The 53067-nt window shown below is 43.3% G+C and overlaps 2 protein-coding genes across 4 annotated transcripts; one reads left to right on the forward strand and one right to left on the reverse strand.

Annotated features, from left to right (window-relative positions):
- Positions 1-16828: 16828 nt before the first annotated feature.
- On the reverse strand, positions 16829-37546 carry DCTN6 (dynactin subunit 6). Its single transcript, XM_012784149.3, has 7 exons — positions 37425-37546; positions 33527-33591; positions 23122-23227; positions 21276-21364; positions 20101-20148; positions 19480-19622; positions 16829-17293 (listed from the first exon to the last, which is right to left on the reverse strand). Exons 1-7 carry the CDS (start codon positions 37445-37447, stop codon positions 17195-17197), a joined length of 573 nt encoding a protein of 190 aa, XP_012639603.1. The 5' UTR covers positions 37448-37546; the 3' UTR covers positions 16829-17194.
- Positions 36822-48019, forward strand: MBOAT4 (membrane bound ghrelin O-acyltransferase MBOAT4). 3 transcript variants are annotated; one of them, XM_012784145.2, is made up of 3 exons: positions 36822-36896; positions 42629-42853; positions 46692-48015. In XM_012784145.2, the coding sequence occupies exons 1-3, from the start codon at positions 36859-36861 to the stop codon at positions 47653-47655; spliced, it is 1227 nt and encodes a 408-aa protein (XP_012639599.1). In that variant the 5' UTR covers positions 36822-36858; the 3' UTR covers positions 47656-48015. The 3 variants fall into 3 exon arrangements, with proteins under 3 accessions (XP_012639599.1, XP_075853452.1, XP_012639602.1); XM_012784148.3 differs by lacking the exon at positions 36822-36896 and adding an exon at positions 39100-39233 and having other exon boundaries at positions 46692-48018; XM_075997337.1 differs by lacking the exon at positions 42629-42853 and having other exon boundaries at positions 36857-36896; positions 46692-48019.
- The last annotated feature ends 5048 nt before the right edge of the window (positions 48020-53067 follow it).

Below are 53067 nucleotides of genomic sequence, written 5' to 3' on the forward strand. Positions count from 1 at the left end.
AGATAAACGGGGGAGGAAGCAAGCGCCGAATGAAGCTCTAAGCAGGCTGCTGTCGCTGCCCGGAATCCGTGTCGTCGCTGTCTATTACTCCGAGTGTCTCCAGCTGGGGGGAGGCCTTGGAGCCAGCAGCTGAGTGTTAGGAGCACAAGACGTTTCGTTCCCAAGGAGCAAGATGAGGCTGGAGGGGCCGGGTGGCGCTGTCACTGTCAAGAGCCGTCCTCTTTCGCCATTGTGGCGATGTGCCCTGCTCAGAGATTTGGAGAGGAGGGCACATTTTATTTATTTATTTATTTATTTATTTTTGAGTCAGAGTCTCGCTTTGTTGCCCAGGCTAGAGTGAGTGCCATGGCGTCAGCCTAGCTCACAGCAACCTCAAACTCCTGGGCTCAAGCGATCCTGCTGCCTCAGCCTCCAGAGTAGCTGGGACTACAGGCATGCGTCACCATGCCCGGCTAATTTTTTCTATATATATATTAGTTGGCCAATTAATTTCTTTCTATTTATAGTAGAGACAGGGTCTCGCTCTTGCTCAGGTTGGTTTCGAACTCCTGACCTCGAGCAATCCGCCCGCCTCGGCCTCCCAGAGAGCTAGGATTACAGGCGTGAGCCACCGTGCCTGGCCGAGGAGGGTACATTTTAGATTTGGTGGAAGTCGTCCCATGTTCCAGTCCTTTCCGGGCTGCCTTGGAACAATTGCTCGGCTCAGCCTTGCGAACCTGGACGGGTTGCAGTACACAGGGCGTGAGGTGGGCAGGCTGAGCAGCGTTGCGGAGGGCGCGGCGTCTGGGCTGGAGGGATTTCGCATTGAGGCAGGAGGACAAGCGTGTCAGGAAAAGCTGGTCAGTGCAGCGACAGAGGTCTGGACACGACGGTATCAGAGCCCAAAGAAGGGGCTTTAGCCCATCCTGGAGTGCGGGGTGGTGAGGCGTGTGCGTCTGTGTGCATCTTTGTGTGTCTGAGCGTGCCCGTGTGTGTGTGTGTGTGTCTTCCTTGAGGACAAGAGACTTAAACCGTGGGAGGACATTCCAAGCAAAGAGAAGAGCAGGAACAAGTGCACTGCGGTGGCAGCCAGTGACCCGCAGAGACCACACGCTGGGGCGAGGGGGGGCGGCCAGGAGACAGGCGGAAGGGGCAGGCAGGCCCACGGGCTGCAGAACTTGTACCTATCCCAGAATAGAATGGGCCCCTGGGAAGCACGGGAAAGATGTCACTAGATGAGCCCATGGGTGGACACTGCTCCGGCTGCAGCCTAGAGGCCGCAGTGCTGGCGGGAAGAGGTGGCAGAGGGACACTGTAGTTAGCCGACAGCAGGAGCAATCCAGGAGGGAATTAGGCAGGGCCCGAGTTCTAGCAGGAGAGACAGTGACAGAGGGAAGGCTCCATGCCACCCCGCTAGCCCAGCGCCCAGAGATGGCATTTCCATCTCCGACTCACTCCTCTTGCGAGCCTTTCCCCCCGGGCAGCTGCCGAGCCTTCCAGATAGCTGGGCCTTCGGAAAAGCGGTCCCTACGTGGGGAAGGGGGCCACCCAGAAGAGGTGGGGGGAACCCTCAGAGGGTTTGGCAGAAGGGGAGCGTGACACTGGCCTGCCCTTCCCCAGAGTCTGACCCGATGTAGGATCATCCACCTGGGGGGTCTTGCGCCGGGAAATGGGTGCCCACCACGCACATGCTGGGGGTCTGAGGAGCGGTGGAGTCATCAGCGGTTCTTAACTACGAACGAAGCAAGACAGGGTAGTTATCAGCTTGAGATAAATCCAGGAAAGTGACATTCATTGGGGCCAAATGCAGATTTTTCAAGAAAAAGTAAAGAGGGCATTTAACCCACAAATTTGCTTTTAAAAAAAAATCAGTATTTTCCATTGGATTCATACAATATTAGAAAGTGACCATTACACACTGCCTCCTGGTATCATCTTAGGAGAATCAAAGAATGGAATCGCCTAGGAGTTTGGAGGCAAAAAAGAAAAGCTCCAAGACAGCGTGTGAAAAGGGACTTGGCCCGGGGACCCAGACGGAATCCACTGGCGTTTGTCTAAGGTCCACAATTGATGCCAACCACTGTCCACTCGCCAGGCTGGGGAGCCTGTGGCCTTCTGGATTCAAGATTGTTCTTTTTTTTTTTTTTTGAGACAGAGTCTCACTCTGTTGTCTGGGCTAGAGTGAGTGCCGTGGTGTCAGCCCAGCCCACAGCAACCTCAAACTCCTGGGCTCGAGCAATCCTCCTGCCTCGGCCTCCCAAATAGCTGGGCCTACAGGCATGCGCCACCCACACCTGGCTGATTTTTTCTCTATATTTTTAGTTGACCAATTAATTTCTTTCTATTTTTTTTAGTAGAGATGGGGTCTCACTCTTGCTCAAGCTGGTTTCGAACTCCTGACCTTGAGCAATCCACGCCCCCTCGGACTCCTAGAGTGCCAGGATTACAGGCATGAGCCACCGCACCCTGTCAAGATTGTTCTTTTTTAAGCACCAAAGGAGGCAAGAAAATCTTCATCTCTCTCTGCTGCACCCCTTTGAATAAAATGATTTTTCTGCAAAATTTGGATTCGGTCGAAATGATGCACTTAAGCATCCAGAAGGCCACATGCAGCCCCGAGACCACAGGCTCCCCACCCCTGGCTCTCTCCCTGCAATCCCCACATGTGCGCATTTCTGGGAGACTCTCTGAACAAAAGCCCATGTTGAATGGCGCACTGGGAGGACGTCAGGGTGGACAGTCCCTAAGACAGCCGCACAGGCGGGCTTGGATGTTAAGAGACAGCCGAGCTGGAAATCCAGGCTGTGCATGATCAGAACCTGCCTGGGGGATTTGGGGGCCAGGGGCGTGGGGAAATCGTGCAAGAAGGGCCCAGGACAGAAACTCGGGGACACCAGCACTTAGTGGGCAGGGGAGAAAGGTGGTAGGGGAAACTGAGGCATGCAAACAACCAAGAGAGATCGGAGGCTGGGAAACTGCCTGCCTCTGGTTACAGGGTGGTTTAAGGGGACAAGGAAGGCCAAGTGACACTTCCAGAGGGGACACTAGGCGTGGCGGGCCACAGGGAATCCGTGGGGCAGGGAGGAGGGCAGGAGGGGGGGAGTTGGCACAAGCCATGCTGGGGCCAGTGAGTCACACCTGACACCGTCTGCCTCCAATCGGGGCCGGCCTAGTTTGCTGTTGTCACAAAATTCATGGCCCTAAGGGAGGCCACAGTCTGGCCTCTGGGCCCTGCAGGCAAAGCGGGAAGGGTATAATAACCTCCCTTCACTCACCTCTGGGATAAGAGCTTCTGACCACGGGGCCAACGCTGCTGCTCTTTCTTGTTTTGTGCTGAGAAAAAAAATTCCAGCGAAGATACCACGCAGAGATTTTTTTCTGAGCGTGGCTTTGATCTTGTGGTAGGAACATTCCAAGAGAAAAACAAGGAAAAAAACCGCTTCTTAAGGATCTGCTGTTCCTTTGGCTGAAGGATGGGGTGTTGGGCTGATTGATGAAGGTCAGGGCCGCAGCAGTTGGGGAGAAAAAGCTCTCTTCTGCCGATCAGAAGAGCCGCAGGGCATGCTGTGAGCCAGTCGCTGTCCTGCCGCCTCTCAAGGTTAAGCACTTCTAGAAACTACCATGTGTCAGCTGGAAATCTTACTCAACCAAAGAAATAAGCCGTGATGCGTAATAGGACCATAAGGAGTTTCTGTACCTATGTTCACACCCTTTCCAGAATCACGTCTGTTACAATTCTATTCTAGGTGCAAACATAGGCTTTTTTTGTTTTTTGTTTTTTTCTTTTGAAACAGGGTCTTGCTCTCTGTTGCCTGGGCTAGAATGCCGTGGCGTCATCACAGCTCACTGCAGCCTCCAACTCCTGGGCTCAAGTGATCCTCCTGCCTCAGCCTCCCAAGTAGCTGGGACACAGGCAAGCGTGTCTACTACCATGCCTGGCTAATTTTTCTATTTTTTGTGTGGATGGGGTCTTACTATGTTGCCCAGCCTGGTTTCAAACTCCTGTCCTCTAGTGATCCTCCCACCTCAGCCTCCTAAAGTGCTAGGATTACAGGTAAGAGCCACTGCACCCAGCTGAAACAGACTTTTTAAGGCATATATCAAGTATTATTGTCACCTCTGAAAATTTTTTTTTGAGAGAGTCTCACTCTATCTTAAGATGAATCACTTGTGAATGAAGAAAAAAAAAGATAAAAAATAAATTTAAAGTTTTAAAAGATTAAAAAAAAAAAAAAGAAAAAATGAGAGTCTCACTCTGTTGCCTAGGCTAGAGTGCCGTGATGTCAGCCTAGTTCACAGCAACCTCAAATTCCCGGGCTCAAGCAATCCTCCTGCCTCAGCCTCCCAAGTAGCTGGGACTACAGGCATGCGCCACCATGCCCGGCTAATTTCTTTCTATATATTTTTAGTTGCCCAATTAATTTCTTTCTAGTCTTTTAGTAGAGACGGGGTCTAGCTCTTGCTCAGGCTGGTTTCGAACTCCTGACTTTGAGCAATCTGCCTACCTCGGCCTCCCAGAGTGCTAGCTACAGGCGTGAGCCACCGCGCCCGGCCTGCGCGCAATAACTTAATTGAAATATAAACTGTTCAAAGAGAATTTAGATGACCAGAGAGGACAGATGCCCACTGACAAGACCTCCTGCCGTTGGCAAGCTGTCTCTGAGGGGGCGTCTGAAATCTGTCTGAGAGGGACAACTGACACCTTCACTTGAAGGGCAGGAAGAGCCACTGCCAGCCGGCCCCTGTCACTCGGGTGGGCTGCTCCCTCTGGGGTTGGGGTCCCAGCTCCCATCCCGGTCACACACCCTTGTCAGGGGCTTTGGGAAGGCAGGGGAGGGACACCAGGTGAGGCTGTTCTCAGGAATCAGGGTTGTTGAGTCAAAGACCCTCTCAGGGATTTCTAGGTGCATCCAAGCGGGGTTTAAAAGAAACCACACGACAAAGTAAGTGGGTCGTTAGAATCTGAAGAGGACGCTCAGCTCAGAGTCACGAAATGGAAGCTGTGTCATTAAAAGAGCCCTTATATGGTAAGGCTCTGGGGTAAAACTAAGACGCCTGGACTTGCTGCTTTTGTGTTTTATTTTTTTTATTTTTTTTTTTTTTTTTCCGAAGGCTACAATACTCCAGTATGCTTTTGTGTTTTAATGTTGTGCTTTGGTCACTACTAGCGGGAGGAAGAGTGGTGGGGGATGGGCTCTGAGAGACAGTGAAAGGATTTTTACTTATTATTATTATTTTTTTTTGAGACAGAGTCTCACTCTGTTGCCTGGGCTAGAGTGCTGTGGCATCCACCTAGCTCACAGTAACCTCAAACTCCTGGGCTCAAGCGATCCTCTTGCCTCAGCCTCCCGAGTAGCTGGGACTACAGGCATGCGCCACCATGCCCGGCTAATTTTTTTTTTCTATATATTTTTAGTTGGCCAATTAATTTATTTCTATTTTTAGTAGAGACAAGGTCTCACTTTTGCTCAGGCTGGTCTGGAACTCCTGACCTTGAGTGATCCTCCTGCCTCGGCCTCCCAGAGTGCTAGGATTACAGGCGTGAGCCACTGCGCCTGGCCAATTTTTACTTATTATTGATTGGTATTCATACTGTCTGTCTCGCCTGGAAAATACCTCTGTTGTAGTGTCAAGTAGTGCAAAGCAAAACCATCTTATGTATGTAAAACTAGGGAGGGGAAAACCAATAGTAGAAAATCGGATAAAATGGTACAATCGGTTGTCTCTATGTTGGGGCTGTGGATGTGTTTCCTCTTTTTTTGTTTTTCCAGATTTTATGTACTGAATGCTATTTATTTATTTATTTTAAAAGGAAAACATTTATATGTGACTTATATTTATGATGAAACTAAAATTTGAAAATTTCTAGCCTTGTGCCACATAACTATATGTGAATAAATGTAGATTGTTGTACTTTACTTAAAAAAAAATAACACATCCCCTGAAAATAAAGCCATAGGGTGTCTTCTTGAGGAAAAATAAATATAAGACCCTGTCTTATTTTCAGGGAAACACGGTATCATGGGTTAGTGATCAGCTATATACTGTTGAACTACGCCGAGTATGGCGTTTCAGGGCTAGTTGGCCTCAGTCTAAAGCCCGAATAGCAAGTGGCTGCAGGAGGTAATTATTTAACTCAAAGGGGAGTGGCATGCCCGCTCCTTCATCTCAATGCCTCTCTGGGCCTGATAATGTAAAAGGGCTCACATTTTTCAGAGAAACAGTTTCTTTTTATCTTTTTCTCCCCCCACAAAAGTTATCACCATTGATCTACTGATTAATATCAACAGCTATCAGTCATCTGAAGAAGTGAATCCCAACCCGTAGTATCCCATATATATTTTATTTCACAACCCCTCTCCCATGTCCAAGAGTGCTGTGAGATGGGCGCTTTTTTTTTTTTTTTTGAGATAGTCTCACTCTGTTGCCCAGGCTAGAGTGCCATGGCATCAGCCTAGCTCACAGCAACCTCAATCTCCTGGGCTCAAGCGATCCTCCTGCTTCAGCCTCCTAAATAGCTGGGACTATAGGTGTGAGCCACCACATTTGGCTAATTTTTCTATTTTTAGTAGAGATGAGGTCTCACTCTTGCTCAGGCTGGTCTCAAACTCTTGGTCTCAAATAATCCTCCCGCCTCGGCCTCCCAGAGTGCTAGGATTACGGGCATGAGCCACCGTACTCCGCCCGAGATGTGCACTTTTTTTTTTTTTTTTTTTTTGAGACAGAGTCTCGCTTTGTTGCCCAGGCTAGAGTGAGTGCCGTGGCGTCAGCCTAGCTCACAGCAACCTCAAACTCCTGGGCTCGAGTGATCCTTCTGCCTCAGCCTCCCGGGTAGCTGGGACTACAGGCATGTGCCACCATGCCCGGCTAATTTTTTATATATATATCAGTTGGCCAATTAATTTCTTTCTATTTATAGTAGAGACGGGGTCTCGCTCTTGCTCAGGCTGGTTTCGAACTCCTGACCTTGAGCAATCCGCCCGCCTCGGCCTCCCAAGAGCTAGGATTACAGGTGTGAGCCACCGCGCCCGGCCGAGATGTGCACTTTTTAAAAGAGAGGAATTTAAATGAATATTGCTTTGAGAATGAAATGGGGCTATTTTCCAGGACCCAGGAAGCCAATAAGTGACATGGAAATCTTGATGGGGAATGGACGCATCCAGGAGACCGGCAATCCATCATCCACTGTTAGCAGTAGTGAGCTGCTGTGGTCACTCCATTCAGCTCCAGCGATTCTAGTCTAGAGTCCTGTTTGCCATAGGGGACCCCACAGAAGGGTCACACTCAGATAATGAGGAAGTCTGTGGAAGCTATCAGCTCATCACAGCTCAACCTTGCCTGTGCACTGGCACCCCATGCCAGACTTCTTTAAAAAATTTAAAAGCTGGGCGACTTCTGGGGCCCCCCTTATTGGGGCCCCAGAACCTCGTCCACAAGTGTATAATAAAGCCACGTGGTTTGGCCCCCACTCTTTTTTTTTTTTTTTTTTGAGACAGAGTCTCGCTTTGTTGCCCAGGCTAGAGTGAGTGCCGTGGGGCATCAGCCTAGCTCACAGCAACCTCAAACTCCTGGGCTCAAGCGATCCTCCTGCCTCAGCCTCCCAAGTAGCTGGGACTACAGGCATGTGCCACCATGCCCGGCTAATTTTTTCTATATATGCATTAGTTGGCCAATTAATTTCTTTCTATTTATAGTAGAGACGGGGTCTCAGTCTTGCTCAGGCTAGTTTCGAACTCCTGACCTGGATCAATCCGCCCGCCTCGGCCTCCCAGAGTGCTAGGATTTGGAGATTTTGATCTAAAAGTAAGATCGTTGTTTAAGTAAAATCTTCTCTCTTAATTACCATCTCCATAGGAAAGGAGAGTATTTTCAGATTTTAGAGACTCTCGTATATGTGACAATTTCTTGAAAGTCAGGGATACTGAGTTAGACAACCAAATTCCTTTTCAGATGAGTGGAGTAGGAGACACCAATGGTGTGTCTCTTAGCTCCTTGTCCCTCTCTCCTGAGAGTCGTCCCCATGCAGCCCGAGGAGCAGCTGTCGTGCTTGCAATCCCAGACCTCACCTCCTCCACTGAGATGGGACTGGATTGGAGATGCTACTTAGTCGTTCCTGCAGGCAAGCCGATGAGCACATGAGCAGAGCACGTGTAAACAAACAGAGCTGGGGCAGCCTCCCTGGTCTTGTGCGTTTGCATAAGTAGTGATCTCTGCTTCCCGGAGAGACCAATGGAGCTGACAGATTGGAGAGAGAAGGAAAGCAGTGACAGCTGGCTGCTGGTGTCCGGGTCCAGCCCTCTGTGGGGCCAGCTACACTCTGTGCTTTGGAGTCCATTAGCTATCTCAAGAGCCTCCCAGGAAAGGCTTTTTTTGCTTAAGTTACTTTGAAGTAGTGTTTATACCTCTTGACCTAAAAACCCTTAAACTAGGAAACATGGTAACCAAGGCAAATGAATAACTTTTAACAAGGAATTAACACTGGGAAAGAAACGTACATGGAAACAAACATTATGAATGTATTAGTCATTTTTTCCCGTTGAACATTTTACAGCTGTCATTCTTAGCTTTTTGAGGGAGGTGGTGGTTAGAATTCTTAAGAAATTGCCTGGCGCGGTGGCTCATGCCTGTAATCCTAGCACTTTTGGGAGGATCGCCTGAGGTCAGGAGTTCGAGATCAAGGCTCAGCAAGAGTAAGATCCTGTCTGTCCAAAAAAAAAAAATAGAAAAATTAGCCAGGCGTGGCGGCACACATGTGTAGTCCTGGCTACTTGGGAGGCTGAGGCAGGAGTTTGAGGTTGCAATGAGCTAAGTGACAACATTGTATTCTAGCCTGGGCAACAGAGCAAGACTGTCTCAAAAAAAAAAAAAAAAAATAGCTGATGGAAGTCACGGACTCTCTTATCACGAAAAAAAAAACAAACCCACATTTGTGTATAATCCATGGAATACAGGATAAGTATTTACGTAATTGGTGTTTTTTTTTTTTTTTTTTTTTTTGAGACAGAGTCTCACTTTGTTGCCTAGGCTAGAGTGAGTGCCGTGGCATCAGCCTAGCTCACAGCAACCTCAGACTCCTGGGCTCAAGCGATCCTTCTGTCTCAGCCTCCCAAGTAGCTGGGACTACAGGCATGTGCCACCATGCCCGGCTAATTTTTTCTATATATATTAGTTGGCCAATTAGTTTCTTTCTATTTATAGTAGAGACGGGGTCTCGCTCTTGCTCAGGCTGGTTTTGAACTCCCGACCTCGAGCAATCCACCCGCCTCGGCCTCCCAGAGAGCTAGGATTACAGGCGTGAGCCACCGCGCCCGGCCGTAATTGGTGTTTTGATTTGAGCCTCAGTACTTGCATGTGTGTACCTGTCATTTGTATTTTGTCTCCCATTCAGATTATAAGCTTCTTTCTAAGGGATAAGATCACTGTTACTCTGTAAATTTACTTTAGTTCCTTTACCCGATGGCTCAATGAGAACAATTAATGAAGTTATTACCATTTGTTAAATTATAGGGTATACTTTTTTTTATAGTTCTGCCATTAAAATATAGCATTGTGTAGAATTACTGATAAGAAGGAGCTTACATCTGCCATTTAGCTATTTGTTTTCTGCATGTCTTATATGTTTTTTTGTTTCTCCATTACGTCTTTTTTTAATGTAGTTGATTTTTTGGTATGGTGCCATTTTGATTAACTTTTTTTTTCTGTCTCTCTTCTTACTAGTTATCTTGGACACTACAATTAACATCTTAAACTTATAAGAACCTAGAGTGATTAATACTAACTTACTTTCAATAGTATACAAACACTCTGCTCCTATTCCTTTTTATACCTTTCCTTATATTATTGTTGTCACAGATTACAGCTTTATACATTGTGTGCCCATTAATATAGAGTTGTAATTATTGTTTTATTCATGTGCTTTTTAAATCATATAGGAAAAAAAGGAATTACAACCAAAACACAATAATATTGGCTTTTATATTTACTTATGTAGTTACTCTTACCAATGTTTTCTTTCCTTTTTTTTTTTTAAGAGACAGGGTCTCACTTTGTCACCCAGGCTGAAGTGTAGTGATGTGATCATAGCTCATTGTTGGCTTGAATTGCTGTACTCAAGCAATCCTCCTACCTCAGCCTCTGAAGCAACTAGGAGCACAGGTGTGCACCACCACATCTATCTGTTTGTAGAGCTGGGGTCTCTCTATGTTGCCCAGGCTGGTTTTGAACTCCTGGTCTCAAGCCATCCTCTTGCCTTGGATACTAGAATTACAGTCATGACTGTGACCAGCCCTTCATGAATGTTCTTTATTTCTTCTTATGGATTTGAGTTACTGACTAATGTCCTTTTCTTTTAGCTAGAGGGATTTCCTTTAGCATCTTTTATAGGGTAGGTCTACTAGCAACAAACTCTTTCAACTTTTTTCTTTTTCACATCTAGAAATGGCTTAATTTCTCCTTAGTTCTTGAAGGATAGTTTTGACAGATTCTTGGTTGGCAAGTTTTTTGTTTTTCTTTTTGTTTTGTTTCGCTTTGTTTTTGTTTTGTCAAGACTAAATGTGTCATCTTATTGCCTTCTTGCCTCTGTGGTTTCCGATGAGAAATCAGTTGTTAATCTTATTGAGGCTTCGTCATACATGATGAATCTCTTCTTTCTTGCTGCTTTCAGCACTCCATATTTGTCTTTGGGTTTTGACAATTTGACTAATGTGTTTTGGGGTGGATCCCTTTGAGTTTATCCTGCTTGAGCTTCTTGGAGGTGTATATTCCTATCTTTCATGTCAAATTTTGGAGGCTGTTATTTCTTCAAACATTGTCTTCAAATATTTTTCTGCTTTTTCTCCCTCTCTATTCTTCTGGGACTCCTGTGATGTGTATGTTGATATTCTTGATGGTGTCCCACGGATCCCTCCGGCGTTTTTCTTTCTTCTTCTGTTTTCTGTTCCTCAGACTGGTTTCAATGGCTTTCTCTTTAAGTTTGCTGATTCTTTCTTTTGCCTCAAATCTGCCATTAAACTTTTCTAATGAATTTTTCATTTCAGCTATTGAATGTTCAGCTCCAAAATTTTTTGTTTCCTTTTTACTATTTCTTTGTTGGCATTCCCTATTTGTTCCTACATTGTTCTCCTGATTTCCTTCAGTGTTTTTCATGGTTTCCTTTAGCTCATTGAATATATTTAAGAGAGTTAATGTGATATCTTTGACTGTTAATTCCAGTAAGTAGGCTTCCTCAGGAATGGTTTCTGTCCAATTCTTTTTTCTTTTTACCCTGTGAATGGGCCATACTTTTCTGTTTCCTTGTATGGTTAATAACTTTTTGTTAAGAACTGGACATTTTGAGTATTGTAATGTGGTAACTCTGAACCTCAGTTTCTCTTCCTCCTCAGCGATTGCTGATTTTTGCTTTTTGAAGGCCACAGTTTTTTACTTGTTTAGTGACTTTTCCAAACTACTTTTTGCAAAGTATGTATTCCTGGTTGTGTGTAGTCACTGAAGTTTCTGTTCTATTTTCTGTGTGGTCAGCCAGTGACCTGACAAAGATTTCCTTAAATGTTTGGCTCCAAAATGGAGGGAGAAAAAGCATTTTGTCACTTTAAATCTTCTAATAGATGCTACCAGGGGAAGCCACTGTAAGCCACAAAGATGGATTCCAAGATAGAAAGCAGATTAGTGTTTGTCAAGGGTGAAGGAAGGGCCAGGCATGGTGGCTCATGCCTGTAACCCCAGCACTTTGGGAGGCGAAAGTGGGTGGATTGCTTGAGGCCAGAAGTTTGAGACCAGCCTGGGCAACAAAGAGAGACCCTGTCTCTACAAAAAATAAAAGTTAGCTGGGCCTGGCAATGCACACCTGTAGTCCCAGCTACTTGGGACACTGAGCCAGGATGATTGCTTGAGCCCAGCAGTTGGAGGTTGCAGTGAGCTATGATGAAGCCATTGCATTCCAGCCTGGGTGACAGATCAAGACCATGTCTCAAAAAAATAAAAAAAGGGCAAAGGAAGGCAGAACAGGATGACTGTTAAAGAGTATGGGATTTTTTTGGAGTGATGAAAATACTTTTAAAAATAAATTAGATGTGGTGGCTGCATAACTGTGAATGTATTAAAACCCACAGAGGCTGGGCACGGTGGTTTATACCTGCAATTTCAGCACTTTGGGAGGCTAAGGCAGGAGGATAATTTGAGGCCAGGAGTTTGAGACCAGCCATAATGAGATCACAAAATAAAAAAACCGCAGAGAATTGTATACTTTAAAAGGGTGAGTTATATATATCCATAGAGCTGCTATAAAGAAATCTAAGGCCGGGCGCGGTGGCTCACGCCTGTAATCCTAGCTCTCTGGGAGGCCGAGGTGGGCGGATCGTTTGAGCTCAGGAGTTCGAAACCAACCTGAGCAAGAGCAAGACCCCGTCTCTACTATAAATAGAAAGAAATTAATTGGTCAACTAATATATATAGAAAAAATTAGCTGGGCATGGTGGCTGTAGTCCACCATGCCTGTAGTCCCAGCTACTCGGGAGGCTGAGGCAGAAGGATTGCTTGAGCCCAGGAGTTTGAGGTTGCTGTGAACTAGGCTGACGCCACGGCACTCACTCTAGCCTGGGCAGCAAAGTGAGACTCTGTCTCAAAAAAAAAAAAAAAGAAATCTAAACTGGATATCTCAAAGGCATTTTAAACTCCATGTGTCCACATCAAATTTTCATTCTTCAATGTCAAACCTTGTCCTGTTCTGGCGGTCTCTGGGTGCTTAGTGAATGGATCACCAATCATCTACTTATGCAAAGTAGTAGATGAGGTAATGCTTGGCTCCTGCCTCTTCCTCCCCTTAGTATTTAGTCCACCTCTGAATCTTATCAATGTTATCTCTTACATATCTTTTTAATTTTTCCACTTGTCCACATCCCAAAGCTACCATCATGTCTTTTTTTGTTTGTTTGTTTGAGACAGAGTCTCACTCTGTTGCCTGGGCTAGAGTACCATGGTGTCAGCCTAGCTCACAGCAACCTCAAACTCCGGGGCTCAAGTGATCCTTCTGCCTCAGCCTCCTGGGTAGCTGGGACTACAGGCATGCACCACTGTGCCTGGCTAATTTCTTTCTATTTATAGTAGAGATGAGGTCTTGCTCTTCCTCAGGCCTGTCTCGAATTCCTGAGCTCAAGCAATCCTCCTGCCTCAGCCTCCCAGAGTGCTAGGATTACAGGCGTGAGCCACCGTGCCTGGCCTACCATCATGTCTTGTTATACAAAGCTATTTCTTTGGCTTCCTTATATATACAGTCATGCATCACTTAACAATGGAGATATGCTCTGAGAAATGCATTGTTAGGCAATTTCATCATTGGGCAAACACCATAGAGTACACTCACACAAACCTAGATAGTGTAGCCTACTACACACCTAGGCCATATCGTATAGCCTATTACTCCTATGCTAAAAACTGGTACAGCATGTCACTGTGAGGACTACTGTATGCACTTGTAACACAGTGGTAAGTACTGTACTTGTATACTACTGCCAGCACAGGTTTGTTTATGTAACAAACACAAATGCATCACCACAAATGTGATTCAATGCACTATGACATTACAGTGGCTCTGCTGTCACTAGGCAATAGGAATTTTTCAGTTCCATTATAATTTTATGGGAACACCATCATATACACAGTCCATTGTTGACTGAAATGTTATGGGCAAATGACTGCACATATACACGCAGGCCCTCTTCAATTTTCCCTTGAAGCAGCCACCATTATTGGGACCAGGCAAGTGCTTACTACATCAATGACATTTTAGGCACAGTTATAAGTTGAAAGATTTGAAACCATTCTTTCAACTAACAGGCTCAGGCACAGTAAAGGTGATTAAGTTCTAAAAATCTGTTCTATTAAAATAAAGCACAATGCCCAGAGACAAGGGCTCTGAAGTATAATCTTCATGAAAATGCGGTTAATCTTTTGAAAGCATAAATAAGTCTCTGAGGAAGTGCTGCGGCCCAGGCAATTTATTTTCCCTGTCACTTTGTTTGGCAGTTCCTGGAAATGGACTATAGGAAGCCTCGTTCCTCTATACCAGGGGTCCTCAAACTTTTTAAACAGGGGGCCAGTTCACTGTCCTTCAGACCGTTGGAGGGTCGTTGGAGAGTGCGGTGCACATTCCACACATGCGCACTGCGGGCCCGGGACGAGTCGGCTGCTAAGCAGGACAGGCAGCGGCGGCAAAAACACCCAGCGGGCCGGGTAAATGTCCTGCCCTTGGCGGGCCGCATGTGGCCCGAGGGCCATAGTTTGAGGATGCCTGCTCTGTGCAGTCACAATCTGTAGTCAGTCAGTTAAAGGGAAAAGTCAGCTAAAATGTGGATTCATAAAAGTATAACATATATCATTCAAGATTTTATTTTTAATTTTAAAACATAAGTCAATTCACCCATCATTCTTTGGATGGCAGGCTAAGTAAGACCTTTTCTTTGAGCATGGGCCTGCACATGAGAGAGCCACACAGCAAGTACCATTATCAATTTCAGTTTCAGTGGAACGAGGACTCAAGACTTCTGTGAAGCAAGATGAGGGCAAAATTCTTCTATATTTTGATACTTCCCTCCTCCACCCAAACGTTCACAGCTGTTCTGCCCGCACCTAATTCCACAGCATTTTTTTTTTCTTTCATTACATGTCTGCATCAGGTCTTTCCCAAGTATTTCGATTTATTTTCATAGAGATTACGATTCTCTTCACACTCATAATTGTTTGATTTTGGTAATACTAAGTTAAATTATGTAATGACTAAGTACCACATGCCTGCATAAACATATCTGGAAATAAATAAATAAAACTGACTTTTGGAAAGCATGCAACCCCATTAGGAAGAGAAGTGGTCAGCCCACCTGAGAGTAGGCTACTTACTGGCTGTGAAAATTTGGGCTTTGAGTATCAGGCATTGTTTTTTGCAGACAGCAGAGACTGGTTCAGAGGTCTGAACCACATGGGTAGGCAAGGAAAGCTGAGTTGATTTAAGAAATGGAAAAATCTAAATTCAAGAACTCAGCACCACTCATATGAAGGTAAGAAGTGCTGAAACCCTTTGGAAAGGAATGATATCAATGAAGATTTGACCAAACCATTCTTGGCTGGGTCTCTAGGGGCCCAACAATACTTCTCTATGGGGGGGCAGAATGCCTGAGCCTCCAGGTGGATATGTTTTGTGTCATGAACCTAGTCCCAGCTAAATGCTCTAAAATATTTAAATATAACACCTTTGAAGGAGACAGGAAAGGAACTGCTCCTAGTTTATGTTTAATAAAATATCAACATCTAAAGTACTGTTAAGGCTGGGCGAGGTGGCTCACACCCATAACCTAGCACTCTGGGTGGGCGGATTGCTGGAGGTCAGGAGTTTGAAACCAGCCTGAGCAAGAGTGAGACCTCGTCTCTACTATAAATAGAAAAAAATTAATTGGCCAACTAATATATATAGAAAAAATTAGCCGGGCATGGTGGCCCATGCCTGTAGTCCCAACTACTTGGGAGGCTGAGGCAGGAGGATTGCCTGAGCCCAGGAGTTTGAGGTTGCTGTGAGCTAGGCTGATGCCACGGCACTCACTCTAGCCTGGGCACCAAAGTGAGACTCTGTCTCAAAATAATAATAATAATAAAGTACTGTTAAAATGGGTCCAATTACTAAGGGTAATAAAACTATCCTGTCTACTGGTGCCCTCTTGTGATAAAACAGCAGGTCTACAGTGGGGATTATAAAGCTTTGAGATGAAAATATTGAAAGAGATCTTCATTCACCTTCACTAACAGTTGGATTGCACACTAAGAATTAGCCACCAAAATGATAAAACTGGTGGTGCCAGAGGGTGGGCTATGGAATCAGAAGTGTTTCCTCCCCATCTCTTAAATTGTTGGAAATGAAATTATAGTACTTTCACCAGCAAAAAACAAAACCAGAAGAGAACACCACCAGTTAATTAGTAAGTAATAACAAGCAGACCCAGTTTAAAGTTTTGTGCAGAGTTACCTGGCTCATGGATAGGGATCCCTCTTTGGGTAATTCTTACTGAATTCAGTGGGAAGATTAAAAAAAAAATCACCAGATTGGAACTTCTCAAACGTCTCAACTACTGTATGTTCATTAGCCATATCCTTCGCAAACTCATAATTGATATTTCGAGCTATCTGCACTGCATTGGTTCCACAAAGGAACTCATATTGGGAAATAACACGAATTTTTGACTTATCCATGGTTTCACAAAAATTGCTCTAAAAAAACATTTGAAAGATAATCACAAGCCAAACTGTGTTTGAAAGAATGAGGCTGTACCTTCACAATAAAAATAAAACAAAAAATGTCACAGTGAAATGTCAGATATATCAACTGTCAAACTTAGTACTTAAGGAAATCGGATATTTCCTACTTAATAACCTTAATAATGAACAGCAGTCCTTCCCAAAGTCATCTTCCTCAGTGTCAAGACCCCCTGAGAGACTCTGACAGTGTACTGGGACAAACCTGGCTGTAAATAGATGTATGAGTACCACATGCTGGTGGTAAAAAAATATGAACATTAAGCAATCCTCCTGCCTCAGCCTCCCAAGTAGCTAGGACTATAGGCGTGTGTCATCAAGCCCAGCTAATTTTTCTATTTTTGTAGATACAGGGTCTCATTCATGCTCAGGCTGGTCTCCTGAGCAGAAGTGATCCTCCTGCCTTGGCCCCACAAAGTGCTAGGATTATAGGTGTGAACTACTGTGCCCAGCCCACATTAGCTTTAATACAGCTAGTATATAATAAAAATTTAAAAAGCCATTTTGGGAAGATTAATGCAAGAGGAAAAACTGATTAAAGTATGCTCACTAAAAGTCCTGTCATCAACATTTTTATTTAGTTTAGAATATGCTAGAATATAAACACATGACAATATGCCCTTTCTTATCACAGGCAGTCTTTTACATAGCTAAAGTTTGTGGCTAACGGTATATATAACAAAAGAAAAACTAAATCTGTAAGTTATCAGAGAAGAAGCAAACATATAGGAAAATAATACATTTTATATAAATTATAGAGGACAGTTACAATGAAAATCCATTACTTTCCTCTTTAACTCAACTTTACAAAACAAAGCCAACAGGTACTGCTCTGTGAGCTGCAAAGAGTCCACAAACACTGTGGCCCTTTCAAAAGACAGTGGTCAAAGACCAAATGTTATCTTGATATTATACATTGTTCTCAGTTCTTAACTGGAGTTGAGCTTCCTTTCATAGTCTTCTTTAGGTGGTGGTAATTTGGTAAGATTTTCATCAAGAAATCCAGCTGTAGTGTCTGGGGCTAAAATGATAAGACAATTAAGACTGGTAGAGGGCAAAGTGAAGAGTAACAGGTAGAAATGGTTATTACTAGGTCATGGAATTATAGGTGATTTTCATTGACTTACCTGTTTTTTAAAATTTACAATGAACATTTATTAAGTTTGGTTATAAGAAAAAGCCAATATATATATGTATATATACACACACACACATAAAAATATACAGAAATCAGTTTTCAAACTTGTTTTTGTAGATTTCATCGTGGCTTCCAAAAAGTTAAAAAGTTCCAATTATAGGCTGGCCGTGGTGGCTCACACCCGTAATCCTAGCACTCTGGGAGGACGAGGCGGGCGGATTGCTCGAGGTCAGGAGTTCAAAACCAGCCTGAGCAAGATCGAGACCCCGTCTCTACTAAAAAATAGAAAGAAATTAATTGGCCAACTAAAAATATAGAAAAAATTAGCTGGGCATTGTGGCGCACGCCTGTAATCCCAGCTACTCGGGAGGCTGAAGCAGAAGGATTGCTTGAGCCCAGGAGTTTGATGTTGCTGTGAGCTGGGCTGATGCCACGGCACTCACTCTAGCCAGGGCAACAGAGTGAGACTCTGTCTCAGAAAAAAAAGTTCCAATTATAGAAGACCACGTAAATGAAACACCCAGAGTAGAGCACTTTGCACATGACCTACAGCATGACAAGGCTGAGACACACTGATCTGATTGTCAGTCTTCGTGGACCAGCATTGCCCCAACTTTCCTGATTGTAAAACTCTCTACGGGTACTTGTGAAAAATAGGGATTTTTAAGGCCTATCCTAGACACCGTGATTCAGTAAGTCTGGGGAATCTTTTTTTTTAATAAAGACCTCTACAGAATCCTTATGATCAGTGAAATTTGGAAGATAGTATTGCATAGCATTAAATATTAAACTTCAGATATTCTTGCTCACTTCATTCTACTCTCCCTTCCCCAACTCCAGCTTTGTCTCTTCCTCTTCAGTCATTTTTATTGTTATGCAGAAAGTCAGTAAAAAAAATTACTGATTTGTTTTTATTTCCTTTTTAGTATATAGAAGTAATACTTGCTTATAATAATAATAAAGACAAACATTACAGAAATAGAGTAACATAGAAAGAACTGGAGTTTTTTTTTTTTTTTTTGAGACAGAGTCTCGCTTTGTTGCCTAGGCTAGAGTGAGTGCCGTGGCGTCAGCCTAGCTCACAGCAACCTCAAACTCCTGGACTCAAGCAATCCTCCTGCCTCAGTCTCCCAAGTAGCTGGGACTACAGGCATGTGCCACCATGCCCGGCTAATTTTTTCTATATATATTAGTTGGCCAATTAATTTCTTTCTATTTATAGTAGAGACGGGGTCTCACTCTTGCTCAGGATGGTTTCAAACTCCTGACCTGGAGCAATCCGCCCGCCTCGGCCTCCCAGAGTGCTAGGATTACAGGCGTGAGCCACCGCGCCCGGCAGAAGTTTTAATATCTGATAAAATAAGGCTAAGAAACAGAGGCAAAGTGATAAATGTCTTGAAAATGTTTTCTTTTTGGGGAGGAACAGGGGGCTGGGTACTTAAGAAATATATATTGAATGTGCCAAGCAATGAGAATTAAAACTTCAATATGAAGGTCTCATGTGCAAAGGGAACCCCAAATACCCTAACTTTTCCATCTCTAGTTTACCACTAAACTCCAAGTATGTACTCTTCGTTATCTTTGATCTTGATTATCAGGAAGGGATAATTTTACATAAGCCAGGAAAATATCCAGGCACATTTGCTTATCTATAATCTGTGTTTACTATCAAGCTATGATAATAAGCTAATAGGCCAAGTTAGAGGCCCTGCATAAATTTGGTAGGGCATTTCTTACCCTTGCAGATCGATATTTTAGAAGTGAATAGATATGGTGAGGTCTGGTGACGCATCTTAAGAGAAAACGCGTGAGACCAGGAGTAACATCTCTGGATTTTCTTGTCTCATAACCAACTTGTCATTGTCATCCTTGTATATATTTTTTACATTAACCTCAAGACTGAATTGAACTGCAAATAAATCCTGGTTTTAGTAGTATTTCTCTGATGTTTTATTTTAATCATTTTCCTTTTAAATCGTGTACTTGCTGCCTCATTAAGACAATTACATAGTATTTTGGGAAAATCAGCAGCCCTAGATAAAACTCTTTTTAAAGAGAGGTCCTTGTACCTGTGGTCGTTCGGTCTGCACCCGACGAAGGCAGTCTGCACCATAGATCACCGTATTCTCGGGGATGACTTCAAAAGTATTTAAGCTGCAACAAGCCCCGATGATGCAGCCACTTGTCAATATCACATTTCTGCCTACATATGCTGCAGTAAAAACATAAAAAGAATTACAACTTAAGACACCAAGCGACTGCAATACTGTTTTTCTAAGATGATTTAGGTTTAAAAATGTAAACTGGGCCAGGTGTGGTGGCTCATGCTGGTAATCTCAGCACTTTGGGAGGCCAAGGTGGGAGGATCGCTTGAGGTCAGGAGTTTAAGACCCGCCTGGGCAACACAGCAAGACCCCATCTCACAAATAAATAAATAAAATGTAATGGTTTAATTTAATCCTGATTTAAATGTACACAGTTGACTTTTTTATTTACTATATTTAACCACATTACCAGATAACCACATAACCAGAGTAGGCGCCTTAGAGGCAAAGAATTAGTTTGATAGCTATATTAGTCCACTTCCAAGTATATTATCTTGCCATAATTTGTACTTAGGTTGTTTCCCAGGACACTACAAAGAGAAAAAGAGCTAATCAATTGACAGGAGAATTCTGAACATAGCTTACCTTTTGATTCAATGACATTATTATCTCCCATCTTCATGGCTTGGGAATCTGGAAGCCAGAGTTAAGTAAATAGTGTAAATATGTTCATCTTTTTTCTCTATTAATACAATATGTCCTAATATTGCACTGGGGCACAGAACAGAGGCGTGAGAAGGGCTGTACAGGCTCACCTTTGCCAGAACTCTTTGCTCAGGGCAATCTGTAGCAAAGTTTTAATCTTTAAACATAAATTATCTTTAGGTGTGAGTAAATGACTTCTATGTTTTTTAAAGAAATAAGTACCTTGTACACTGATTTTATGAGTAACATATTTTCATAATTATTCTAAGAAAGTTAAAACTATCCATCACCCAGTCACTTAAAATACTGTTAACAGTCTGATATATCCTTATATAAACATAATTCCTTTTATATAAATGGGAATAAATCTGTATAAACTTTTATAGCTTATTTAGTTCACTTAAGTTTGCAAGCATTATTCCATGCCATTAAAATCTTTAAAAAATTAAGTGCAGTGGCGTGACCATAGCTCACTACATCCTCAAACTCCTGGGTTCAAGTGATCCTCCTGCCTCAGCCTCCCAGATAGCTGGGACTATAGGCACATGTCAACACACCCAGCTAAGTTTTCTATTTTTTATAGCGACAGGGTCTTGCTCTTGCCCAGGCTGGTCTCGAACTCCTGACCTCAAGCAATCCTCCCGCCTCAGCCTCCCAGAGTGCTAGGATTACAGGCATGAGCCAGCGCACCCAGCCCAGGATCACTGTTTCTGTGTCTACTGTCACTTAGCCACTGCTACTTGTCAATAAGTTGTAGTACCAGCAAAAGGAACAAGAGATTACTTCCAAAATGCTGGGCTAAAGATGTATGTATGTGTGTGTGTGTGTGCGCATGTGTATGTCTGAAAATGGCATACTTACTTAACTCTATTGCATTATTTACTAGTACAAAGGGGATTTTTTTTTTTTAGTCTTGGTCACTCAACCAATCATTTTTTTATACATACTACAAATAAGTCTGTTGGAAGAGCTGGATGATCTAGTTCTAAAAATGTAATTATGACATATATCACAAATATATTTGATAAACTATGACAATTTGACAATTTCTATGGGGAGACTTAGGGGCTAAAGAACAGCTAGGGATGATTCTCGTTAGATGCTGTGAAGGATACAACAGCCAACTTCAAACACGTTATTGGTGCCAATGATCATAGGTTTGGGTTCTGGATCTTCGGTGTCAGGAGTGATGTTATCTGGGTGACTGCAAAAAGAAGATACATCATCAAAAAGTCAGTAACACAATAAGCAATTTTCCTTCCATTTTAGAATTTGGCTTAATTTTATTTTACCTACATCAAGCTTAAAATATGTAAGTTATTTATTAATCCAAGTGATTCATTTATCCTCTATGCTGGAGAAGGTTTGATTTTGAGTTAAAAAGAGCTACTGACATGGAAAGAATTCACAGGTGTGTGTAGAAGGACAGCCTTTCTTTGTTTATTACACATTCTAAATTAAAAGTCCAGAGGGCCTTCTCTAGGACAAAGTAAAAAATATGCTGGCTGTCCTTTTAGCCTGTTGAATTAGAATTAAAATCATGTCTAACTTGAGAATTTTCCATCCTTAATAATCATTCGAGATTGTGAAATATAAACAGATATTCACATAAAGTAATTATTTTATGTTATTAGTTAGCTGAAATATTTGGAAGAGAAAATGTTTGTGTTCTAGGAGGAGGAAGCCATTTTAAAACGGTGTTTTATCTCTGACAGTTGAGTTACTGCAGAATAGCTGTTGTTAACTGACTTACATGGAAGGTGCCAAACATATCTTAAATCTAAGCATGCATTATGACAAATCAGTCATTTTATGACAGTTAAATATTTTCCCAAGGTCTTTCTTACAAATTCCATACATTGTCGCTATAAATTAGGTATAAGCTTGAATTTCTTGCCAAAATTTTATCTTAGAAAGACTCATAAATGCTTATGAAAATTTTGTAGGTATTATAGTCTAGTTCACTAAGATCATGTTCATGTTCTAATATTTTATTTTTTTTATCTTTAAAGTTTAAAAACTGCCTCTAGGACCCCAAAATTTTCAACTATAATTCTGGGTGTTATCTGTGCAACACATGTGAAAACACATACTGTGTTTCCCTGAAAATAAGACAGGGTCTTATATTTATTTTTCCCCAAGAAGACACCCTAGGGCTTATTTTCAGGGGATGTGTTATTTTTTTTAAGTACGGTACAACCATCTACATGTATTCAAATATAGCTATGTCATCTTCTTCTGGAACATCATCATAACTCTCCAAACCCCAAATTCCATCCTGAATTTCTTACGACTCTATTTCCTTTAGAACCATTGGCCCCAATCTTTCATGTCGAGCAATACAGCTCTCATGGGGCAGATGAGAAGGGCTGCTCGTCTTCTTTGCCATTCCATCATGAAATGCATGGGTTGTGCAGATATGCTGCATAGCCACGCCCATCACTAGGTCTTATATTTTCAAGGTAGGGCTTATGTTGCGCAAATGCTTAGAAATCCTGCTAGGGCTTATTTTATGGGTAGGTCTTATTTTCGGGGAAACACGGTAGTAGAGTTAAGTGCACATGTTTGGTAATAGCAGTAACATTTCAGCCAGAACCAAGAAACCCAACCAAAAAACTCCTGTCAGGGTGGTGAGCACAGCACTTGGAGGTTGGAGGTGCTCAGGAAATGTTTGCTTAAGGGATGGATGAGAAGGTGATATGTGAGGGGGAGATATCAGCATCAGAGTCAGAGAATTCTAGTTGGCCGCCACTGAGCTCTCTCTCTTTGGACAACTTTTCTCTCCCATCTGGTTTTTGGTTTCCTCATTTACATTTCAACATTTATGGTGAAAAAGACCCTTCATTTTCTCTAGCTCTAAAATAGTGGACCTTCCAGATGTTACAAAAGGTTCTTATAGACCACTGAAATTAATGAAAAACGTTACTTGTGGTTCAGAGTATCTGTAAGAGTCTTACTCACGCATTTATGATAAGGGCCTGTTCCTCTATGAGGTTACCTTCGCCAATCACTATTGGCCCAGCTTCCGCAATGATTCGAGCTTTAGGGTGGATCACTGTCCTGGGTCCTGTTAAGAATATCGATTGAGAAGACATTATTGGTGGGGGCTGTGTTTCCAACGGGAGGGTGGGAGGAGACCGAGGGTGGGTGAGGCCGTTGGGAGGAACATTTTCTAAGTACGTGCCAGGCACCAAGCTAGGTACTCTGCAACTATTATCTCCTTGGCCATTATCATCGGTAGTTAGTGCCAACTCTCAAACCAAGGTGAGTGCAACAGCACAGGTGTCAGAGCCAGACAGCTCTGGCCCAGCCTCCACGTGGAAGCTTCTGTGATCTCGGTGGTGAAATGGAGGTGCCAGCACCTGTCCTGGAGGGTTGCTGTTAGCTGAGATGATGTTGGACATGCAGTATCTGCCACACAGTTGGCAATAAAAATGAATTCCCTTCTTCCTTCCCTTCATAAAGGTAGAGCTCTTTGCTTACAACGTGGTGCTTTCTAATGCTAATGTGATTAAGAAAAAACATAGGCAGACAGAGAGGGGATCTAACCTTAGCTTTGTTACTTTGTCACTGTCCCTGTCACAGGCACACCTACTGGAAGGAGGCAGAGCTTCTGCTGTCTGGTCTAGGAGATGATTTTAAGCAGCTAAAGGTGAACCGGTGAAAGGGAGGCAGTCCAAGGAGCCAAGGATGATCACTGGAGTCCTCAGACTGGAGCAGGCAGCCCTGAGGCAAGCGGGCAGCAAGCCCCCGGGCAGTGGAGGTACCCTAGCGCTCATCCAGCGCCCCCACCCTGGAATGCTAACACACTCCCTCCCTGGCTTATTCACCACAGGCCTAGCATTTGGTGATAACGAAACTACTAATGAGAAGACACATCCTCCCCTTTAGCCTCTGTCCAACACCTAGGCCACTCACCCCTCAATACCAGGGCTCCTTTTACTGGTCAATAAGTGGAGAGATAGTAATTGAAAATAAGGAAGGGTGGACAGAAGTATTGATAGGACGGGAGGGGAATTAGGAAGGTGACATTGTCCATGAAATTCAGTATTCGATTGTATAAATTATTAATTAATTCAATAATCATTATCTGCTGGAGACAGGCAGGATGCAGTGTTATATGTTATGCAGCAACAAAAATGAATGCATGCTATTTTTGTCCCTTTGAGCTTGTTTTCCTGAAAACTGGGAATGCTTAATATACTCGCTCACAAATGTACTAAAATAAATAAGAAGGTGTTCTGGTGCCCAGAGATTTGGAAAGAACCTAACTGACTGACTAACTAACCTAAGGAACAGCGCAGCTTATTCTTTTTCCTCACAAGGAAGAGCTGGGGATTGGTAAAGAGCGTGGGGCCTACAGCAGGCTGCACAATCCAACACCCTGACATTCCTCAACAGGACACAAGGTCTAGTAAGAAAGAGCATGACTTGGCGTGCTCAGTCTCCATAAAAAAAAAAAAAAAAAAAAGAAAGAGCATGACAGTGGCTTTGGTGTTTCTCAGGCACCTCTGCTCCCGAAATCTTCAGCTGCTAAAGTAAAATATCCCAAGCAAGTTCTCCTATTCAGCATAGAAGATTTCAGGATGTAAGATGGGATCTCTGAGATCCCTGGGAAGCTTCTCAAGCTGACCATGAGAGCAAATGTGTGTGTCCTTTTGCCTTTGTTTAAAACAATACGTATCTATATATTCGCATATATATACACATATACATATATATGTACGGATATACATATACTTACTATTAAAAAATATGATCATTACAAAAAACTCAAGCAAAGCAAAAAGTAAAAGATCCTTTCATGCTAATCTTATTCCCTAGAGGTAACTATTCTTAAAAGTTTAGGATATATTATTCTTCCAGACTTAAGTACTGTTGTATACTTAAGATCTGTAAATCTCACTATATATAAACTATAGCTCATTAAAAAGTTTAAAAATAAATACAACATGGAGAAAATCTGCTTTAAAAGCACATACTTCTTTAAAACCAAGCAACAGTACTTATTAGTCTGCAATGTGCTTCTTTCATGGTAATTTTTCCATGTAAGTATATCTAGATATTCTTTTTAATGGCTGAAAAGTATCTCATGTCATAGTAATATAGCATAATTTATTTCAGTGATCCTTAATAAGGGGCATTTGGAGAAGAGGTGCCAAATAATGCTGAAATGAGCATGGATTCCTTTGAAATGAGGAATTTCCACGTCTTCCAGCTGTGTGAACCACTTGAAATCTGTAGTTTGCACAATACTAGATTTACATTCTACTTCAAAATGTTCTGTGATAACGGGACACGATCTGCCTATTTTAGGTTCTTTGCAATTAAAACCCCAGCCGGCCCCCCAGCCCTTGTCTAAAAAGTCTAGACTCTGGGCTCTATCACTCAAAGGTTATGTGCTTACTCTTTCCAAAGCCTGTTTTCTCATCTATAAAAAGAGGAGATCTGTAACAACCTACCTCATTAGGTTGAAATGTGGATTATATGGAATAATGTTTGAAAGGGAGATCTTGGGGTTTGGCCCAAAGTTCTTAAAAATGGGATGTTTCATCACTATTTGCCACTAAGAGCTAATAAATAACTTTTCTTTTAAGAGATAGGGTCTTGCTCTGTCACCCAGGCTGGAGTGCCGTGGTGTGACCATGGCTCACTGTAATCTCAAACTCCTGGTCTCAAGTGATCCTCCCACTTCAGCCTCCCAAAGTGCCGGGACTATAAGCATGAGCCACTGGGCCCAGCCAATTTATTCATAAGCAGAATAGCTAATTCTGCTCTGAAAAAAAGGAGAAAAGGAACTGCTTTCCTCCTCTACTTGGGTATCAGGGTAACACCTCCTTTTAACCCAAGGGGAAAATTCCACACCTTATGATAGCACAGTAGAAAGATAAAAAAGTATTTTCCCTAACTAGCTTTAAAAATCTTGGACAGGAGGAAGAGATCGTCATGGCTGTGACAGAAAGCAGATCCTTTGCCACTGCTAGATAAGTAGCCAGAGACACTAGATATTCTGCTGGTCCTCGACCTGTAGCTTCTGACAAGCAAGACTTGTAAGAAGATTCCTGAGCTTGGATTAATATGAGGGAGATACCACTGGGACCTCTGTGTTTCTCTAAAGTGTACTTTTTCCTTCTCAAAAATGACTAAATAATACATGTGTATTGTACATATATAAAGTGGAGAGGAAGTAATTGACTCTAAAAGTAAGGAAGTATGGACAGAGTACTGACAGGAGGGGAGGTGGTTTAGGCAAGTGACATGGTCTATGAAATTCAAGCCCCAAACAAATAAGTACAAAAAAAAATTTTTTTTGAGTCAGAGTCTCACTCTGTTGCCCAGACTGGAGTGCAATGGCGTGATCATGGCTCACTGTAATCTCAAACTCTTGGGCTCGTGTGATCCTTCCATTTTAGCACCGAGTAGCTGGGACTAAAGGCATGTGCACTACACCAGGCTAAATTTTTTTTTTTTTTTTTTTTTGAGACAGAGTCTCGCTTTGTTGTCCAGGCTAGTGAGTGCCGTGGCTCAGCCTAGCTCACAGCAAAGTCAATCTCCTGGGCTCAAGCGATCCTATTGCCTCAGCCTCCCGAGTAGCTGGGACTACAGGCATGCACCACCATGCCCGGCTAATTTTTTCTATATATATCAGTTGGCCAATTAATTTCTTTCTATTTATAGTAGAGACAGGGTCTCGCTCTTGCTCAGGCTGGTTTTGAACTCCTGACCTCGAGCAATCCGCCTGCCTCGGCCTCCCAGAGAGCTAGGATTACAGGCGTGAGCCACTGCGCCCGGCAACACCAGGCTAAATTTTTAATATTTTTGTAGAGATGGGGTCTTGCTATGTTGCCTGGGCTGGTCTCCAACTCCTGGCCCTCAAGCGATCCTCCCACCTCAGCCTCCCAAAGTGATGGGATCACAGGCATAACTCACTGCACCTGGCCAAACTTTTAAAAATTAAAATAACCCCAAGTCCTATAAGATGTCTTACATAATATTTACAAATAATGCATGAGCTATTTTAATCAGGTGTTTTATCTTTGTAAACATTATTTTTTTTAATCATTATTAATATGTTTTTTAATAAGGAACTAGAAAACTGGTTAGAAATCTTGAGGGCCTTGCCAGGTAGGAAAAACACAGCAGCGCTCAGGTGAGACCTGTGAGTTAGACACCATCTCCACCTGCTGGCAGCCGAGCTGAAGTCTATGTCCTGGTGTTTTGGGGCTGACAGCAGTAAGATATTGAACAGTTCCCTCAACCTCTTGTAGGTCTTTTTTTTGGATAGACTAGAGAGGTTTGCACATGTGTACTTCAGGATATGTGGCTGCTAATGTTTTGGCTTGGTGAACTTCTTAAAGGAATGTTGTGACTTCAGCCAATGATGCGGATAAGCCGGCTTCATCTCTGCACGCCCCGCTGCTGGGGGTTGGGCAGCAGAAAGCCCCAATTCAGGCACCATGAGAGACAACACACTGAAAGGCAGCCACCGCGTGCTCCATGCTTTTCTGCATGCCGTAAGCACTTCTACCTAGATGGGGTCTACATTCAAACCAAGTTTAAGGGCTTTGAGGTTAAAGTGCTTTAAAAATAAAAATCTGTCACCATGGGAAAAAAAAATGTTTAAAAGCCCTGTTGTGAGCCTTGGAACTCTTTCTGGCAGGGCAGTTTGTGTATTTTCTTACCAAATGTGCTGAAACCCTATTTGGCTTATCTCCTTGTTTGGATAAATGTGTCTGGAGTTGGAGCTGCTTTACTGGCTGATGAATTATTTTTCTAAATGTTTGGCTGGGCTTGATGCAACATAGCCAGAAAGACATTCCTTGCATCAAATTTCTATTTCCCTCATTTGGTAAAGGACACTTTTCCTGTCGATCTTTGCCACAGAAAGCAATCTTTGTGTTCCTTTCCATGTGTCAATAAATAATTCAAAAAGCTATAAGCTGGCTCTTTTGAAAATTAAACAATTCCCTTGACCTGTAAGCTGAAGAACCTGGGAGAGTGCTTTACACGCGATGATTTCTCAAGTCAAAGCCACTATTCTGCCTTACTGAAAAAGACTGCTGCAATAAAAGGGAAGCTTTTGATCTGTATTAAAACTCTAACAAGAGGCCAGGCCCGGTGGCTCACGCCTGTAATCCTAGCACTCTGGGAGGCCAAGGCGGGTGGATAGCTCAAGGTCAGGAGTTCGAAACCAGCCTGAGCAAGAGTGAGACCCCCCCCATCTCTACTAAAAATAGAAAGAAATTAATTGGCCAACTAAAATATATAGAAAAAGGTGGGCATGGTGGCACATGCCTGTAGTTCCAGCTACTCGAGAGGCTGGGGCAGTAGGATTGCTTGAGCCTAGGAGTTTGAGGTTGTTGTGAGCTAGGCTGATGCCGTGGCACTCTAGCCTGGGCAATAGAGTGAGACTCTGTTTCAAAAACAAAAAACAAACAAAACAAAAAACTCTAGGAGAGAAAATGAATAAGTAAGACAAAGTGCTTCCAGCACAAAGCTTTCCCACTGTGCCAAGTTCTACCTTCGCCTTATGATGATCTGACCACCTCTTGTCCTAACACCAGGAGGCTGCCTTTCGCCCTATAATGGACTACGGGACTGTGCTTCAAGGTGCAGTTCTGAAATGTTCTTCAGCTCTCAAAATACAGATTTACAGGAAATAATTCATGGCCCATGATTCAAGGCAACCTGATTTAAAACAGGCTTGATGCTATGAAACCTTGTTTACCCAACTTATACTTAACAAGAGAGCTGTTACTTTTCCAAAGTCTGTTTCTGAGCAGCCTCTAACGAGAGGGTCAGGTTCTGGCAGAGCTTCAAATCTAGGGTTTCTGGTTAAGGACTACACTTCCAAGCTTCTGGCTAGTTTCTCTGATAAACCAAATACCTGATTTTCTAGGAAAACAGATCAGGTTTAAAGTTCCACTAACCTGAAGCATAGCAAAGGAAAACATTACTTTCTTCCAAAAATATTTCCGAATGGAATAATTTGTAAAAGTACAAATGTTTAGAGGATGGAAAGTTACACAAAACATCTTGAAAAACCTATCAATTAAACTACACTTGAGTTTATTGCTATTAACCCAGAAAACAGTTTATTAAGTGCTCAAATCTCCATCTCGATAACACAATGGAAAAAGACTTAAATCAATTATTCCGGTAACTAAGCAAAAACAACAATAAAAGCCCTAAAATGAAAAATAAAGCATGGTGGGAAGACTTGTAATCAGATAACTTATCTCTGCTCTGCTCTGATTTAACTTTATAATTCTATCTCCCAGGAGCTTTTTAATCTGATGTCGTACTTCAGAAAAATAATAGAAGCCAAAAGATTAGAGATACTTTATACCAAACATAACAATGACAGAAATGATTATCTAAATACCAATTCTGGAAAATTCCCGTATTTATATATAGAATTAAAGATAAACATGCATAACAAAAATGAGATAAGAATTGTGGAAGACAGAACACTGGGTAACTACAGCACTCTTCTGAACGTTTTCCTTAATTTTCAAAATTGAGTTGTTTCTGGAAAGTATTTGAGCAAATTTTCTGGTTTCAAAACACTGGGTCAAAAATAAATATAACAAATATGAACTTGGACCCATTCTGTGATACACTTAAAACCACTACAGATTCTTTCTTAAAAAATTTATCACCACTTCTTATGCTGTAATTCATCACTGAAAATCTGTGTTGAAATATTATTTTAACTATTTAGAACTGTGTAATACCAACTAGTGGTCAAAAACTAGACAGAAAGTAGATTTTCTTTCTTTCTTGTTTATTTTTTGTAGAGACGGGGGTCTCACTATGTTGCCCAGGCTGGTCTCTAAATCCTGAGCTCAAACGATCCTCCCACTTCAGCCTCCCAAAGTGCTGGGATTACAGATACCAGCAGGAAAGTAGATTTAAACACTGTATTTCCTTATATAATTTCAACATAAAGGGAAGGCAGGAAGATTATAGGGATAAAGACTGGGGGAAAGCACAGAGTATTAAAAGCCAGAGGGAGGGATAGGAAAGTGAGTGTTGACTCCTAATACCCCCAAACCCTAAGCCTAGGCAGTGGTCCCCCATTACTGGGAGCTCCCCTCCTTTCATAGGATAAAGGATTTACTGTGCAGAAAAGCTTCGATAAATAACAGGAGTTATTCAATCTGAAACACACACACGTATGCCTGCGTATTTATGTCTGTAAATAGACCTGCACTATCTATATACCTATTAAAGAGTAGATATTACGTACTTATTATTTAAAATGGGGAAGAAGTAGAAACGCTAGGGAAAATTTACATAACAAATCACATTATTTTAGTCTTACTTTCCTTCTAATTATAGAATGTCTTATAAAATACTAGGAGGTATTATTCCTAGAATCATGACAAAAGCAATAAACATAATGCAGTAAAATGATGGGTTAAAAATAATGCAAAAAGAGCATTTTGATAATTACGTGGCCCTCATAATTTCTCCTTATAAACAGTTTGCATGTGGTTCAGGTTGTACCAAAGACAAAGAGTTAACACAGCACCAAAAAGCAGGGCCATTTTCTAAATTCCTAAATGCTATCCATTTAAAATAATTAAATAAATCAACCTGGAAAATTCTTTTTTTTTTTTTTTTTTTTTTTTGAGACAGAGTCTTGGCTTTGTTGCCCAGGCTAGAGTGAGTGCCGTGGTGTCAGCCTAGCTCACAGCAACCTCAAACTCCTGGGCTCAAGCGATCCTCCTGCCTCAGCCTCCCGAGTAGCTGGGACTACAGGCATGCGCCACCATGCCCGGCTAATTTTTTCTATGTATATTAATTGGCCAATTAATTTCTTTCTATTTATAGTAGAGACGGGGTCTCGCTCTTGCTCAGGCTGGTTTTGAACTCCTGACCTCTATAAAAAACAAAAAAATTAGCTGGGCCTGGCAATGCACACCTGTAGTCCCAGCTACTTGGGACACTGAGCCAGGATGACTGCTTGAGCCCAGCAGTTGGAGGTTGCAGTGAGCTATGATGAAGCCATTGCATTCCAGCCTGGGTAACAGATCAAGACCATGTCTCAAAAAAAATTAAAAAAAGGGCAAAGGAAGGCAGAACAGGATGACTGTTAAAGAGTATGGGATTTTTTTGGAGTGATGAAAATACTTTTAAAAATAAATTAGACGTGGTGGCTGCATAACTGTGAATGTATTAAAACCCAAAGAGGCTGGGCATAGTGGTTCATACCTGAAATTTCAGCACTTTGGGAGGTTAAGGCAGGAGGATAATTTGAGGCCAGAGTTTGAGACCAGCCATAATGAGATCACAAAACAAAAAAACTGCAGAGAAGTGTATACTTTAAAAGGGCGAGTTATATATCAATAGAGCTGCTATAGAGAAATCTAAACTGGATATCTCAAAGGCATTTTAAACTCCATGTGTCCACATCAAATTTTCATTCTTCAATGTCAAACCTTGTCCTGTTCTGGCGGTCTCTGGGTGCTTAGTGAATGGATCACCAATCATCTACTTATGCAAAATAGTAGATGAGGTAATGCTTGGCTCCTGCCTCTTCCTCCCCTTAGTATTTAGTCCACCTCTGAATCTTATCAATGTTATCTCTTACATATCTTTTTAATTTTTCCACTTGTCCACATCCCAAAGCTACCATCATGTCTTTTTTTGTTTGTTTGTTTGAGACAGAGTCTCACTCTGTTGCCTGGGCTAGAGTACCATGGTGTCAGCCTAGCTCACAGCAACCTCAAACTCCTGGGCTCAAGTGATCCTTCTGCCTCAGCCTCCTGGGTAGCTGGGACTACAGGCACGCACCACTGTGCCCGGCTAATTTCTTTCTATTTATAGTAGAGTCTTGCTCTTCCTCAGGCCTGTCTCGAATTCCTGAGCTCAAGCAATCCTCCCGTCTTGGCCTCCCAGAGTGCTAGGATTACAGGCGTGAGCCACCGTGCCCGGCCAACCTGGAAAATTCTTAACAATGTTTTTTTACCTTATTATTTGCTGACCATTTCAGAGTACCCTAAACTTCACTGGTTTTATAAGACGTGCCTAAACTGGTGAGACGCTTATACTCACTAGGAAAAAAAATGACATTACAGGTTTTATTTCTATTAAGGAAACGGGGCATATTTTCTCTCTGAAAGTGTAATCATTCACTGCAAGCTCTCCTCAGGTAGCACGTAGGTGACCTGCAGCTGCTGGGAAGGGTCAGCTCACACCAGTGAAGCTGCAAGGGCACCATATCCAGGGAAAGCACATGTGACTTTGGGACACTTAGTCTTGTTCAGATAAGTCGCCATGTGTTGAACTGTTCATTTGATCTAAATGTTAGATGAGACCTCTGCCAAGGCTACACTGATAAGATTCAATAGTACTAATAGCTAACATTTATTGAGAGCTTATTACTCACAATGTTCACCTTCTCTTTCAACATACCCAGGAGGTAGGTGTACCTATTTTGCATGTGACAGAAACTGCTAATTGCCATCCATATCCTTTCTCCTCTTTCTTCTTAACTGAACCCTGATTTTATTAGGGGCAGCAATGTGACTACCTAAGACTACATATCCCATCCTCCCCTGCAGCTCAATATGTCAGTGACATTAAGTCCTAGCCAGGAGACACACAGAGAAGGGTTGTGTGGAACTTTCAGGAAGGCTGTTTAAAGAGTACTGACTCACAACTGGGACGCATGCCTGCCGTTCTGTCTCTACTCCTCCCCTTTCTCATCCAGGATGACTCTGGTGTTCCAGCCATCCCTTCCTGGCCTGCACGGCTGGAGCTCCATGCCAGACAATCAACTGATCAGCCCTGAATTCATCTTGTAACTTTCTGTATGAAAGAATAAACCTTTGCATGTTTAAGCCACCACTACATGCAGCTGAACCAAATCCTACACAGTTAGAGATGGGAAAAATGAAAGCTACAGAGGTTAAGTAACATGTCCAGAGTAACCAACCCAGCAAGTCAGCCAGTAAGGAGCAAGGAGCGAGCTAACCCAGGTCTGCTGACTCCATGGTCCACACTCTTAATGAGGCGCCACCAAGGCAGTATCACTGTCTGCTGTGCCTACTGTTGTCCCTGGTGCTAGCACAGCACCTGGCATGTCACAGGCACACGACAGATACCTCGCAAATAAACGAATGACTTGTTACACTGCCTCATTAGTGTTCCAGATAGGAGTTTAAACACAGCTTCCAACATACTATATTCTTTTAGAAATGTTAAACACCTAGGAGAAAATACATTATTTTGTCAATAAAATTAGGACATCAGTACAATAAACATAGAAGACAATATCTAATTGTAATATAAAGGCCTAAAATAGATGCAATCACATCAATTCTTGAGAAACAGCACTAAGAAGCCATTTTCTTACCGATAGTTACATCTCCTCTGATTTCGCTTTCTACACACACAACTGCTCCAGGAGCAATCTTCACACTGTAGGAAGAAAAAAGTAACACTCATCAAGGATAAGATTAAAAATATTGTTATAGAAGCTACCTTTAAGGTTATACAAATTGATGGGAAAATGGAAAGTCAATTGTAAGAGGGCAAGGTTTTAATATAAACTTCTCAAGTGGCATGCCATCAGGCCAAAATCATATATGATGTACTATTAAAATGTTTGAGAAGAAAGTGTTAAATTTTTTTTAATTTAATGCCAGCATTGTTTCTAAATAGCAAAAAGCTGAACACAACCTAGAAATTCATCAGTAAGGGACTGTTAATAAATTATGGTATACTCTGGACACTCATCAGAAAGAATGAATAATCCCTCGTAAAGACTCTGGAATGATTTACAAGCTATACTGTTAAGTGAAAAAAGCAAAGCTAAAAAATGGACAAATATGTAATATGCCACTATTTTTGTAAACAGGAGGAAAAGGAATGTACAAACTATTTAACAACCAGCAAAGTAATATAGAAAATTAAAATTTACAAATACTTCTACTTATCCTCTAACTATATACATGCATAATCAAGCTGTTTAACAAGTGATATAAATTGTATTACAAATTGTTTAAGATTAATAACTTCTATATAACTTATTGATGCTTTTTTTGATAGCCTGTGTGATCTTTTATTTGATGTGTACCTAGCTAAAAGCTGCCCCTAGCTGAGCCAGGGGCTGACATGAGGAACTGCATCAACTGATAACTCCATTAAAGTGATAGTTACTGGAAAACTTGTTTTCATTAAGAAAATAATTTTTCCTAATAGCAATGGTATTCATAGTGTTACATGTGATCTCAGCTTCTATGAAATAACAATATCTTAAATATTTTGTCTTTATAATTCTGTCTGAATTTTTCAAACTTTTGATTTGTAGCTGTTCATTGCTAATATACAGAAATATAACAATTTTGTATATTGACCGTGTATCTTGAGACCATGCTAAACGCACTTAGTTCAAGTAGCTTTTTTGTACATTCTTTACAATTTTCCATATAAACAGTTATGTTATCTGTAAATAAAGTTTTATTTCTTCTATTCCAATCTGTATGCTTATTATTTTTTTCTTGCCTTATTGCTTTGGTTTAGAATTCTAACACAGTATTAAATAGGTGTCATGAGAGCAGACATCCTTGCTTTGTCCTCAATATTAGTGGAAAGCATTCTAGTCCCGTAAGATCAATAAAATCCTGGAAACTATCTTTCAAGCCATGAATTTTGCATTTTAAGTAAATTATTAAAACTTGGTATGTGAAACAGTTAAAGCTTTGTTGACCAAAATATTGCTGTCTTGGTTTAGATTTTTTCCAAAAGTTGTTTTCTCATTTCAGTAAATACGTTCTGCAACCAGCAAGGACTGGAAATCTAGATTGCAATGATTTGCTCCTATCAATTTTTCTAAGGTTCTATCACATGCATGAAAATGCTTATTTTTAACTTACATAGATAACATTAAAAATGATACTTTCTATTTGTGTTCCATGAATTTTTGATACTTTTTTGATACAAAAAATTACTGTAAGACTTTATTTTTTCAAATGCTTTATTGTGAAATAGTTTCATAATGTTCTTATAATTGTGTACTTCTTGATGGTTGATGATTGCTTGAATATTGACAAGCTATCTCTTTAATGACAGATAACAAACTAATAATACCAGGTGCCTCCAGAGAGGGGAGCAGGACAGTACGTGCACAAGGGTAGATGTAAATTTTTTTCATTATATACCATTTTTTAATTGTTTGCATTTTGAACCATACAAATATATTTCCTATTCAGAAACTAAATATTATAAATAAAGTAGAAAAAAGTAGATGGATTAATAAAATGTTCTTAAGACTAGGACCAAAATAGGACTTCTACAAAGCATAAATTAATGAAATCCTACCAATGACCCTTCTGGGTTACATGGCCCATCAAGAGTCATTCTGCTGTACCAAGAAGCCACTAAAAAAAAAAAAGAGTCATTTTGCTGAAATCACGAAAATATGTAACCTTCATATTGAGTCAGAGAAGAAAGAAAAGTTTTAGCAAAATGGAGAATAACAAAGCAGAAAATCACTTGGTTCAACCGTCCTCTCATTTTATACATAAAGGAACCAAAACTCAGAGACTAGAAATTTCTGGAAGCCTGTGGCATCACTGTCCCGAAATAAATCATCTCTTTTCTGTTAGTTGAAAGTTTATTGAAAACATCTCATCACTTTAGATATTTTTCCTGTGATAACTGAATGACGCTATCCTTGAATGTACCATTTGTAAATGTCATTTCTCTGATACTTTTCATTTCAGTGGGTTTTTGTGTTAAAATATGCAATTTTATTAAGCCTTAGTCAAATAAATTAGCCTATCTAAAATGTCTCTTGTTTTAGACCTTATTTTTTCATTGCAATTTTCCATTCCCTCAGGCTCCTTGAAAAGACCATAATCTCACATTTAACATGTCCTGGGCAACAGAGCAGGAAAGACTCACACGTGCCCCCTGCTGTCAGTTTTATGCCCAAGGGAGCGATCTCCCTGGTAGTGTGTGTCACACGCAGCACACTTTTCAGTGAGGCGGAGATAATTCACCACTAGATCAACTAAATTGTGGTTCCAACATCTCGAAGTGCAGGACCCCACTGTACCTCCAAGTAGGGAGCAGACAGCTGGGAGGAGAAGGCTTCACTTCTGACCTATTAAAATACTAACAATACCTTCATCTACACTGTATGTTACTACATATTGTGCATAATATTTATAATACATCTGTTTCTGTTTACCTTATGAAAACAGATTACAGATTGCCTGCTTAAACAGAAGAAAAACCTAAATTTTAATTTATGGCATCATAAACAACGGTGGTTTTCTTTGTCAAATAGAGTCAGCACCGAGGCGAGAGGATTTTTCCAGCCCAGGAGTTGGAGACCAGTCTGAGCTCGAGACCCCTGTCTCTACAAAATATATTTTTTTAAAAAATTAGCCGGGCGTGGTGGAGTGCGCCTGTGGTCTCAGCGACTCGGGAGGCTGAGGCAGGAGGATCGCTTGAGTTCAGGAGTGTGAGGTTGCAGTGAGCTATGATCACACCATTGCACGCTGGCCTTGGTGACACAGCGAAACCGTCTCTTAGAAAAAGAAAAAAGAAAAAGAAAAGCCAGCAGAGGGTGCTCATCACCGCTTCACTAATGCATTTCTCTCATCCAAGCCCTGTCTTTCCCCCAGCAGTCCCCGGCGCCGAAGACTGCGGGACCAGAAGCCACAGTGATGACCTCACATGTTCACAAAGGCGCTTGTCCACACCCGGCACACCAGGTCAGCTGTAGGGTAGGCGCGGCCCCCTTTTGTGACGAACGACCTGCATCAGTTTACACACGTCGCCCGCGAGAGATAAGCGGGGTCCCGGGTGCGGCGAGCACCAGCGTGGGTGTGTCGCACACCCAGCAGGGAATCCCGCGCAGGCCACCGCGCACAGCGCGCCCAGGACGGCCGGCCGCAGGGGTAGAAGGGGCGCGGCCTCCCGGTGCGACCCGGCGAGGGCCCGACGTCATTCTTCCCCCGCAGCCTCGCCCGGAGACCCCTTCTGCGCAGGCGTGTGCGGAGGAGGGACGGCGACAAGAAAGAACAAAAACCTTCCAGGCACCGATTCCGCGTCCCTTCTCAGCCCTCCCCACTCCCACTCCGTCGCCTCCTCCCTCAGCGGACTCCTGGTCTGGGCTTTAGGTACCACCAGCCCGAGCGCCCGGGATGAGACACCCTCTCAGTCCCCTCCGTGGGCGACCAGGGACTGGTTCCAGCCTTGTGGAGAATAGAGAACAGGCGTTTCTCGAGCAGCAGACCCACCTCTTCTGAGTCTTCTCCGCCATGGTACGGCTCCGTCTCCAATGGGAGCCGAGTTCGACACCGTGGCCTGGGTAGAGCGATGGTTTCTGTGCTCGATTGGAAAGCCTGGCAGGGTTGGGAGAGGGGCGGAGTCTCTGGAGGGGCGGGGCCACGGGCGGGGCCCGCGAGCTGAGGGGCGGGGCGCTCTGGGCCGCCCAGTTTACCTGTGCCCGGTGCGCGGGAGGGTGCGGGTTGCCGTGCGTGATCGCCCGCGGACTTCAGCCCCGTCCAGCGGGCCACAGACCCGAATTTAAAACAGCTGTTTGTCGCAAGCCAACGCGCATCATTATGACTTCATTTTACCCTCTCCCTTCGGTACTCCGCCCTGCCGGAGTTCCTTCGACCTCCCGGAAGTCCCTTTTCGGTCTCTGCCTCCCTCTGCAGTCAGGGCTCCTCCTGCTGGGCCCTGTCGCTTTCTCGTTCTGTATGGGCTCACCCTTCCCGTAGCTTACTGCCCTCCACCTGCTTGCTTTCGGTCAAATTAGTATCTCTAGTTCTGTCCTCTGCCGAGCTCCACACTGATACTCGATCGACTACTTGACGACTCCACTCGGATGCCTCAAAGTCTTTCCTAAACTGTCCAGAACAGAGCTTTCAGTTAATGCCCAAGTCCTCCCTCTACCCAGGTGCTCCTTCCAGCCCTATTTCGGTAAAATAATCTACCATTTGCCCAGTCGCTCAAGCCGGACACTCGGGAGTCACCCCTCGCCCTCCTCACCCCTACACGTAATAATGGACCTGCAAGTTCTGCGGGTCCTAGGGCCTCAGCGTGGCACTTTTCGCTGTTTATAGCTCCACCATCTCTCTAGCCTGACCCCAGCAACCGGGTCTCATCCCTGTTCTCTGCTCCCTCCGTCTTTGGCCTCTAAAATAACGCCCCCATCTTCCCACCCAAAACCCCAGTGCAAGTCATTCTCTTGTAGTCAGAATCACCCTTTAAAAGCCAAATCCAGTTCTTTTATTTCCCATTCCTCTTAAAATCCACAGTACTTCCATAACCTATCTCCATGCTAGATCCAGTAAACTGAGTGTATAGTGTGTTGTGTACATGGTATTGTTTTATGTGCTTGGGATATAGCAATAAACAAAACAAAGTCCTTCATTTGTAGGGGTCACATTCATTGTAGTAGGGGGCAGGCAATAAATGAATCAAGAAATACATATATAAGGGGTGCTGATATGAAAAAAAAGTAGCATAAGGAAAGGAGTGGTGGTGAGGAAGGGGAACCTCGATTTTAAGAACTTTCCTCCCTCCTGCTCACATTCCTGTTCCCCCTCCCCAGTCCAGGGAGTTGTCTGTCCACAACTGGAAAATGAGATTTTTCATTCACTTAGTGAAGAAAATATGACAGTATGATGCCTAGAAAGGCAAATAACGTCCTATGTACACTAAACTTTGGAAAGTAATGTTTTTCGTAGATGTCATTATTAATATACCACCAAAATGTGTTTTGGTTTCCATAGTGCACTTACCTTTATCAGAAAGCCAACTTTTATTCTGCTTATCTCCTGTGCTTTTGTTTGCCTTTTCCTCACCCGGGCCCTCGGAAACCAAATAAAAAGGCCAGAGAGAGCCTGGTTGAGATTTCTCGTGCAGGTAGGCAGCAGTTAAGGACTCTGGAAGGGACAGTGTCTTTTGTTCTAGTTCATCATGGATTGGCTTCAGCTCTTCTTTCTCCATCCTGTGTCACTTTATCAGGGGGCTGCGTTTCCTTTTGCGCTGCTGTTTAATTATCTCTGCAGGAAGGATTCATTTTCCACTTGTGCCAGGTAGGCTGGATGGCTGATTTTGCTCTTACATCTAGAAATATTATAGGAGGGCAAAAAGCACAGAGTGGACTACGGATGTGAGGGCCACATATTAATTACACTTATTTTAAACTTAGTGTCACTGCCATTGATTATTGATTGCTTGGTAATGATTATATATAATAGAATAAGATAGAAATGGAAATTGACATCACATCTGCATGGACTCAAAGTTTGATAGGTTCACATTAGATGACAAATGGGGATTGCTTGAGGCCTGGAGTTTGAGACCAGCCTGGGCAACATAGCAAGACTCCATCTCTACAAAAAATTAAAAAATTAGCTGGGTGTGGTGGTGCATGCCTGTAATCCCAGGTACTTGGGAAGCTGAGGCGGGAGGATCACTGGAGGCCAGGAGTTTGAGGTTGTGGTGAGCTATGATTGGGCCACTGCACTCCAGCCTGGGTGACAGCGCAAGACCCTGCCTCTAAGAAAAAAAAGAAAGAAAGAAAAAGAAAAAAAGGGCAAACTGATGAAAATAAACTCCAGGGAGAGATGGCTGTTACAGTGGTACAGGAATTCCCCAAGTGGGTACGTGTATGCCAACTATATATCCCATATATTCTCAAATAATCCTGGTTTCATGGAATTTTATAATTTTCAATAAAATTAAATGTTATATAAATTTACATCAATATAAGTTATATTTATAACTAAATGTGATTTTTAAAATCCTTTTGTATGATTCCTTGGAGAAATAAGTCAAATGAATTTTGTTAGATTAGCTATATCTCAGTTTGGGCTCCAAAAATTATTCTCACTAGAAATTTGATAACTTGATTGCAATTTTTTTTAATATTAAATAACCTCAATACATTAGAGACAGTCCCTATTTTTAAAAAGGTTTTGTGGAATATCCTTTTGTAAAGTTAAAATCTGTTGCCAAAAGGCCACTTCCTAGTAATTCACCTATTTGGGGAATTAGGATTTTCATATATTGGGGTCTCTTAAGTAAAATCTAGCTGTATCTAACAATCAGTTAGGATCGCTGAGTTTAATTAAACTGTGGTTTGTTACCACATGTTCACAACTGGCTGACGCCCTTACCTTCATTTATGGGAGCTGGGAGTAGGGAAATAGTTGTAAAGAAGTGTCCTATTGAGAAAGAATCACAAAACAAGTGGAAAAATAAGGGTCAATCCCCATGGAGTTACTATAGGGTTAAGATTGTTCACTTTGGATTCAGCCTGGTGAATCCTACCTCCCTCACTAAACCGAGTGTCCTTGTGTATATGAATAAACTTCCTTTGAAGTTCCCTGTCTTGATCTATAACATGGAGACAGTAATGCCTATCTCATTGGGTTATTTTAAGGATTAAATAAAGATATTTCTTGTAAAGGATCATTAGCACAATGCCTAAAATGAAGAAAGCAATGGATAAATCATATATCGTACATTGTACATGTGTAGATATTTTAATGTTTTATAACATTAGGAAAAAAAACCCAAAGAACAAAAAAGCACTGTTCTTTTCCTGCCTGTCTGCCTGAGGATCGACTACCGTGTTTCCCCGAAAATAAAACCTACCCATAAAATAAGCCCTAGCAGGATTTCTAAGCATTTGCACAATATAAGCCCTACCCCGAAAATAAGACCTAGTGACGGGCGTGTGTACACAGCATATGTGCACAACCCATGCATTTCGTGGTGGAGTGGTAAAGAAGATGAGCAGCCCAGCCTGTAATCCTAGCTCTCTGGGAGGCGGAGGCGGGCGGATTGCTCAAGGTCAGGAGTTCGAAACCAGCCTGAGCAAGAGCAAGACCTCGTCTCTACTATAAATAGAAATTAATTGGTCAACTAATATATATAGAAAAAGTTAGCCGGGCATGGTGGCGCATGCCTGTAGTACCCCCTACTCGGGAGGCTGAGGCAGCAGGATCGCTTGAGCCCAGGAGTTTTAGGTTGCTGTGAGCTAGGCTGACGCCACGACACTCACTCTAACCTGGGCAACAGAGCGAGACTCTGTCTCAAAAAAAAAAATAAAAAAAAAAGATGAGCAGCCCTTCTCATCTGCCCCATGAGAGCTCTATTGCTCGACATGAGAGATTGGGGCCAATGGTTCTAAAGGAAATAGAGTTGCAAGAAATTCAGGATGGAATTCGGGGTTTGGAGAGTTATGATGATGTTCCAGAAGAAGACAACGTAACTATATTTGAATAAATGTAGATTGTTGTACTGTACTTAAAAGAAATAACACATCCCCTGAAAATAAGCCCTAGGGTGTCTCCTTGAGGAAAAATAAATATAAGACCCTGTCTTATTTTGGAGGAAACATGGTATTATGGTGAAGTGGCTATCTGGACCGGGAAATTCATAATCAACCAGCTACCTCAGTGGGAACAAATGGTCATGGGCGCCCTTCACCTTGGGAAGGCAACAGGGCTAAGAAATTTGGGAAAAACTAGCCAAAATGTACAAGACCACACCAGATATCATCTTTGTATTTGGATTCTGACCCTGTCTTGGTGGTAGCAAGACAGCTGGCAAGATTTACGACTCCTTGATTTACACAAAGAAAAACAAACCCAAGCATAGACGTGCAAGACATGGCTGTAGGGGAAGGCAAAGACTGCAAGAAAATGAGGGAAGGAACGCAAAGGCACAATGAAGACAGAAGAACCCCAAAGGGCCAGTGGCTGGCAAAAAGGGATAAAGGTGTTGCAGTGACTTTATCTGCAGTGACTGTGCGGATTTTTCACAAGAGGATTAATAAACTCTAAACATTTTTTGTTTTTAAAAAGCCATAACACTAACTCACAAGATCTTAAAGCGTGCTCTCCAGGATGAAGGGTAGGTGTAAGGATTTTGTATGTAGCTTTTCAAACACTTCATTGAAGGGAGCATCGAGTCTTTTTTTCCCTCACCTTCTGGAACACTTCAGAGCAAGACGGCCTTGTGGAAAGGAATGGCGTTCATTCGTCTCCACGAGAGATTGTCTGGAGAGTTCTAGATCCTTCACACTAGGCTCACATCATTGTCGGGCAGACAACACACCAGGCCACTTCAAAGATGTCCCTACTACTGAGCCTTCCAGGTTCGCCAAGGGTGGGTGGTTTAATACCTTGGGTAGGAATCACCTGAATGGTGGGTATCAAAGAGAGAGGTTCCCATGGTCACTAAGGCCAGAACCAAGATTTGTCTCCTGGGGTCAAGTTTACAAACTGATCCTGTCTCATTCTTCCACGATTCTTTCCTTCAAAAGAGCAGCAAGAAAGCCTTAGAGAGCTAACAGCATGGCGCCATTTTTGGGTGTTCTGTGGAGCTACCTCGAGTGGGTTCCCGGGATGACATCTGAAGTGATTCATTCGCCACACAATGCTACCTTAGCTTCATCTGGCTGTCCTTTCTCTGGCAGGTACCTCTTCCTCCTGGCCGGGGGAGGCGCCCTGGCCTTGGCCGCCATGGGTCCCTACGCTGCTCTTGTCGTCATCCCTGCTCTCTGCGCTGTGGCTCTGCTCTGCTCCCTCGGCCCACAGGAAGTCCACAGGTGGGCTTTCCTCTTCCAGATGAGCTGGCAGAGCCTGTGTCACCTGGGGCTGCACTACACGGAGTATTATCTGCAAGAGCCTCCTTCCATGAGGTAATGCAGCCTGTTGGCTTGGCTGTGCTGGCGGTGGAGAGAAGTTTGAACCCTAATTCTTCCACATTCCAACAGTGTGACCTTGAGCCAGTCCTTTCACCGCTCTCTGACTCAGTTTCTTTTTCTGGGAAAGAAAGAAGGGAGTAACAATACCTATCTTGCCAGACTGTTGTGAATGTTAGAAAGAATATTAAATGTGGCCGGGCATGGTGGCTCACACCTGTAATCCTAGCAATCCTAGCACTCTGGGAGGCCAAGGCAGGCGGATCGCTCAAAAGTCAGGAGTTCGAAACCAGCCTGAGCAAGAGCGAGACCCCCTCTACTAAAAATAGAAAGAAATTAATTGGACAACTAAAATTATATAGAAAAAAATGAGCAGGGCATGGTGGCGCATGCCTGTAGTCCCAGCTACTTGGGAGGCTGAGGCAGAAGGATCCCTTGAGCCCAGGAGTTTGAGGTTGCTGTGAGCTAGGCTGATGCCACGGCACTCACTCCAGCCAGGGCAACAGAGTGAGACTCTGTCTCAAAAAAAAAAAAAAAAATATTAAATGTGACTCTGTGACTATTCATTGCTATTACATATTGTCTGTGCAACAGGGTGTCTGGCACTTAGCTGGGATTGTCATTGTGCCTGAGAGGGAGGGTGAGGCAGGAGACCCTTGCTGCGTTGCTGTGCCTGCCACAGAGACAGGATGCTGCTGCATCAGATTATTATTATTTTTTTTTTTCAGACAGAGTCTCACTTTGTTGCCCAGGCTAGAGTGAGTGCCATGGCGTCAGCCTAGCTCACAGCAACCTCAAACTCCTAAACTCAAGCGATCCTCCTGCCTCAGCCTCCCACATAGCTGGGACTACAGGCATGCGCCACCATGCCCGGCTGATTTTTTCTATATATATATATATATTAGTTGGCCAATTAATTTCTTTCTATTTATAGTAGAGACGGGGTCTCGCTCTTGCTCAGGCTGGTTTCGAACTCCTGACCTTGAGTGATCCACCCGCCTCGGCCTCCCAGAGTGCATCAGAGTTTTATCTTCATTCAGACTCAGCTGTTCTCGTCCTTCTGGAAGATTGGTAGTCACCCCATCTAGCAAACAAGAAAGCAGGAGCTAATTATAGTCTAGGGAAGTGTTGTCATGAGTCAATGAGGTCGCCAAGATTAGGGGGAAACACATCTTTATGATCTTGAGGCCTAATGTTCCTGGCAGCCCTGGCTACCACAGTTGGCACGAGTCCATGGTCGCGCAGAGAACAGAGGCTGGGACCACGCTAGATGGGTCACCTGTCTGGTTCTAGCCTGCCATTGGCTCACCTGCTTTGCCATCCTGACCACACCCAGAGGCTCTTTCTTTTTTTTATAATGACTATTTTCACCAAAGGCTTCAGACTTGCTTCTCTGAGGAAGACACAAGATGGCAGGTGGGTGGGGCGTAGGAGGTACGGAATGGGATGTGGTGAATCAGGATTTCAGTGGGAACCGGGGCCTGATGGGGCTGGAAGGGCAAGTTGGGCAGGATCCGGCTGGATGGGAGGAAGGCTGACCCGGGCCTGCCATGGGAAGGGTGTTAGTCAGCGAGGGCTGCCACGGCATGGCACCACAGGCTGGGTGGCCTGAATGACGGAAACTCATTTCCTCACACTTCTGGAGGCCGGAAGTCCCAGATGAAGAAGGGTGGAGCTCAGAGGCCTCTCTCCTTGGCTTGCAGCTGGCTGTCTTCTCCCTGTGTCGTCACAGGGTCTTCCCTCTCTCTCTGTGCCTCAATCTCCTCTTTGTATAAGGCATCAGTCACAAACAACGATTAGGGTCCACTCCCATGGCCTCATTTTAATCACCTCTTTAAAAGCCCCATCTCCAAATACAGTCACATTCTGAGGGACCTCGGGGTTAGACTTTTAACATATGAATTTTGTGGGGACACATTCAGCCCCTAACGGAAGGTGAGTTAGCAGGGGTTGGTGGCCTTTGGAGCTGCCTTGCTTTCTGTTAGGATAAGTCAAGTCAGTCAAGTGAGGCGGTCAGTTTTCCTCCAATCCTCAGACCCACAGACAGAAAGAGCAGCGGTTGGGAGGCAGCACTGTTTTCTCTCCACGGGACAGCGTTCCTGCTTGTAGAGGGTGGGTGGCACTGTGATTTTCATTTACTGTCCTCAGTAATCTTGCCAGCAGCATCTCCGATGGTGAAGCAGGAAGAATTCAGGGGATTGGTTAAGAGCACACCTCGAATTGCTAGTGACTCAGCATACACCCTCATTCGTTCCTCAGCACAAACCCCAGTCATGCAGAATCTTGCAGTCAGGGTCTGGTTCATATTTAAAATCTTCAACTTGGCCGGGCGCGGTGGCTCACGCCTGTAATCCTAGCACTCTGGGAGGCTGAGGTGGGAGGATGGCTCAAGGTCAGGAGTTCGAGACCAGCCTGAGCAAGAGCAAGACCCCATCTCTACTATAAATAGAAAGAAATTAATTGGCCAACTAATAGAAAAAATTAGCCAGGCACAGTGGTGCATGCCTGTAGTCTCAGCTACTCTGGAGGCTGAGGCAGCAGGATTGCTTGAGCCCAGGAGTTTGAGGTTGCTGTGAGCTAGGCTGACGCCACGGCACTCACTCTAGCCTGGGCAACAAAGCGAGAGTCTGTCTCAAAAATAAATAAATAAATAAATAAATAAAATAAATACAATCTTCAACTCCCTATAATCTTTTCTTTTTTTTTTTTTCTTTTGAGATACAGTCTCACTCTGTTGCCCTGGCTAGAGTGTTGTGGCATCAGCAATCTCAAACTCCTGGGTTTAACCAATCCTCCTACTTCAGCCTCCCAAGTAGCTTGGACTACAGGCATGCACCACCATGCCTGACTAATTTTTTTCCATATATTTTTAGTTGGCCAATTAATTTCTTTCTAATTAATTTCTTTCTGTTTATGGTAGAGACGGGGGTCTCACTCTGGCTCAGGCTAGTTTCAAACTCCTGACCTCAAGCAATCCGCCCACCTCGGCCTCCCAGAGTGCTAGGATTACAGGCATGAGCCACCATGCCTAGCCACTGTAATCTTTTCATTACTCAATTTTTGTCCCCTCTGTGGCAAACTTCCCCCAAGTCTCTGATTTCAATCTTTATAAGCCACTCTTGGAAATATTATGATCAATATTTCCCCACAGTATTCCTTGTCATTCTCTTATTTGCATCTCTGAGTAATGGTTAACTTCCCCACTGGCTTGATGCTGTCTAGTGTCAAATTAAATGACAAACAGAAAGGCTCTCTTAAAGAAAATGACGTTTATTTGGGAATAAGAGATTGCAATGGGTTACACGTGCCATAGTAAACGATGCAGGGAGGTAAAGGAAGACAAAGGTGTTTAAAGGAAAAATGAGGAGGAATACGTAATTGTTTTGCAATGATTGTCCTTGGCTACCAACATCAATAACAAGGGTGACGCCAGTCTGAGGTTGGACAGGCAGCTGCTGAGTAGATGTCCTCGCAGAAATATTTTTTGTGCAAGGTTGTAATTTTTGGTCTTTTGTGATAGTTTCTGTTATTAAGCATAGAAGCATAAGAACCCTCTTTTCATGGCCTTCCTTCCCTGGCTCATTTTTTCAGGATTTTTGGGGTTTGGTTTTGTTTTTTAACACAAGTGACTCCATATTGATTCTGACAACTTTCACTCTGGAATAGCACGTGGTTCTGAATTAATCCAGGAGTCTTTGTGGGGCGCTGCAGGCCATGAGATTGATCTTAACTCAACAGAGTAACCTATTTCCTGTGGGGTCATGTGTGACAGGCTGGAAAGGGAAAAGAATCAATATGGAGTGTTTTTACATTAAAAAAAAAAATTCTCTTTCAGGTTCTGCATCACTCTTTCTTCCCTCATGCTCTTGACCCAGAGGGTCACGTCCCTCTCACTGGACATTTGTGAGGGGAAAGTGGAGGCAACATCAGCAGGCATCAAGAGCAGGAGCTCGCTGTCTGAGCATCTGGGTAAGGCACTGCCCTATTTCAGCTACTTGCTCTTTTTCCCTGCTCTCCTCGGAGGCCCTTTGTGTTCCTTCCAGCGATTTCAGGCTCGTGTTCAAGGGTCCAGCTCTTTGTGTCCCAGGCACTCTTTCCGGGCTCTGACCTGGAAGGCGGTGCAGATTCTAGGACTAGAGTGCCTCAAGGTGGGCGTGCGGAGGGTGGTGGGTGCAGGAGCGGGACTGGCCGATTGCCGGCAACTCGAGTGTGTCTACGTCATGTGGGCCACAGCCGGGCTCTTCAAACTCACCTACTACTCCCAGTGGCTCCTGGATGACTCTGTCCTCCATGCAGCAGGCTTTGGGCCTGTGTCTGGTCAGAGCCCTGGGGACGAGGGATATGTCCCCGATGCAGACATCTGGACACTGGAAACAACCCACAGGATATCCCTGTTCACGAGAGAGTGGAACCACAGCACAGCTCGGTGGCTCAGACGGCTCGTGTTCCAGCATAGCAGGGTCTGTCCACTCTTGCAGACGTTCGCCTTCTCTGCCTGGTGGCATGGACTCCACCCAGGACAGGTGTTCGGTTTCCTTTGCTGGGCTGTGATGGTGAAAGCTGACTACCTGATTCACGCCTTTGCCACTTTGTTTATCAAATCCTGGCCAGGGAGGCTGCTCTATAGAACCCTCGCCTGGGCCCACACGCAGCTGATCATTGCCTACATCATGCTGGCTGTGGAGGTCAGGAGCCTCTCTGCCCTCTGGTTGCTGTGGAAATCCTACAACAGTGTCTTCCCTGTGGTGTACTGTGTTCTGCTTTTTCTATTAGCGAAGAGAAAGCACAAATTTAACTGACATCTTTCCTCGGCTTTCATCCTCTACAACAGTGAAACAGAGTTTAGAAAGTGCCAGATGATGCATTGATAACACGTGTGTTCGAACTTTTCCATAATAAAGGATTGGATGGATATACCTGATGAATTGCCATAGAAATTTGTGTGTCTGCTTTACTGAGGACACAAAAAAGAAAAAGACCTGGTTTCTTCCCTTAGAGTTGACAATCTAGGTGTGGAAGCAAAGTTTAAATAAAGCAATAGATAAAAACACAAGGTGCTGTGAACCAAATGGCAAACGGTCTATACGTGGATGCCCAAAAATTGAGAGTCCAGTTGACCTACTAGAACGTGAACTTTAGCAACACAAAGACAAAAACAAAACAAAACCTAAATCATATCATCAGACTGGTTTGCTATATGAACTGAAGACTCATCCCGAATCCATAAGTTTGAAAAATTTGGCCCAAATTTGGAAATTTGAAAAATTTGGTCTAAAAATGGTAAGGCTGACATTATTCTCAGAGATACATTAGCAAACTGAAAATCCACCTAAGACTTGATAACTACTTACATAATTGTTAAATACAAAACCGACTCATGAAATGTGTCTTACAAAGAGACCAATAACAGGAAGTAAACACTTTTAGCATAACTTTGAGGGTAGGTCTGATTCCTTTTTCTTGGCATATCCTAAATAACTGCCTCTGTTTTTTCCTCTGTTAGGATTTAAAATGCACCAAGAGAAAGGTATCAGGACCTCCAAGCAGTACTGAAGCAATGTCATACCAGCATGTTCAAAGTTTTGCCACCTGTGCAGGCCACCCATGCTATTTTATAATTACCATTTTTCTTTAATCAACTTTAATTCAGCTTTTTAAAACTCACGTTCCTTCGAAGCAATGGCATTGATGCCCTTTGGTGTACTAATTATATTTGATTCTAGTACTAACTACAAGAAACACACACTTGTTCAAACTAAAAATGTTTATTCGTGTACTGTTTAAAACCAGATGCTGATTCACCACCGAAGCATCGTACAAGTATCTAAGCTTGCTGAGTATTCCAAACCAATGCTTTCATCCTTTTCAAAATGGAAAATTGCCAAGTAAGCTTTTCATTTTTAAAACCTTACAAGAAGAACGCAAAGGTGAGAAGTTATAGATCACTTAGAAAGTTATAGGTTCAGGACTGGGCACGGTGGCTCACGCCTGTAATCCTGGCACTCTGGAAGGCTGAGGCGGGCAGATTGCTTGAGGTCAGGAGTTCGAAACCAGCCTGAGCAAGAGCGAGACCCTGTCTCTACTATAAATAGAAAGAAGTTAATTGGCCAGCTAATACATATATAGAAAAACTTAGCCGGGCATGGTGGCGCATGCCTGTAGTCCCAGCTACTCGGGAGGCTGAGGCAGGAGGATTGCTTGAGCCCAGGAGTTTGAGGTTGCTGTTGAGCTAGGCTGGCACCACAGCACTCACTCTAGCCTGGGCAACAAAGCGGGACTCTCTCTCAAAAAAGGAAAGTCATAGGTCCATATCACTAATTGACATCAAGGCAAACAAACCAACCAACAAACAAGCCCAGTCTTAGCACACAGAGCATTCATGTCATCTCTCTATGAACAGAGAGGGCATGAATTTGTGTGGCCTTCGCCAGAATGACCGTGTCCCTTCTCTCACCGTACTCAATAGCTCAGAGGGGACAGGGTGGACAGATGGGGTTTCCCAGAGTCGAGAATAGTAAAAAGAGGATGTTAAGGGACACCAAGGCCATTACAAACATGTCACTGAAATGACCATCCTTAGACTACCGGAGAGGCCAGTGGGGTGGCGGTGGCAGTGGGATTATAAGTCGGTAGGAAATTTGGAGTTATAATCATGGCAGCATTATTTATTATAGGAAAAAATGTTCAACATTTGGGAAAATAGTTAAGCAAATTACGATTGACTATTACAGAGCTATTAGAAATGAGTGCTTTTTATAGAGGTGCTTCGGGGGAGCTATTTCCATGGGTGTGTTCAGTTTATGAAAACCCATCCGGATGTACCTGAACATGTGTACAAGTTTCTGTATATAGGTTCCATGTCAATAATTTTTTTAAGTGAGTACTTTTAATGATTAGGGAAATGCTTATGATGAAATGTTAAATTTTAAGAAGTTGGTTAATAAAGCCTTTTTTTTTTGAGACAGAGTCTCGCTTTGTTGCCTAGGCTAGAGTGAGTGCCATGGCGTCAGCCTAGCTCAAGCAATCCTGCTGCCTCAGCCTCCCGAGTAGCTGGGACTACAGGCATGTGCCACCATGCCCAGCTAATTTTTTCTATATATATTAGTTGGCCAATTAATTTCTTTCTATTTATAGTAGAGACAGGGTCTCGCTCTTGCTCAGGCTGGTTTCCAACTCCCAACCTCGAGTAATCCGCCCGCCTTGGCCTCCCAGAGTGCTAGGATTACAGGCGTGAGCCACCACGCCCGGCCAATAAAGCCTTTTAAAATGCAATCTGGCCTCTAACTCTGTCTCCCCATTGATGGCCAGGAATAATTTCTACTCCTCTGACTGGTCCAAGCAGGAAGTCTCTTTCCTTCCCTTTCTATTTGCATCCTATAGTGAGGGATTCATTCTGGTGGACAGTATAAACAACAGTGTGACTTGAGGGAATTTATCAAAGAGAAAATGGCAGAGCCAGTGATGTAGGCTGGGAGCCATCTGTCTACACAGAAGATAGCCTGGATCCAAGATGGGTGGGAAATGCAGAGGAGGTCTCCTGTCAGTCCCATTCCTTTTGTTAGGACTTAACTTTTCCCTGACGTCTGCATTTGACAAAGTTAGTTTCCGTGCAATTCTGTCACTCCCAAGACCCTGCCCATTGCCTCCCAAATTCCCTTGCCACATGACTGGTAGCACCTGCTTATTAACCTCTCTTGTTAATTTGCTCTGATCTTGCTTGCAGGACTGGATTTGATGTTTTCCTTCTCTTGCTTGACCCAGAAATGGCCCCCAGATTACCCTTGCTTTCTGTCTGGTTCTGGTGCATTTGTTGGCCCAAGCGGAATAGTTATTTCAACAAATCATGCCTATCCCAACAAATGCAAGGAAGAGGCCGGCAGCCTGTCCTGCAGGCAGTAGACCTGCATAAGTGAATTTGATTCTGTGGACCAAGCACTAGAGAGGAGTAACCCTTGGAAACAGTACTCAGTGGGCACACCACTCCTGGCCAAGGCCGGTCTCCCACTTTAATCAACCAAATCCCTCTGAAGGGTTTGGCAGCTCTTTCAGACTCCCGGGGGACTTAATCTGTTTGTTTGAAAATATTGTCTGAGAGTCTGGTGACTAAGAAATCCCTGAGAGGGGAGTAAGCTAAGCTGTGAAAACCAACAAGCTCAGAACGTTGGCAAAGTTTAATTAGAAAATGTTGGCTGGGTGTGGTGGCTCACATCTGTAGTCCTAGCACTTTAGGAGGCCAAGGCAGGAGGATCGCTTGAGGCTAGGAGTTCGAGACCACCCTAGGGGCAACATAGCAAGACCCCTGTCTCTATGAAAAAAAAAAAAAAAGAAAAATTAGCTGGGCATGGTGGCACATGCCTGTAGTCCCAGCTACTCAGGAGGCTGAGGCAGGAGCATTGCTTGAGCCCAGGATTTTGAAGCTGCCGTGAGCTATGATTGAGCCACTGCATTTCAGGCTGGGCAACAGAGTGAGACCCTGTCTTTAAAAAATAAAAATTAGAAAAAAAGAAAACAGAAAATGTTTAACAGAAAGCTACATTTGCCTTACTACGAGGAGCAAGGAACTGTAGATATCATGGCATTGTCTAGGAAGTGCATTATGTAAACTTCAGGTCATCTATTGGCCTGTTATTTTGAATAAGCTACCCTCATAGTGCAGCCCCATCCTTCTGATACCCAGGCAGCTACTCAGCAGTGTTAGCTGAGCTGCCTTCTTTTTTTTTTTTTTTTTTTTAGTTTTTTACCCCTTACATCTTAGGCTGATGAGCTGCCTTCTTAACCTGTTGGCAGCTGCCATGACCAGCAGGCAGCTGGTGGCTCTTATGGGCCTCCCAGGTTTAGCTTCCACTCCAGTTGTTAGGCTTCTCCAAAGGAGCCAATCCAACCTTGGCTTGTTCTACCCACAGGAAGACTTCACTGATACACATTCTGCCTGTGGATTCATCAATTCCATGGGAATTTGGAAAAGGAGGTTGCTATGGTTTGAGCATGTCCCCCAAAGTTCATGTGTTAGAAACTTAATCCCCAATGCAACAGTGTTGGGGGGTGGGGCCTAACAAGAGGTACAGTCATGTCTCACTTAAAAATAGGGATATGTTCTGAGAAATGCATCGTGGGTGGTTTTGTTGCTGGGCAAACATGGTGTGTGTCCCTAGACAGTACAGCCTGCTACACACCTAGGCTATATGGTATAACAGAGCCTATTGCTCCTAGGCTATATGACAACCCAAAATGAGTGATTTGAGGAAAGGATCTCAATCAATTGAGGTTTATTAAGCCAGCTTTAGAGCACATCTGGGGAAAAGACAAGCCACAGATGTGTCTGTTGCTGTTTTTTTCTGAAGAAGTTTTCAGGAGGTTTAGTGTTTATACATTTTCTTAAACGAGAGTTGGGGGGAAGGAATGTAGGAAGAGGGGCAAGTAGACAGTAAGACAAATTATTACATTCTCGTGAGACTTTGGTTAGCGCCCAGAAAATCTACATTTTACATATGACAAGGCGAATGTTTGAAGAGAAAAAGGAAGTAAGGGAGGAATCAATTATGTAGATTTCCCTGGGTGGCTGGAAGAATGATTGATCTTGTCTTGTCTCTGTTCTGCACCTGGGAGGGTAAGCTTGGAATCAATGTTATTAGCGCAGAATTGAAGAGACTTTAGTTTTAGGAGCTAGGCTTAGCCTGCAGATGCAAAGTTATAATATGCATGTCCTTATTTATGCGAGGCCAGCAAAGAATTGCCTTATGAATGATGTCTGGGGCAGTCCTTAGTAGATGCCCAAGGTCCTTTACCTTTCCATAGGGCTCTGGCTAATCCACAATGTTAGGAACAACTATTCATTTGGGAGGGGGTGTTGCATGACTCAGCCTCCCAGCTGGACCTTTCCTTTTCCATAAGGAGTTGGGAGGGTGGGTCTCGAGATTTCATTTTCCTTAACAAAGCCATGATCCACCTCTGCCCAGAAGATGCGACTCAGCCTGTATCATCTCCCTCCTGCAGGCGACGAGCCATCCCTCTGGTCACCTGAGATGCCCTGGCAGCTAGCCTGCCAAGCCTGGGTGAAAGGGGAAGTGATGAGCAGCATGTTGATGATGAAGCAGTTTCAGCGGGTGTGAAAGAAGCGATTTGACCACTGTGTTCATAGGAACACCGCAAAGCCCAATAGATTATAGGCATTGCATCAGCCAACTGCAATCACTAGTAATTGTCCTGATGAA

This window comes from Microcebus murinus, chromosome 24 (assembly GCF_040939455.1).
Source record: "Microcebus murinus isolate Inina chromosome 24, M.murinus_Inina_mat1.0, whole genome shotgun sequence".
NCBI lineage: Eukaryota > Metazoa > Chordata > Mammalia > Primates > Cheirogaleidae > Microcebus > Microcebus murinus.

Excerpts from the sequence above, each read along its gene's own strand:
- DCTN6 (XM_012784149.3), bottom strand. The coding sequence starts at position 37,447 with ATGGCGGAGAAGACTCAGAAGAG. Across the intron at positions 23,228-33,526 it reads CAGAGGAGATGTAACTATCG|GACCCAGGACAGTGATCCAC; the intron begins GTAAGAAAATGG and ends TATTCTTAACAG. Across the intron at positions 21,365-23,121 it reads CAGGCCCTTATCATAAATGC|TCACCCAGATAACATCACTC; the intron begins GTGAGTAAGACT and ends TTCTTTTTGCAG.
- MBOAT4 (XM_012784148.3), top strand. The coding sequence starts at position 39,115 with ATGGATTGGCTTCAGCTCTTCTTTCTCCATCCTGTGTCACTTTATCAG. Across the intron at positions 39,234-42,628 it reads TCATTTTCCACTTGTGCCAG|GTACCTCTTCCTCCTGGCCG; the intron begins GTAGGCTGGATG and ends TTTCTCTGGCAG. Across the intron at positions 42,854-46,691 it reads CAAGAGCCTCCTTCCATGAG|GTTCTGCATCACTCTTTCTT; the intron begins GTAATGCAGCCT and ends ATTCTCTTTCAG.